At 46.4% G+C, this 70,385-nt stretch overlaps 2 protein-coding genes across 3 annotated transcripts in view; one reads left to right on the forward strand and one right to left on the reverse strand.

Moving 5' to 3' along the window:
• The first annotated feature begins 6,701 nt into the window (after window positions 1-6,701).
• LOC140646585 (alpha-2-macroglobulin-like) lies at window positions 6,702-47,357 on the forward strand. The gene is made up of 36 exons (XM_072850754.1): window positions 6,702-6,805; window positions 11,974-12,157; window positions 13,021-13,177; window positions 13,731-13,783; window positions 14,498-14,518; window positions 17,424-17,592; window positions 19,533-19,617; window positions 20,344-20,467; window positions 21,197-21,311; window positions 21,444-21,553; window positions 22,430-22,591; window positions 22,868-23,095; window positions 24,788-24,851; window positions 26,046-26,188; window positions 26,552-26,701; window positions 26,923-27,093; window positions 27,817-27,916; window positions 29,371-29,497; window positions 29,783-30,011; window positions 31,110-31,236; window positions 31,880-32,001; window positions 34,592-34,643; window positions 35,282-35,365; window positions 35,494-35,670; window positions 36,561-36,645; window positions 37,191-37,347; window positions 37,635-37,709; window positions 39,939-40,104; window positions 41,105-41,328; window positions 41,913-42,131; window positions 42,437-42,564; window positions 42,934-43,024; window positions 43,612-43,686; window positions 44,116-44,218; window positions 45,054-45,095; window positions 47,332-47,357. Exons 1-36 carry the CDS (start codon window positions 6,717-6,719, stop codon window positions 47,355-47,357), a joined length of 4,434 nt encoding a protein of 1,477 aa, XP_072706855.1. The 5' UTR covers window positions 6,702-6,716.
• Window positions 47,358-50,539: 3,182 nt separating this feature from the next.
• The window catches only part of LOC140658964 (alpha-2-macroglobulin-like), a 31,867-nt gene continuing 12,021 nt past the window's right edge, over window positions 50,540-70,385 (reverse strand). For both annotated transcript variants that reach the window (XM_072878090.1, XM_072878079.1), the window contains exons 13-36: window positions 70,367-70,385; window positions 69,738-69,880; window positions 67,725-67,874; window positions 66,884-67,054; window positions 66,110-66,260; window positions 64,253-64,361; window positions 63,677-63,905; window positions 63,285-63,411; window positions 62,519-62,640; window positions 61,114-61,165; window positions 60,491-60,574; window positions 59,921-60,097; window positions 59,328-59,412; window positions 58,020-58,176; window positions 57,595-57,669; window positions 57,142-57,307; window positions 55,919-56,142; window positions 55,115-55,333; window positions 54,681-54,808; window positions 54,221-54,311; window positions 53,424-53,492; window positions 52,889-52,991; window positions 52,010-52,051; window positions 50,540-50,666 (exon numbers count right to left, since the gene is read on the reverse strand). The exon at window positions 70,367-70,385 is cut by the window's right edge and continues 45 nt beyond it. In XM_072878090.1, coding sequence (XP_072734191.1) covers window positions 50,641-50,666; window positions 52,010-52,051; window positions 52,889-52,991; window positions 53,424-53,492; window positions 54,221-54,311; window positions 54,681-54,808; window positions 55,115-55,333; window positions 55,919-56,142; window positions 57,142-57,307; window positions 57,595-57,669; window positions 58,020-58,176; window positions 59,328-59,412; window positions 59,921-60,097; window positions 60,491-60,574; window positions 61,114-61,165; window positions 62,519-62,640; window positions 63,285-63,411; window positions 63,677-63,905; window positions 64,253-64,361; window positions 66,110-66,260; window positions 66,884-67,054; window positions 67,725-67,874; window positions 69,738-69,880; window positions 70,367-70,385 — 2,919 coding nt within the window. In that variant the 3' untranslated portion in view covers window positions 50,540-50,640. The remainder of the gene's footprint in view (window positions 50,667-52,009; window positions 52,052-52,888; window positions 52,992-53,423; window positions 53,493-54,220; window positions 54,312-54,680; window positions 54,809-55,114; window positions 55,334-55,918; window positions 56,143-57,141; window positions 57,308-57,594; window positions 57,670-58,019; window positions 58,177-59,327; window positions 59,413-59,920; window positions 60,098-60,490; window positions 60,575-61,113; window positions 61,166-62,518; window positions 62,641-63,284; window positions 63,412-63,676; window positions 63,906-64,252; window positions 64,362-66,109; window positions 66,261-66,883; window positions 67,055-67,724; window positions 67,875-69,737; window positions 69,881-70,366) is intronic.

The raw sequence follows: 70,385 nt of genomic DNA on the forward strand, positions 1-70,385 counted from the left end.
TTTCAGCCTTTGGCTCAGTACCCAGGGGGAGGTGAAGGCTGGGTTATTACCAGAGGCAATTGCATAACCATGCCACATGTTCTCTACTTCATTTTACTGGAAGTGACTAGCTCTAGGCCCCACTGGTTCCCCTTGCTGTCCCTCCTGTCAAGGCAATGTGTGTCCACATTTACTCAGTGACCCGAGGTCTGTGCCGTGGTGAAGCTCATCTGGGAAGTCCTGTGCACTGAGTGTGGGATGCACGGCTGGATCTCTCCTCATAGCCCCAGGCTGCTTAGGAGAGGTCTTGTCCTGCTCCCTTCCAACCACTTGTGTCCAGTGCAGGGTATCCCAAAACAGGAGGGAAGTGCAGTGGTGTAATGCAGCCAGGGCAGGCTCTGTAGCAGGACACCATGTTCAAAAGGGTCCTGATAAATGGCATGTTCTCCAGCTGTGTTAACAGGACAACAGCCCCTTTGCCTGACTTGAAGGGCCAAACATGACCAGCTCTGCCCTGCCTAACAAGGTACAACGGAACAAAGCAGAGGTGTAGGGGAAAGGGTTAAACATGAGAATATTGGATTTCCTTGCCTTGTACCCCATTAGGACTTCTTGTCTTGCTTCCCTGTAGCATCCTCCATCTCAAAAATCTGGACAAACACTTACCAGCTGAATCCCAGCTCCTCTCTGCACTGGGAAAAGTTGCATGTCTTGAGCACCAAATGACATCTGGCTTAGCTGTGGCACAGAGAGAGGCCTGGACTTGCCTGGTGTTACCCAGCAAGTCAGTAACGGAGCTAAGCATAAAGTCCTTCCCTCCTGCTTCAGCTCAGCCAGCAAGCTCTGGGCCCGAGGCCCCTGCGGTGCAAGGCCAGCTCCACCCCCCCAGCACAGCTGGAGGAGCGAGCCCCCTTGCACAGCCACCACAGCAAGCGAGTGTTGCACTGGCCAAGTACCGCGTGGTCCATCTGGCAGCTGGCATTGGCACAGGCCTCTGCTGCCTTCTTCTAGCAAAGCCATTCAGAGAAGGGCAGTGATTTGGGGTTTCACTTTTCTGTAGCTAAATGAAAACCAAATCTAAATGGGAAAAAGCTTTGAAATGCCATGTAAGTACGGTCTTTTTCCCTACTGGCACTCTTGCTTATGGCCTTGTGCCATGAAGTTTGGATGGTCTCTGGGGATTGCTATCCCATGCACCTCTGGGCACCTGTTCTGTTGTTGCATCACCCTCGTGGGAAGCATTTTTTCCTTCCATCTGCTCAGCGTTTCTCTGTACGCAGCTTGGCACATCGCCTCTGCTCTTGCCACTGTGAACCTCTGAGAAAAGCCTGGCTCCAACTTCTTTCCACCTGCCTTGAACATCAACCTCAGGGCCAGCAGAAGGACCTTCATGAGATGCCTGTACCTCATCTGAGGAGAGAGGGAGCCCAGGCAATAACATCACAGCTAAAGCTAAAGCTAAACACAGTTTATATGCATTTTGTATGTCTTTTTATATGATAAAGTTTTATCTGGAAAGAGGAGTCAAATGACTCAAAAAGAGTGAGGTTAATTGTCCCAAGTGATGTTTTCAGACACATTTGTAAATGCTTTGGCTTTTTCTCTCCCGTTCCTTGGCAATAGTCTGAGTAACATGTATAAATGTATACATATATATGTATATTTATGTATATATATACATATATGTATATTTATACATACATTTATACAAAAGTATAAATGAAAATAGCTTTTCATTCTTTACTACATCAGAGATTATCTTCATTCCTCTGTAATATCCAAAAAATATCTGTGAACATGCAAACAGCTAGTTTCTTGTTTATATATTTTAAAATTATTAGATATCATTCACTAATTACCATCAATGGATTTAATAGTGGGATTTCAACAACTGATCCTACTCTGTGTGTACTGTGCACTATAAGTATCAGACAGACTGCAGATTTCTCATACCGGAGGGTTAACAGCCTGGGTTGCAGCCTTTTTCGCAACACACAGTATAGGTTTCTTTTAGGGCAAGACAAAGTTTATATGTAGAGGTGATGTTTGTTATAATATAGCTAGGAAAGGTGGATAAACCCTACTTTGTATAGGGCTTACCCTACAAATGGGCTAGCCTTACATCACACAAAATATAGTCACAAGACTATTTATAAAACCCAGCTACTGATTTGCAAATTAATCTACAAAGTGCAGTAAAATGAAAGTAATTCATTGATGCCTTTGCCATGCCTGAATTTACTCATTTGTTCATGACACCACAGAAATATGAGTTATATTTGGCAGCCCAGCTGTCTGCACCTGGGAAAGGCAGTAAATCTGCCACCAGGCACTTCTCTCAGGTTAAGATATTCAACAGGCCACTGAAGTGGATAATCTTTATTCGCTCTGATATTTTCAGTTTAATCTGCAGTTTAGCTGATGAAGCCTTTTTATGGTGTTTCATTTCATTGCATATCTTCCTTTATCTGCATGTTGCAACTTGTATAATGTTCATATTGTCTGAGGTTTTCTGATAGAGGACCTTCTCTTCACTATGGCTTGTGAAGTATTTTGTCTCCCACACAATAATAAACCTTTTTTTATCTCTCTGGGTATTGCTGTTACTCCTATTAATTTATACAAGTACTTTTTCTTGTAATGCTTTTTTGTCATTTGAAATAAATTGCTTTGGGTTTCTTTGCTTTAGATACATAGGCCAGGGAAACTAATATTATTTGGATTTCCTTTAAAATAAAAATACTGAATTTTTTTTCTTTTTTCTCCTGAAGGATTTTTTTCAGCCTTTAGCTGAACAGCTAACACAATTTGTGAACCAGAGCTGTTATAAGTCTCAGGTTTCACAGTGACTGTTGTCTCACCTGTCCTCATGCAAAGCTGATTTAGGTACTGAAGAGAGACATTGCTTTGCTAGAGCTGCTGGTTTCCACCAGGGGTTCTTATGTGAAAGTGCATGGACCACCTTAGGCACGATGCCAGTGTTACCAAGAACTGTTTCCTCAGCTTTTTAACATATGCCTCTTCTTGAAAGCCAAAGGTTGAAGTTCAGTTTATCGCTTTGGTTTGGCTTTGAGGGCTGAGCATTGTGCTACAGTCCTTGAGGAGGCAGAACAGGAACATAGTAAAGAAGCAGGTGTCTTTCTTGGGATTAGTTACCTTTGGTGACAGTGGTTCCAAAATTGCTTAAGACTGCTGGGGCAGGCAAGGATTCCTGCACATAACAGTGTTGTGATAGTACTAAGGGTTTTTACACCCACCTACAGACACCTTTTCTTCCTGCAATTGCAGTGACTGGTGAGCCATTCTGTTATTGGACAATTGGTAGTCATCTACAAAGCTGAACAATAGAAACTGAAAAGAAGTCAGAGGAAAATATACCAGAACTAAGGTATAGGTTAAGGTTAAGGTGATCAAAATTGCACAGCTCAATATCTTACTCTGTTTTCATGGGGAAATATATGTTTTCTATAGTGGTGATAAACTTGGAGGTGTAGGACACTTCACATTTTTCTGTCATCTTTGTTAGGCAATGCAGTGAAGACCGTATGGCTTATAGGAAACTTTGCAGAATAAGGTTTGCTGTGACTGGTATTTATCAATATTTATGGTGTCCTGTATTAACTTATTAATTGCATCTTTTGTGTCAGTCAGTCCAACCCAAAACAATATATTTTAAAGTGCTGGTGGAAAGGAACCCACGAAGGAAATATTGTGGAGAATGAAATGCTCCAGAAAATCAAAAAATAGTCATAATGATACATTAAGGCAATGCAGAAGTGCTCCCATGGCATCCGTTTCTTACTGACTTGGTGTCTTGCTCTGTTTCAATACAATAATACCTGGAAAGGAATTCCAATGTATCAGCACATGTAACTTACCAGTATATCACTGTAACCTCTTGGAGAATTATCTAGAATTAAGCTGATTTTCCCAGGTGTTCTTTGGAACAAAATAAAATTTTACAATAATGTTATAGTTTTCATATAGCATTGGAAATAAATAAGTTTCAAAAACCTTCTATGGAACAGCCAAAAGATGTGCTACCTTTAAAAGTAAGAGTAAACATATGTAATCATTTTCAAGCAGGATGGACCAAAATTAATTGCTATCATTTAGTACAGAAATCCACTCTGCTTCAAGTGGATTATTATAAAAAATTAGATTTAGGCATTTTTGCTATATCAACCATTTACTGTGATGTGGTCTAATTTAAATTCTTTGTGATCAACAGTTAGGCACAATGATTAACTTGGGTTTTGTACCAGCTTAATATGGGGACTAGTCACTGAACATATTAGATATGTACAGATTGTCTCTTGATTGCCAGGTGTGCAGTGCCCTCGGACACATATGAAGTATTATCATAAGAGGAAATATCTTTCCTGTGGTTAAAATCATGGCTGCCAGTTCACTGAAGCCATCACTGTGTATGGCAAAGATGTTGCACGCCTTTTGCAGCAGTGATATCTTTTATTAAAGCAGCTAGCCTTGTTGGAAGTAGTAGCTAGCCTTTCAGACACACAACCTCTCCTTCAGGTCTGAAAAAGCACCCAAAAGCTTTCAAGCGAAGTACGAGTTCAGACCCCTTGTTCTGAGCTTTGTGAGAGAGGAACCAGCTGAAGCACCAACTGCCTGAGCTAAAGGGCGGTTAGTGCTTGTGGAGCAAAGTGGGCATTAGGGTGTCAGAGAGCTGGTAAGTGGTTCCTGGGGGACTGAGAAGCAGGTATTTTATACCTTCTGGATCGTAAATTGGTTAGTAGAAGGAAGAAGATGATAGTGAATAGGATCTCCATTGAATCGCTGGGTTTGATGGCCCTGTAGATCAATGAATTTTAGTTTTACATGCTCATCCTTAAAGCGTACTTTGCATGTGTCCATTCGGATTTCTTCTGGGTTTCAGTTTACAGCAGCCTGAATGACAACAGGCAACTTGGGATGAGTCATGTTTTCCAGCAAATGCCCGGGACAGTATTGCTTTGAAAACTGCTATTTTGCATGAGTTATTTACTGGAGAAGTTGAAGATGGGACTGAGAGGACAGACGATAGGGGGCATTTCTGGAGAAAGATCTGGATGGTTTTTATTACTTGGTAGTTACACAACCACTTTTTTATCAGTATTTCCATCTCCAACTGATAATCTGCTAAATCTTTTGGTTTGTATGAGTATGTGTTCATTCCTTCTCCATATGATATTTATATAACACATCCCCCCAGCAGACACTGGCTGCCTCCTGACTGTTTTCCTAACTTTTGTGGTTTATAAAAGGTGTTAAATTTTATTCCATTGGAGACTGTGCCTGATTTTTGAACACCATTCTTAAATTTCCTTTCATCCCCAGACATTTCTCCTGGTCCTTTGCACTGTTCTTCCCTGCAGTTTTCTGGCTACTACATCAGAGTCAAGACACACTGTATAGCTAACATTTAGTCTTAACATTCACTCTTTTTCAAAGCTTAATCTTCAAGAAAAGAGCAAATAGGGCTGCCTGTGTTGTTGTGATCTAATAAGGTCCCTTGCACAGAACAGAGAACCTCTGCCATTAAGGTGGCTTCACATAGACACATTCAAGGTGGTTTGTACTGAAGCATTTTCTCTGATGGGTTATTCCTACACAACAGAAATCTTCACAGGGATCATGAATCTCTGTAAAGAGTGTTACCAAATCCTTTCACTGCACAGGCACTGGAGGGCATGCTGACAGCCCTACAGCTGCAATTTTGCAGTTTTCCATGGACTGGTGCAAACACCCCACCTAGTTAGGCTTCTCAGTGCTCATAGTTTGGACTGAATATTTCTGTTCAATGACCTGCTTGAATTTAGCAAACTTATTTTCTTACTAGGTTCAACTTCTGGATAAGCTGCTACAACCAGAGGTTTGCAGAAGACCAAGTCAAGTGAGCAGCACTATTTCTGAGTGATTTTTGTTACTAATGTGACTCACAGCAGCACAGATCTGAATCTGGCACAGGGAAGGAGGAGCCACCTGGAACACCTGGAACATCTGTGCTCCAGATGACACTGAATAACAGAAGATTATCACCATGCTGGGGAGGCAAGGATGTCTCCCAACAGCGTGGTGTAATATTTGTGCATATTCACAGTGGAAACAGAACTTATTTCCATATCTAGAGCAGTACCCCACCTCATTTTGTGTTATATTCCTGACAAATTAATTGTCTAAGCTACAGTAGCTCTGTTAGCAATTGTGTCAGCAAATCACTGCACTATTCTGTTAACATAATATGGGCAATGTTTCTGTCTGTGGGTTTCCTTTTGTTCTTAAAATACCTATAAACCTGGCTTTTGGCTTCAAAAGATCACAGTACCCCACATCAGCGTGCTGTAATTGGATGCTGCCCACAGGGAATATTACCCGGTGTTGAACATAGTTCATCTCCCCAACACCGTGGATTTCTGATGGCTTAAAGAAAGCAGGGTATGAATCATTCAAAGTTTTCTAATATAAGCACTATCCAATAGATACCCTTCCCCCACTTGGAAAGTCTCTGGCCAAATACTGTCCCTCTGTTCCAGCTCCTCCGTACCGCCTCTCCCCATTTCCGGATGGGTCCTGGCCCCCAGCCCTTATCTCCTCCAGCCCCTGGGCTGTTTACAGAGAGCAGTTATAAAGAGGCTGACCCAGCAGAGCGTGGAGGGGAATTACAAGGTGCAGGAAAACAGCAGCACTGGACCAGGCTGGGTGTCTGCTTGACTCTCCACGACCTGCTCTGCACCATGGGGAAGGACAGGCTGCCCAGCAAACCAAGTATCTTCCTCCTTCTCCTCTTCTTCCTTCCTGGAAATACCTCTCCCACCACAGAACCGTAAGCTACACATGTGGAGGGGGGGAGGGAGGTCTTAGTACTCCTTTTTTCCTTCAGTTTTCTTCCTTTCTGTCAAACAGCTGTGCCAGTTTCTTCCACTCCTGCCCTGCATCCTACTACTAGCCAAGCCCTGACCTTCCTGCACAGCTCTGCCAGTGCTCCCCACTCCCACCCTGCAAGCCCCTGATTGTCCAGCCCTGGGACCCCCCCAGAGCTCTGCCAGTGCCCACACTCCTGCCCTGCAGCTGCCTGCTAGTCCACCCCTGCATCCTCACAACATATTTGCCTAAGTATATTCCTTCCTAGAAACCTTCAGGTGCCTGGGGTTTTGAGGGCATGATTCCGGAATCCATGTACTTACCTTTCCTGTAGTATCCTTGTTTCAATCACGGAGTTATTTCTCCCTGTTCTCCTGCTGTTTTCAAGCCAGTTTGTTCCCCTTTTGCCTGTTTCTTTCAAGCCAGTTTGTCTCCCTTGGCAGCATCAGATGTACTTGTTCCCAAAGAGGATCTGTGACCTAGATTCTCTTCCTCCGGCGCAGAGCCTGGCGCTGGCACCCTCTGCTGGGGCACCCACCCCAGGGCTCTGCAGACCAGCAGCATGGCTGCCAAGGGCCCTGAGGAGAGGGGCAGCCCGGGATGGCACGGGCAGACTGGAGGTTGGCATCCCCACCCCAGCCTCGCCTACCAGAGAGGATTGCTCCGGAGCTTCTAGCCTGGACCAGAGCAGCCTCCCTCTTCAGACCCTGGCTGCTGTCACACGCTGTGCCTCTTGCTGTGCTGGCAGAAGCGCAGTTCTCAGCACCGCTGCTCTCGTAATGCTTGCTACAGAGATTTCATGCCCACAAGCACCACAGTAGTGCTAGCAGCTGTAGCAGAAGGTGCAGTGCTACTGCTGCCGCTTACTGTGTGGTCAGAGGTGGCTCAGACTGAAGGACCTTTGACTCACACCGTACCATCAACCTCCCATTCATCTGCCCTGTTTGGGTGTTTCTGGGGTGGATCAGCCAGACCAGTCTGCTTTGGGGTCGGGCTGAGCTCTCTGTCTCCCTACAGTAATCTGTTGTAATTAAGTAATTAAGATTAAGTAATCTTAATTCATCCCTGCCCAAGATCAGGGGGGAAAGAAATGAATCTGTAGTGCTCAGTCCTCTCCTCCTGTGAGCAACATGCTGCTCTTTATCCCTGACCTGAGCACCATTTTGGGAGGGGAAAAGGAGGAAGGGCTGAGAGAGGTGGGGGATAGAGCGGTGTAGTTGGGATCCACAGAATGAAGATAGGAGCCCAGTAAACTGCTGTGGAGCAGGGACGCAGTGGAGTCTGAGCAGTGAATTGCTAGGTAGGTGTGAGGGTAGTGGTTCTGTTTTAAGTGCTGCAGGGTCGATCAGATGCTGTGTATAACACAGAAGGGAAGCCACCCTTGAACTGAAGACAAAATGAAGCCTCCAACCAAGGCTTGCTTCCTGTGCCTGGCACAAGCAGGGAGATAGCTTCTTTGAGCAGCAGCAGTTGCTGCTATTTCTGTTTCAGATGTGGCCGGCTGCACAGGAGACACAATTCAGGTTCAGACTATATATTAGAAAAAAACCTATTCACCAATTTAGTGCAGCACTGGAACAGGTGACCCAGAGAGATGGTGGAAACTCCATCTATGGAGTCCTTTGCAACTGTCCTGTTCCAGGAGAGAAGCTGGGCTTGAGACATCCAGAGATCCCTTGCAACCAAAAATTTTATGATACTGTAAGATACTGACAGCAAGATATTTTTTTTCTTGGTCTGGATCTGTTCTGGAAGAATTTAATAGGAGGTATCATTCTCCTATTCTGATATGTGGTTGTGCATGCCTGCTACTTTACAATGCAGTGTACATGCTTGGGAATATACTGCATATACTCAGAAATGCAAGGTCATGATGGCACATGAATTGGCAGGTTGGATTTGGACTGATGGAGCTGATGAAATTCATTGGCTTCTTTGGTTGTGTGCTTGTTCCAGGAAGTAGCTGAGAGTCAATACACAGACGTTAGTCCATCTTAAGCTAGACTATTACCTTCTATATATAGACAAACTCATCATTTTTGCCTCAGCCACTTTCTCTAGGGTCTCCTATCCCTCCTTGTTGCCTGCTTCTGCTGGAGTCACTGCCTCTGTTTTCAGAACAGTTCGTTGCATGCAGGAAGGCTGCTGAGGTCTCTTTTGGCAGCCCAGATGCTTTTTGTTCTGGAATGTCTATACATGGACTTTGTGACCCAAGTTATTTAAAGCCCTCATAGTACTTTAATTGATCTAGCTCTTTTCACCAACACATCCCAAAACAGCTAAAGGAAGGTCTATAAACAGCATATTTCATATCCTTGTTTCAAAGGCAGGGAAGCCGGTGTAGGGGGAATTTCTGCGCATTGGCCAAAATTTCAGCAGAACAGTGAACAGGAAGAGGAATGAGGCCAAATTCCCCACGAACTAGGTCACGCTGTCCCTTCGGTAGACTGGATGTTACAGTCAGATTGCCAATGCCACTGACAGGGGGCAGGGGAAATGAGATTAGGGGAAGCAGGCATGGGGTTAAGCTGTGGTGAGAAAGCTGTGGACGAAGGGGAATGCTGGAGCAAGCAGATAGTCACAAGCTGTAAGTCACTCCCTGGGTGGCTGGAGCTCCCTCCTTTCACTGCTGCTGCAGCAGCACGCACTGACCAGAGTTGCTGGCTGGCTCCTCACTACACTTTATCTCTTTGCCTGGTGGTGAGGGAAATGGAGGTACTGCCTGGGTGCCAGTGCCTCCACAGTAGCTTTAGGACTTCCCAAAAGCTCAGAGCCCAGGCAATAATCTAGCTCTGGACAGGCCCAGCTATCTCTCTCCCCAGGGCTGGCACCATCTGGCAAGGTGCACATTATCCTTCCCTAGTGGAGGGCCCATGGAAAAGTGGTATGAGCAGTCCTGACCACAGGTTTCCTCCTACGCATAGTGGTTAATATACCCTGCAGACTGAATTGCCACCAGAACCTCCTGCTGCTGCATCTGGATAGCTTGAATGTGCACAGGGAAAAAGGAATACCAGGTCCATAAAAATGGTCCAGCATCAGACCAAGGGACTACATTAGCTCTGTATTCTGTCTGTGTTGGTGGCCAGTTGTAGGTGCTGAGGGACGGAGTAGAGGAGCAAGTTGAGTACAGTGGAAATGAGTTTCCCACCTGCTATGGCCTTATGGAGCTTCTGTCAGAGGTTCAAGGTCTTACTGTGGCAGGGATTACACCTGTGCCACTATGTTTTCTAGCCATTTCTGGGCACTGAATTGACCCAGGACATTTTTTATAACCTTCATATCAGGAGTAGCTGATCTTCTTGCCCTTTTGAGCCTCATACCAAATTTTATGTAGTTGGTGCCATAGGGCAGATACCATACGCCTTGGAGAGTTAATGGCAGGTGGGGAGTGACAGCTTCTTTTAAGGGCCTGCACTTGGCTGGACACACAGGTAAGGCCCTAATTATCCAACTCAGTGGCACCTGCTGGCTCCTTTTGTTCCTCACCCAGGGAAGGACAGTTGGCTGCTGTCTATCACCTGATGCAGCCTGGGCATATGTGCCCTTCTTGGACTGCTTGAGAGCACCAGAAGGCTCAAGAGCCACAAGCTGGCCATATGAGAATTGAACATTTGGACTTTACAGCATCTGGTAGCATTAAGTTCCTCAGTTTAATTTTGTATGTTAGTGAAAAAGTTTCTGCTGCTTTCTATTTTTTCTAAGCCAGCTGCTTAATATTTTCGCCTGGTGTTGTTTAGTACACGTGTCGTCACAGGTGATGAACAAACCATACTTTCTTTCGCACACATCATGGCTTTATAGCTTTCTATCATGCCTTTTTCCAGGCTGAAGAGTCCTAATCTATGTAGTGTCTCCTCTTCCTGGAGGAGGAAATCATTCCAGATTTCAGATCATCTCTGCCATCTTTCACAGAATCTTTTCTGCTAAATCCATCTTTTAATGGGAGCAAACCAGCATGCCATACGTGAGATGTAGAAGTACCTTGCAATTATACAATGGCAAAATGATGTGTTCTGATTTGTCCTCTATTCCTTTCTGAACACTTCCCTACAGTCCATTTGTTACTTATCACTGAATGAGAATTTTCCAAGAGTGATCAACAGCGCTCATGTCTCAGTGGTAATAGCCCACTTAGTGATACAGCATATACACAATACCATTTATACTGTTGGGGTAATTTTTTCTTCCTCTATTGATTATTTTCCATTTATGAACAGTTCATTTGCCATTTTTGCTACACAGTCCCACCATATGACAAAAGTTTTCCACAAATATGTAAGTCAGTTTTAGGTATTTTCTTACCCTGGACAATTATCAGAAAACTGTACTTCACAGATCATTTAGAAGTGTACTGAACAACAGGGGTCCCAACACAGACTCTGGAGATTTTCACTGGTTCCTACCCATTGGGTCCTATCTTTTAATCAATTAATCCACATCAGAATTAATAATTTTATTTATTAGTAAAACATTAGTAAAATGATCCCTTTTATTGGATGGCAGCTTAGTTTAAGGGTCTTTTGTGAGGGAACTTTGTCAAAATCACTTTGAAGATGCAAGTACACTTGTGTTGCAATAAACCAGTACTGTCTGAAATCCTTTGTGTGCTCATCTTAATAAGGTCCCAAACTGCAAGCACTCACATTTTTGCTCAGCATGAGAAGGATTTGGAAACCTGGATACGTAAAGACAGGAATGGACAGACAAGTGGGTGTTTTTTTCAACCCTAAAACTGCTGAATTTTCAACCTTTCTTAACTTATGCCTTTAAGTCTCAATAGGAGATTGTGGGATATACAAAAATCAATTAACAGGCTGGAACCTTTCACACCGTCCTTACTCCCTGCTGTGAAGCCGAACAAAACATCCTTTGTAAAGGACTCTCTATTAGCATAGAAATTGTTCCTTCCACTGCAAGCATTTTCCTGCTTTTAGGCTAATTAGTTAGGCAGTTTAATATGTATAAACCCAAAATAAAATGAATGCTCATGTGTATATGCACTGCAATTCACAGGGGTAGTAATGGATTACGCATGCTGATTTGTTAATTTCCTTATACTTAATACTGTTTCCTTAAAACTGTTTCACATTTCTGATCCTTCTGATTCTTGCTTCCATCTCTTCCTAGGCAGTATATGGTGCTACTGCCCTTTCTGATACACACCGATTCTCCTGAGAAAGTCTGTGTTCAACTGACCCACCTGAATGAGTCTGTGACGCTGAGTGCCACACTCGAGTATCAAGGGGAAAACAGGAGCTTGATTGATGACGTGGTGTCGGAGAAGGATGTGTTCACCTGCATCCCTTTCTCTGTGAGTATCATCTCATCCTTGTGGATGAGCCCTTGTGTTTATAGATGTGGTGTAGTAGATCTAAACAGTCCAGAAATGAGAAATAAGACACGTTGCAATCAGAGACTTCTAAGCTAAGCCAAACAAAAAAATGAATTTGATGTGGAAAATTGACTGTGGTAGCCTTATGAGGAATAATTTTCCACCATTATCAAATTCTGTGTCCCACATGATATTTCTGTCCATGCAGGGCTTAGATGATAACTCTTTTGGGATCCTTCATCTTAGAACTTTAACTGACAGAACATGCTCCATGTTTGTTTGATATATGTAAGCCTCAGTGGAAAAATAGCAAAGTGGAATGAGAACTGTAGAAGCTGGGGAATGGTTAAAGACAGTGAGGTCCATGAGGTCATTTGTTTCTTTCTGGAGCTTATTCATGATTGTTTCCTGCAGAAGGCTGATTGGTGAGTAATGTAAGCAACTGGCCCCACCCCCTAAATAACAAATCTTAGTCGATTTCCATTTTGATAAATCATAAGATGGAACAAGATCAGATTCAATATTTCTCCAAGGATAGTGTATAAATGAAGGAAGGGAAAAGGCCTGCAGTACTGGAAGGAGAGGCAGAAGAAGCATGGAGAAAACTCAAGGAAATGGAGATCTATAATTGCAGCAATTCCTGAAGGAAAAAGATTTCCTTGAGACAGAGGAGACAAGCCCTCCAAGTTCATGTCAGAAAATCATGTTTTTTCTCTTGCTTCTGGCACTGAGTCTTTGGTGTCCCTTTAGGGAACTTCCGGACCTAGCTAATACTCGGTCCTTCAAAGGGTTAATGCAATGGGGTGAATCAGTAAAGCAGTTATCCTCTTCATTTTCCTTAGCTTCCAAAATCCAATAGCACATCAGCAGCATTTCTCACTGTGATGGTGAAGGGAGCAACACTGCAGTTCAGAAGCCGCAAGTCAGTGCTGGTCCAGAATTCTGAGAGCTTGGTCTTCATCCAGACGGATAAACCCATCTACAAGCCTGGACAGACAGGTATGGGGAACTGGGTTGGTGTTGATTCTGACAGCAGAAAATCTTACAGGCTTCATTCCCCAGAGGCCCCATACTTTTATTAAAGTTTTCAGACTTCTTAATGGGGGGAATTAAAGCATTCAGTAAATCCTATTTCTGCCAGCTGAGATCTAGGGCATGTGGTACCTTCATCATTCCTATTCTCCATCCTCCAGGCACAGCATCTCAGCCAGATGTAGGCACAGTCTCAGATTCATTCTACTCAACTAGAACCTGGGATGACTTCAAAGCGTAGTCTCCCTTAGCTGCACCTGAATCAACAAAGCAGGACAGGCACTCCCAAGGGACAATTCAGTTCGGCCAAGACCTGATTATCATTCCAAATTTATCTGCCTCTCACCATCTGCAAAAGAAAGAGCCTGAAGTAATTGCTTCCATAACTTAGAGATCTCAGTTCAGAGCCTGTTGATCCATGGAATGAATCTGAGTTATAAAATATTGAAACACTGACATTTCCTGGTAATGGCTACAAATTTAACAGTGGAATTCCCTTCTTTTCCATTACACCCTTCAGTTCTGTTTCGGATCGTCTCTCTGGACAAAGACTTCTACCCGCTGAATGAGAAGGTAGAGCCATAATTCTTTGTTGTTAACCAGGAGGCTTAATTCCCAATTAACACCATTACTGTCATCATTCAGAACCACTGAAGACAGCCTTTAAACATATGATCCTTTCTTACTCATACCATCCTTGACCCATTCCATATCCTGTCCTGGGACACACTCCACCTGTCTCTATTGACTGAGAAACATATCCCCTTTTTCAAAGGGATATAGGTGTTTAAAACCAGATTCACAAAGGAATGTATGTGGCCAAGCATGTAGGCGGGGATCTCATTACTGAAAAAATGGGTGGGACAAGTTTCCATCGAAAGTGACAGATGTGCAGATGTTTCTGGCAGTGGGTGCAACCACATGCTTAGAGGCAGAGAAAGCAGCATGACAAGGACTTGGTTTTAAGGAACTGGTCAGGGGTGTAAGTCCACACTTATTTTAGCTTATTTGACAGTCAGTTCCTCATGCAGACAAGTTCTTTGAAAACTCTTACTTCATCACACTTTCATACTGTGGTAAGACAAAAAGTTGGGGGTCTAAAATTCTATAGAATAGATTCCCTTAACCATCAAGAACAAAGGAAATAGTGCAACTACAGAAAAGGAAGAACCCAAAGGACTTCTTAGTAGGTTGTTCTTCTGCCTTTCAGTCCAAATCTGGATATTACTTCCATCCATATATGACTAATATTTCTAACACTGATTTTCCTTTGTTCTTTCCCTACAGTTTCCATTTGTCTATGTTCAGGTGAGTGGATGTCTATTATTTCTGCAGAATGTGCAGGCACAGAGGCAGTCATCTCCAGCAGTGGTGTTTTCAGGCTGAGGTGCAAGGGAAAAAACATGGGCACATGACCTTTTTCCTTTGTGTAAAGGAAGGCTGAGTAGTTGGGCATCAAAATAAGTTCCAACAATGGTTCTTTGACTGGGGAATGTGCTGTAGGAACAAAATAGTTAATCAGTGCAAGCCATGCTGTGAGCAGAATTACATTTGCCTAGAGGTCATATCAGAATGGCTTATTCCTCTTCCCAAGCAGAACTAAGATTTTCTCTCTGCCAAGTGTGGTTGAAACCACAGAACTGCATTAAACAATCTAGTAAAACTAAAGAAATAATATTATGTAAGTAGACATCCCCTGTCTTCCCAAGTATGCCCTTTTTGTCCATTTTTTTTTAAATGGTTGAACTTCAGTGACAGACAAAAGTTAATAGGAAGGATGTTTCTGTCAATTATTCAAGTACTCACTTTTTCAGCTGAGAAACCAGAATTTACAGTTATTATCTGGGACATCTTCTAGTGGAAAACTGATGGGAAGGACCCAGCAATGGAACCTGAAGCCACGATAGCAGCAAAACCAGTGCTGAAATTAGTGTGCACAAATCTTAAGTTGGTTTGCGTGATTATGGGTCCTACGTAGTCAATCCTGTCATTGCTCCTTGCTGTTTGGGGTTGCTGTCTCCATTCTGCACTGTCTCTCTCTAGAGCTGAGGGTGTTGTCAGAACAGGGGAGGCAGAAGGTGGGCCAGAAGCAGGCTACGCTCCTCTTTTCTACCCTCCTATCAGAGTGCTGTCACTCTCTCTTCCCCTCAGCAAACTTCCAGAACAGAGCTGCAGAGCTGGTGGGCCACTGACTGTCTGTGAATATTTGGAGAAAGAAGAGTAAGAGAGTGTGTGGTGTGGGATAGCAGGTGGAGGAGAGCATCTCAGAACTACCTTCTGCTGAGGCTCTCCCATGGGGTTGTAGAACAGGTCCCTACCCGTTCAATGAGACGATACTTGACTGAGTACAGGAATTTCATGAAAGGAGCAAGAAGAAATAAATCCTATCCACTGCCTCCAGAAATCCCATATGCCTTTGCCTAACAAGCTGAATAATTTCATAACCTTTTTTTGTGTCAGTACTATGAAAGGCTTCAATTTTAAATCACTAGGAAGGCCTTCCTGTGTTTTCAGCTCCAGCCTGTGAGGCATGGTGTTTGCCCATGCTGTTTAAGCCAGCTTATGTAGGCCTTGTCCTCCATTCCCACCATCGCCTCTCCCTCAATGCTCCTTCACAGTTCAGCCCTGCCCTTTGTTTAGCTTTCACAGATGTCTATGAGGCAGTCTGGTAGAGTGGGAAGCTCACCTGGCAGCAAATTCACCATTTTTCTCTAGGGTACTTTTTTCAGCCTGATCAGATCTGCCAGTGCAGTTTACCACATGCTTGCATGAAATTTGGACTAGCCCAAAGGAGAGGGTGGCAGGAGTGAAGAAAGGTGACAGCTTGAAGTCAGCAATGCTAAGGAAATAAATGTTCATCAGTTCACACCCTTAATGTCACTAATTGATCGTAGTCAGCCACAAAGGAAGAAGTTAGTATGAGCCTATTATTTCTGAACTATTATCCTGACCTATTGCTTCTGTCATTTAAAAAAAGACCTTTCTGAGGAAAAACAAACTGACTTTCAGGTCTTCCCTATAAATACATCACAGAAATGGCAACAAGTTCACAATCCAAGCTATAAACATTTTCTTGAATTCCTCTTCCAAGGAAGCCCAGTGGTGTCCCTCACAGTAAGTGGTGAGCTTTTCAGCAGGGTCGAAATGTGATGATGAAGAGTATTTGGTCAGAGCTGTGGGATGCGTTTTACTGACTGTGCCTTCCTCCCGGGGTGCTTCTTGGGAAGAAGGCCCCCTCTTCTGCCCCCTGACCAGTGACCTCCAACTGGGGGATGTCATTCACATCCCCATTTCCCTAAGCCCTGAGATAAAATCTCAGTGAAGTAAATGCACACAGTCACATACCTTGAGTCACATACCTATCTAGAGTAAATAGACTTTTGGTGACAGCCAAGGTACAATGCAAAGAGCAGGCAGAAAATGAACGACTGTAAACATTAACCATCCTGCTGAGGAGCCTGGAAAGGATGCACCAAACTACACAGCACCACTGTGTTGGTTCAGTGACTTCTACAAGAAATTTGGGTCTGAGCTGATGAATTTGGAGCACAGCCTATTGATAGCCAGTTCATAATGAGCAATACTCAGCTATAGTAGTGATAAGATTTCAGCTCCAGGATTAGGAGTGGGGAGAGACAAGAAGGGAGAGCTCTCAGCTGGATGCACATATGTGGGATATACTTTCTTCTGTTCCTGTCCCCACTCCCCCACCCCACCACAAGCTTTGGACTCTTACACATGTACATTTCTCAGTCCCATAGACAGATCAGGTGTCTCATTCCTCATCAGGTTATGCACTGGTACTCAGACAGTCTCTATTCCAGGCACGGAAAAAAAACTTTTAGCAGGCTGTATAGCAAGTGAAGGAGACTGAAACTTCCCTCCTTTCTCCCTATGCTCCACTTACTCCTGCTATCCAGCTCTTTGTCTTGTTACTTTACCAGTCTGTCTTTCCCAGCTTCCTGGTCCCATCCTTCATAAGCATGCAGGTAGAGCTGAGGGGGAGACAACACAGGACCTCCAGGATTAAAAAGCTTTCTTGCATGCTAGTTATGCAGAATTGACAGGTAAGTGCTCACAGATCCTCACAGATTATTGAATAATTACAGCTAGGCATTTCCCAGACGGGATGTATACATACTGGGAACTCCACTGCTCTGTCCCTGGGACACTCCTGTACCGTCTTGTGACCTTGAGTTATCCTCACCTGCAGGATCCCCAGAGGAACCGTGTGTACCAATGGCAAGGGGTGGAACTAGAGACCGGCCTCACGCAGCTCTCCTTCCCCCTCACCTCAGACCCCATCCAAGGCTCCTACAAAATAGTCGTGCAGAAGAGCTTCTCGTCCCATGTGGAGCACTCCTTCAGCGTGGAGGAATACAGTAAGGAGAGGAGGAATGGGCTGCAAATGGGGCTGACAGCAATGCCTTTTACTGTGATGTCTTGATTTGGGATTTCCTGGGAATGGCATGGAGAAGGGAGGGACTGAATACATAGGTAACGGGGTTCAGAGGGGCTGACCCAGAAGGTGCTGAGTATCAGAGGTGGTTGCTCACTTTATGGCATCTCTGCAACCTGCCTGAGCTTGTATTTGCTCATAGTGCTCTTGGGAGGACAGGGTCTGGCAGGCTTCCTGTGCATGGCTTGTAGCATCAATTTCAGCTGACTTTGTTTTAGTCACTTTTCAGTGCAGCAGCTTGTTGCAAGTATCACTAGATACAGAGCAAGAGATGACAATATTCTGGTGACCCCATTTTACCTCTCTCATCATCTGCATCAGTTCCATTTCTCCACTTGTAGTCCTCTCTCTTTTTCCTCTTCTTCCTTGTTTCTGCAAAAGCTTAGAAAATATGTTTGGTAGAAAACTTCAGTTTGAAGAAGAACAGTCCACAAAAGTTACAAACCGATGCAAACAGTCTGGTAGTAGAGACTGAGTAAGGAGAAATGTGGTGCCCCAGGGAGCACTCTAACCCCCAGTTCTGTAATAAACCTTCTCAGGTGTTTGTAGATGTGTACTCTAGCTAGGCTGTGTGCATTTGAGGAGGCTGCTTGGCCCGTGCTCTGCACTCCCAGGCTCCCCCCAGCTGTACTGGGAGCCCAAATGACCCAACGCGTTGCTCAGAACCTGCTGTTTCTGGAATATGCAGGCTGCACACCCAAAGAAGATTGTCACTGGGGTCCATGGGAGCTGGCTTATTTGGTTCAAAGTCAGACATGGTAGCTAGTATCAACGTGGTGAATAATTTGAACAGAAACCAGGTTACAGGCTTCAGCCTGCCATGGTGACAGATGGGCTGTGCCTCCTCCCACAAACATCATTCTGAACACCCCCTAAAATAAAAAATGTATGTCCCTTTCTTAGCCTCATGTTAAAGTCATTTTTCTTTCATTTGTTCTTTAGTCTTATTCCCATGAATCTCCCCTGTTGCTAATTCTCTTACAGCCTTTTGAGGACATGTGCCCTGGAGTTGAAACATTGAGCTTTGCCTCCCATCCTAGAGGCAAATTTATGTCTAAGCTCTATAACGCAGGGTTGCTTTCCAGTTCCTGGGTCTGGGTGTGCACCGTCCCTGCTCTTATTTCCTTGCACTGAAAAAAACCTCAGGTGCACCACCTGGAAGCAGGCCATTACATGCTTCAGTCGAGTCCTGGGCTTGAATAGTTGGGGGCTGAGGGTTGCAGGATGGAATATGGGAAGAGGGATGTAACTTAATACTCAGGAGAAAAATATGCCTTTTACTTACCACCCTTTATATCAGGCCTTGCTGCTGCCTTGTCCACTTGAAAACATAGACCTGAGAGCCTGTGGCTAGATTCCCTAGAACTGTCTGGACATGCAGGACAGTTTCACATGCTACATATTAGTGAGCCTAACAGTAGCTTGGGATCTCCAGAACAGTAAGAAACAGACAGAGAGAATCAATGATTCGAGATGTTTCAATGTGGTGAATGACACAGGTGGTGAATGTGCTACTCCAGCTGTTAGCTGCAAATTATGCATTGTGAAACATGGAACACAACCCACAGGGCCAGTATGTCCTTCTGAGTGGGCATACGTAAGGGTCTCTGGTGTCAATGGGATCACATGAGCATGTGCTGCAAATGAGGGAAGGTAAGGGCTACAACCCTCCTTAAATTCCCTTTAAACCCAAAACAGTGGTGAAGGCTGAGAAAACGTAGGGAAGGGGTAGCTGAACTGTACTGCAGAACACAGAGAGGTGATGGTTCGTATTAAGATGATCCTGGCTCTGTGTTTGGGTTGCTGCGTAGTACAGAGCTCTCCTTGACTCTTCTCATATCAGACTTTCTCTCTCCCATCTAGTGCTGCCCAAGTACGAGGTCCTGGTGAAGCTTCCCAAGATGATCACTATTAAAGACATGGAGCTTCCAGTGTCCGTCTGCGGTCTGTGAGTCACAGGGCTGGAGTAAATCTCTCTCGCTCATCCTTCACTCCTCTTTTCTACTGAGGACCAAAAGAAGAGCCGTGGAAGGCTTTTCATACTTTTCCCAGACATCTAGTGCAGGCTTGTTCCACCCTATCAAACCTGAGCCTGCTACTTGGCCTGCGCAGTCAAAGTGAAGGGTCCTCTCTGTGTTCCTTAAAAGATTATGCCAAACCAATCTGCCGCTCTCTCCTCCCAGTTTACTGTACATTTTCTCTTTCTGTCTTTACATTTCTTCAGTTAGAGCTTCTCTGCCAATCCTGAACCCTCAAATACTCAGATATGTCAGATCAGACATCACTTAAACAGGTGGTGCAAACCCAGTGTTCTCATTTTTAACTCATAAATCGCTCCTCCTGAGCCCCCGGTTGCTTTTCTACTTCATTGAACCCTCAGGAGTTTGTGATACAAGGATACGCCTGGCTGAAATAATTTTCTACAGACAATCTTTTACTGCATTCTTGCAGAGACCTCCCACTTAGAACAGCTTCTAATGGATGATGGAAGAATCTCACCATGGAAATGATGGAAATGTAATCACTAGAATCATTAAAATATCAGATTAGTCAGCCTTTAAGAGGAAATATTAGGAAGTCATCCACAGAGGTCTTTAAGGAGATGTGTCTGAGTGTGATTCTCTAACTGATTGTCTCATCATCTAATATATTGTTTAACACTTTGTGATTATAGGTACACCTATGGGAAGCCTGTTCCTGGTTTGGTGAACGTCCAGGTGTGCCGGAAATTTTCCCATTCTGCTTCAAATTGTTATGGAAAAGAAGCAGAAGCTGTGTGTGAAGAATTCACTAGGCAGGTGAGTCCCAAGATTAAAATGTAGAGGTCTTTCTTAGGGGTAATGGGCAACGTTGTCTAAAGGAGGCCAAATCTGTGACTGTTGGGAGATAGTAGGACATCAGAGATAGGACTCTGTCCAGGGAAAACAGATGTTCTCAGAGGAAGGCATTCTTAAGAGGTGGGTAATTAAACTGGAAACAGAACTGATGAAGAAAACCCCACAGCTGAAATCCTGACCCCATTGAAACTAGTGACAAATCTCCAGTTAGCAGCTGTGACGTCCCTGCTATTGATGTATAAACTGAGAAGAAAATCTGTGAAAGAATTTTTTAACTGTGGGAGGGACTGGCAGGGAGCAAAGAGCAAAGAAAATGAGGAGAAAACAAGAAGATGGTATCGTATAAGGGTCAAACACAGGATAAAGGAGAAAGGGAAACAAGGAAAAGAGTGAAGACAACAGAAGAAACAGGAAGAAAAACAGAAATAAGGTAGGAGGGAGTTAACAAGGAAACCAGTGAGTGCCTTGGAGAACTGAGTGTCAAGTACCTCACAGAACACAGAAGACATGTGGATGAAACACTAGGAAACAGGCTGTAAACAAGTTCTGGTCTTGGAGACAACCCTAAAACATAAGGCTGGGATTTCGTGACAGAAGTTAAGCATGTTGGATTTGGGGTATCTATTCATGTCCCACAAGGCACCAAATTTGTTCACAGAATTCCCATTTTCTCTCCAATTCCCTGCTTAGGCAGACGCTCATGGGTGTGTTTCTGGTGTAGTAAGGACCAAGATATTTCAGCTCCAGCGCAGGGGATATGAGATGAGCATTGAGGTACAAGGCAAGATCACAGAAGATGGCACAGGTATGTATCACATGGAGATGGCAAAGTGATGGCAGGCAAAGGGAGGGCCTGGCAAAGATGAGGAAGGTGGAGTGACATGTCTACAAATGCTGCCATTCATTAATAATACCTCTTTACTGTGCTCTCTCTCAGGAATAGAGATGACTGGAACAGGCTCCTGTGGAATCACATCCATCATGAGCAAAATCAGCTTTGACCTGCTGGACTCTCAGTACAGACCAGGAATCCCACTCTTTGGGAGGGTAGGGAACTTCTGAGACCCTGGACAATGAATGGCATAGCAAACTCACAAGTGCACAATCCCATCAGATGGAATAGTAGTGTGCAGATGACATGGTCCACCTTCCTCTGCCTTTGCACAGGCAGACAAATTACTGTCAGTTGGGGCACTCCAACAGACACATGGCCCTGAACCTCCCAGCAATCAGCCCAGTACAGAATAGATGGCCCGTTGTTCTGACACATGAGAATAGCATCAGGGAGCAGCAAGTGTGGGCTATTCCACAAGAGAATGTTATCCAGGTGCAAAGGGTGACCACAACACAGGTAGGCGTAGTGACCTCATCAACAAGGGCACAGTCCCACAGTACCCAACCAGACTGAGCAGAGCAGGGGTGGTGACAGTAACAGGTTCCACCATCAGTCCAGCAATCACCAGACAACGTGAGGTGATGAGTCAGGGCTGAGCTCAACCAAGGAAGTCCAGTTAACCAGATGGAAACAGCAGGAGAAAGAGCTGGATGTAGATCTACCTCTCATGTAGCTTTAGCCCAGGACTGGGGCAAGGCACAAGCCTGAACTTAGAGTTTCCGAGCCAAGAGGCAGATGATATGTGGTGGAGGTCCCATATGAAGCTGGGCAGGGGAATTAAAACCTACTGAGGAACTTAGGACTCTGACAGATAATTTCCCTGAGCTGATCAGATTGTTTTGCTGAGAATTTTCTCAGTTGCTGCCTCAGACAACTCAGGACTTATCCCACACATTTCCACATTCACGTCTTTTGTTCTTCTCTGTAAGAAACATCCTGCCTGGCAAAGAGGAAAAGGGGGAAGAGGCTTTAAGACTTGGGAATTGTTTTCTGTTTCTAGTTTCTGAAGTTTGTTTTTGCTCTGTTAGGTGAAGCTGGTAGATGGCACTGATGCTCCAATTGCCAATGAAACCATCATGATTTCTGTGGATGGAGACAGATACAAAGGGAATTACACTACAGATGAGCAGGGACAATCCTGGTTTTCCATAGACACTACCACCTTCACACAAGCCTCCCTGGAAATCCAAGTGAGTGGCAGAGACAGGGCAGAGGGACTGGGGTAAGCCTCTGTCTTTCTGATTGGCAGAGGAAATATCTATCCATGGGTTATCAGTCTTTCTGCCAACTGGAAGACAAAGCAAGTTTCTTGGCAGGTCACCTGTCTTCTCTGTGTCTCCTGTGCATGTTCTCTACCTTCTTCTAAGAGTGGGAAATATAGAACATACCCAGAGTTTTTCTGTTACTTTCATGTGACTTGTTACCTGGTTTTGGTCAGCTGTGAACTTTTTATTCTTCTTTATCAGGCTGATCATAAACCTGAACTGAACTGCTATGACAGCGACTGGATCACACCTTCATATGAGCATGCCATCCGTAGAATAAGTCGGTTTTACTCCCCCAGTAAGAGTTTCCTCAAAATTGAGCCAAAGCCTGAGACATTAAGTTGTGGCTCCCGCACGGAGATCCAGGTGCACTATATCTTCACACCAGAGGCCACAGGAGAGCAGAAGAAAATTGTCATTTACTATTTGGTAAGAATTATTTGTGCTTACTTTGGTCTATGGCCACAGAGAGCACTGTGGCACATACAGCTACCTTCCATGATGAGCAACCACAGCACTGCTATATGGTCAGTCCTTAGCTGAGGACTAATGATAGAGTTTGAAACTGAAAGTGTGACCTGTGGCAGTGGAATTTAAACACATTTCCGTAATGTTTCTCATGTTGTCTTCTGTGTGCAGACATGGGTAGGGTGTACATGTTTTATTAAGACCAGAAGAAAGACAAAATGTTGATGGAGAGAGCACTGTCTTGGGTGCAGCCATCCAAGGCTCTCATTTCATAATACTCCACTCCCAGTTTCCCCCATTCCAAATTCTGGTTCATATATGGTCACAGCTCAGAAACCAGCATCCTACAACAAGAAGATGAAAGATGAGGAGGAAAGCAGTCTCCTACTCAGATTTGTCCTTTGGTAGTCACCTGGCCACTGAAACTAAAGCAGCACCTCTACCCAGAAAAGCCCAATAAGCTTAGAGCTTAGGTTGTATATCAGGCAATGGTGGAAAGTTTGGGATACCACAGTAACTGGAACAGACTAGAACATGCTGGTATTGAGAACTGTGAATTGATTCATTTTGGGGGGCAGAGAAGAGAGACTAACTCAGCTATGACTGAACAACGATCTATGAGTTTTGCTTGGGAGAACAGGAAAAATCACATGAATATTCAAATAGAACTTCTTTCCCCCTAAATTTGTTTTTCTGGTTGTCCCATTTAGTGACACTAGCAGAACAGATGAGAGTAGTGTTGGCGAGCTAGAAGAAATCAGTGGAACAGACACTCCTGTTCTGATGGACTGTACAGACCATCAGAGAGACTTAGACTGAGATTACAAAAAAGAGAATAGAAACCTGTGGTAGAGACATCCATGTGCTTATTTTCAAGACTGCCAACAATAAATTGAAGCACAAGATGCCTGTTTATCCCAGTAGCCTGGGAAAGATGGCCTTAAGTATATACATACAGCAGGTAACCAAACAGTGAGGGAACTTACATTTTTATAGGTGTGGATCCCACATCTTGAAATTAAAATATGGTGCTATGGAATAGATATCCTACATGGAAAGTAATTGTATAAAAGGTGTTTTTGCTTGTGAAAAAGCAAACTTCTTCTAGAAATGAGGAAATTAAAGCTAGCATTCAGGCTGTTGCTTACTGCCTGACTTCGGCTACCTTATTCAAGCTCTTCTTATTTACAGCCTGTGCTCTTCTATTCCAACTCTGTGTGAGTTGTGAAACTAATCCTGATTAAATTTTTCTCCAGACTCTTTCACAATGCAACTGAGAGTGGAGTGAGGAGAACTCCAGTGAGGAGTGAGGAGATCATCAGTCTGTTCCAAATTGTTAGAAATGTGCATATGACCCCCAAACTTATGTGTGCTCAGAGACAAAGTGCATTTGAACCTGATCTATACATACAATATGTACAAAAGGGAAGCCAGGTCTGACCAATGAGGAAACATTGGTCCTCCTAGGAGTGAATATTTCTGTCTCCAAAGACACAGTAAATTCCAGTGTGGCACTTGCTTAGTATCTTCTTGGTTTTGCTCACAGTTGACAGTGCTATTCATGCTCACACTCTACAGTTAACCCAGTGAACGTTCATTCTCCTTCCCTTCAACATCGGTAGCAACAATCACAGGAAGGTTTCTGTCACACAGGTGATGGCCAAGGGAGGCATTGTATTGGCAGACACCCATGATCTGACTGTGAATCCTGGAAATGGTGAGCAGAACTATGCATTTTAAGCATCTCTGATGATAATTTGGGGGTAGGGAGGATGTAGAGAAATTATTTCAATTCAAACATTTAATGTTTGAATGTTAAACATGTTAAACATGTTAAACAAAAAAATGTTAACATTTTTTTGATAAGAAAATTTTAGAAAATTTAACAAAAAATATGCATAATGTTTTGGTCATTTTTCCTCAAACCAACACTTTCTGCTGACCACTTTACCCTATTCAGATTGTGGATGCTTACCAGTGTTGTGAGACTCACATATACAGTGAGCAGGAAGAACGTGTCTCCTTTTCTTTCTCTTGCTTTCCTTAATTTTTTTGGTATTGTTTCTCCCTTATAAGCATGCAAACACACACATGCCTATATTCTAACCAATACATTTAATTTTATTTGTATAAATGTCCAAGGATTACACATTTCAGTAACTGAGGCTGGCTATGATACATCCTTAGAAGTCCTTCAACAATGAGGCCAGGGAGACATTTTGGAAGTCTATGAGGAGGAGTTGCACTGCAGTGGGTATAAACAGTATATGGAAGTAAAAGATCTTGTGTCCTGCATGTTCATAGAAAGTTCTGCATCCTTACTAGTACTAGTGACTAAACTAACATCCTGGATCATAACAAGAGATGTTCTATCACCTTTGTCTAGATTGTGACATGAAGCTTAGGCCCAGCTAGGAAGAGTCTTTCAACATAAAAGGGCATTTTCCACTGTGGTTGGAGCGATAGCTTGGTGTTCCAGCTAAATGCTTGCTTAGCAGTAACTTTGCAAAGTTATTCTTTTAACCACTCTGCAACCTTGACTGCTGCCACTCATTACAACAGTCCCTTATTTCTACATTTTTTCCCTCTATTTTTGTAGACTGCAGAAGATCTTGGAGCTTGAGGAAGAAAGGGGTTGGGAACATCAAGAAATTGTGCCAGGTGTTAACTGGGGAGAATCTAGAAGGCATGTTGAGGCCCACCAAACTCATCTCATTTGGCTATATTACATGATCACTGTTTGAATGCAGGTTTCTTCAGCAACAGCCATAGACTTCAGTCATATATCAGTATTCCTGCCCCTGCTAACAAAAAATGTTCAGCACGAGTGAACTTGATTTTTTAATCTGAGGAAAGCAAATGCATATACTGGCACTTCTTGTATGTTGCTTAGCCTTTTTTCTCTCGTTAGTTTATGGGACATTTCAGTTGACCTTCCCTGTTGAGGCAGCAATTGCTCCCCTGGCACGGATGCTTGTGTATACCACTTCACCCAGTGGGGAAGTCATCGCCAGTTCAGCAGATTTCCAGGTTGAAAGTTGCCTCCCCAATAAAGTGAGTATAAGTCACAGTTTATGCAACCCATGTTTGTCTTGTGGCCAGTAGTTCAGTTATCAGTTCCAGAATGGAGGCAGAATTCACAACGGGTTCATGAAATGGTCTGACCAGATGTTGACTGAGGATTAGTGACTGAAACTCCAGAATAAGTTACAAAGCCGTAACTATAAAAAGTGGAGCAAGACAGAATAAGAAAGAGAACCACTGGTCGTTATTAATTACACTGGTCAAAGCTGAATATATATTAGAAGAGCTGCAAGGCACTAGGAGAGCTCAGTTCACAAAGCTAGATGCTTCAATATAATTGCATGTAACAGCATCTGGAAAAGTGGCTGCTTTAACTTCCTTCTGGGGTTGCAGGTCAGACTGAGTTTTGTACCCAAGGAAGGTCTTCCTGCCTCCAACACACACCTGCAACTCCATACCTCACCAAGGTCTCTGTGTGCCCTCCGTGCTGTGGACAAGAGCGTCCTCCTCATGAAGCCTGAAGATGAGCTCTCTCCCAGCTCTGTAAGTCTTGGTTATTTCTGATAATGAGCAAGTACAAGAACGAACTAGTTCTTCAACTACAATTAACAACACTATGGACATGGGGCCATGTATTTTTATGGCTGCATCCACTACACTTGTTTTTTAGAAGCTGGCTTTTATCAAAGGAGTGTTAAATAGTGTCTGTGTCCCTGTAAGTGCTGGCCTGCCACACTTTTCCCTGGTTGTTTGCATTTCCCCAGGTGTATGATCTTCTCCCACTGAAAGAAATCCGCGGTTATAGCTTCAAGGACTACTACCTGGAAGAAGACAACGTAAACCCTTGTGTGTCACTTGACAACATATTATTAAATGGATTCGTCTACATACCCATTTCTCCTGACGGCGAAGGTGATGCCTATGGCATTCTCAAAGTAAGCTCCAGCCTTTTGTTTTAATTTGTTATTCCTTTTTGGAATACAGTCTCCTCTCCTCTTCTCCCCCTGTCCTGAAGGGTTTTTTAGTGAACTTTGCTTTGAGCTTGCTAACTTTTGTATGCAAGACAATAACCAGGCCCAGGCCCTGCATCTATGTAGCCCATATTGGTACCTGAGTGCTTCTCTGAACCATTAAAATTTTGAAGGGTCTCCTCATTGCTAGTAGAGATACGTGTGAATGGTCTCAAGTAAGTGAACAGTCCTGAGAAGTGACCCCTGCCACCATAGTATTAGAAACCGTGCCTCAGTCGTGCATATTCTCTCTCTATCTGGTGTAGATAGGTCTTTAATAAAGTGCCAGTTACTTTGATAACCCACAAACACACCTATACCCATCTAGAGAGTCCAGCACAAGACTTTTTGGGTACCCTCTATGTAATGTTTTTCACAGATGTCATTTTCACCCAGGCAGATGTCCCCAGGGTAGACCTGTGGCCTTAGCTTTCCATCTGATCATGCTAAGATTTAGCCTTAGGATGAGTATAACATGTTAAAGCCTCAACATCTGGGTTGAACCAGTCTATCTGGCACTTATACACAAGCCTTTGTTATTCTGATCAATACCAGGCATAAGTACATCTATTCTTGACATATTAAAAATAGTTTATTTTCAAAACTGTGTTTGCATATTTTTTGCTCTTCTTTCTCTTTGTTTACTAGGAATTGGGCTTAAAAGTCTTCACTAGCAGCAAGATCCATAAGCCTGAAATCTGCCAGCATTACCCAGTACACATGATGGAAAGGAGTTACAGTAGTTCTAGTAAGAATATGTGCTTCATTTTACCTCCCACACAACTACCTAAAATTTACCACCCTGCTTCTTTCCTTCCCTCTACTTCTTTGAATATTAATTACACCAGGCAGACTAGATTCTCTTGTCAGATAATACTGACCTAATTCAGGATCACTCCCTTCTGGCCTCAGTCCCGAAATATGAAACTGATAACACCTCTGCCTGCTTATCCCCAGCTAGACAGATGTGCCTGGCTAGAAGTCTGTGTGCTCGGTGACTCCCATGCCAGCCCCTACAGCAGGGATCCTGTAGGCACTAAGACAGTCTGTCTACATTGGATGGACTGTGCCAACACAAAGTAGTGGCTTTTTTCCATCAGATCTGAGTCCAGCTATGGAAACCTAAAAAAGGAGTCTTTAATTCTAGATAGTCACACTCTAGCAATAACTAGAGGAACAACTAGGGCAAAAGTGGGCCAAGATAAATGAGAAGGTGGTACAATTCTGTGAGTAGATATTTTACCACTGGGGGCTAAGAAATTTGGTTCTGTTCCCAGCTCTCCCACTCACATGACTATAAGAGGCTGGATAGGTCACGTCACTTCTCTGCAGCTTCAGTGACTGTGAAGATAGAATAATGATGTTACTTTTTTTTTCTATTCAGAAAAAGATTCTGAGATTAGCAAGGCTATATAAAACGCTCTCACCTATATCACTTCCAGTCACTGACTTTTCTGGTGCAGTATCCCAGCTCCTATTAAAAAATTATGGCTTTTGGTCTGGTGATAGCTTCTAGCCTTCTATTCATAACAGATCAGATCTTCGGTTTTGAAATGCAGGATTTGTCTTTAGAGCATGGCCTGAGACAGCTGGCTGCTTTGAGAAGATGTAAAGTCTTCTAAGGCTGATGGAAAGCCTTTCATAAGGCACAACACTATGCAACACTGTGACAAAGCATCGCCTTGTTCTAGAACCGTTTATTTGCTAATGGCCAGAGATGTAAAGACCCATATTCATCTCAGAAGAATCTTAGATGGAGGAGGGGAGGGCTAAGTGTGGCTTCTGTTTCTGGCCATGTATAAACACAATCAATTCTTCAAACAAATTTAATGAACTATGTGCAACTGTAATATCTGGAGGCAGTAAGTTCCACATTTGCCTCTGTATTGCAATAGAAATGTACCCTCAATAACATCATCATGCATAGCTCTTTTGGCACTGCTGGGTTTGCTGGCAGTGGGGGAAGAAGACTCAACCCCATCCAATCTCTGTAAAAAGAGCAGCAACATTAGGGAAAATGAAACATTGAGATGACAACAGAGAAATACATTTGTTTCCAGTGGCCAAGGTTTCAAAGTTGTTCTTTCAATTTTAAAATTTTAGCTAAGAATAACCACTACCTGGAAGGAAAGTATCCTCCTGATTTAGAATGGAGTTTGACACTTCTTTTCCTTTCTTCCTGTCCTTGAACAAATTTGCTAGTCACTGCATTGAATCTGCTTGAAGATTTGGACTATGAAGTAACAGAACCTATGGTTGCTGGCAATCCTGTGGAGACCATCCGAAAGTACTTCCCTGAGACATGGATCTGGGACATAGTTTCAGTGAAGTAAGTGTTTATGGGAAGGCAGAGTGTGGTCACTGGGGCAAAACCTCAGAAGATATTTAAGCCTCAATGGAAGTATCAGTATTTCAGTGAGAGGGGTATTTCTAGTAGGCAGAGGGATTTTTCAAGGTCACTACGTATAGGATGCTTTGGGAGGACATGCAAAAGCCAGTGCCCTTATCCCAGCTGGTCAGGAGTTTGCTGTCAGCAGGTGTTGTTCAATAGGCTGAGAAAAACATAGATGATCACCAGAATATAGCTGAAATCTTGTTCTCCATCCCTCGCCAGCTCTGAGGGAAATGCTGATCTAGATGTGACCATCCCTGACACCATCACTGAGTGGAAAGCCAATGCATTCTGCACTTCGGCAGACACGGGCTTTGGCCTGTCCCCGACAGTGTCCTTCAGAGCCTTCCAGCCCTTCTTTGTAGAGCTCACCCTGCCCTACTCAGTAGTGCGTGGTGAGGCCTTCACGCTGAAAGCCACCGTTTTCAACTACCTGACCGCCTGCATCAGGGTAAGAGACATTCACAACTTTGCTCAGTCTGACAGCTTAGGGAAGGCTACAATGGGCCACTTATAACATGGTTTCCCAAGCCAGATGACTGATCTCTGACTATAATTTCATATAGGTGTACATATGTAGGAATTCTTGGTGTATTTAATGAAGGGGGAATATTTTTTTCCTACAAAGTTTTGAAAGCTGTGTTTGATTCAGAACCTAAAGCTCTGCTGCTGAGACCCACGGCCTTGTCATCATGGATTTATGTCATTGTCCTATAGAAATATGAAACCTGGGTTATCCACAGACCATGGCATAATTGCATACCCACATGGAAACTCCAGGTTCACCAGGGTGGATACCTGTGTTCAGCCTTTAGTCTCATCTCATATAAAGATCTCACAAAGTATCATGCCAGATTTGCTGGAATATGCAGACTTCCTGTGATTTATTGCCTCTGCCCCTAAGACACTGAGCAGAGCTATATAGCTTCATTATTCTTATCTGCATTCTTTCACCAACAAAAAAGACAAGGGAGAACTTGGGAGGTGATGCAAACAAAATCTCAATCACCTTTGCTCACTTTTTTATAAATACAGATTTTTATTCTAAAAGGAACGAAGCTGAAACAAGGAGGGGCAAGTGATCCAGCCTTTCCAATGCACTCTCATTTATTTCCCTGTCTTTCCTGTTTTGTTTGCTGTTTTCAGGTTCCTTATTCCACTCTCCCTTATTCCCTTACTAGCTTTCCCACTGCTAGTGTTTTACCTCTTCACCTAATCATGAGCAGGGTCTTTAATTCATGGCTAAGTTTGTAGTCATTGCTTTGCCTTTGCTCACACAACTGGTCCATGCTCCATTTTCCCAGAATCGATTTCCTTTCCAAAGATACACATCCTGTTCTCTGCACTTACCTCCCCAATCTCTTACAATTGTGCACATCTCAGGCTTTTCCCACTTTATCACCCAGTTCTTGCTCTGCAATATCCATAAGGTTCTCAGTCCCACAGTGTAACCAGTTCCACTACCCATTTCCATGTACTGCGCTGTCTCTAGTAATACCAGCTTCTCTGCAATTCCAACCTTCATGACACCTCTCTGTACAACCGGCAGGTCAGCGTGTCTCTGGCTGAATCTATTCATTTCCTGGCTACACCAGTAGAGAAGCAGGAAGAATCCTACTGCATCTGCATGAATGAAAGGAAAACTGTGGCTTGGGCAGTAACACCAAGATCTCTAGGTAAGAGGCTGGACAACAAGAAAATACTGGGATCAGATATCTGTGGATGACATCAGATCTTTGGTGTGATCAGATATCTGTGGATGACATCAGATCTTTGGTGTGAGGAGCTAGGTGACTCCAAACCTGTCTGGAAGGATCTTGTCTATGCCAGAAGTGAGAAGTCCAGCCCTGAGGCTGAGACACTACACTGGGATGCAGTTTCCATGTCCTAAACAAACTATTTAAGTATTACAAGACATTGTTTTCTTAACATTTGAATAGAAATCGCAAATTCCCTTAACACATGCAAAGCACTCAGACATTCCTGTTGTGGAGCTGAGAATGTCTTAGCTTAATGTGGCTGGGTCTGAAATGTTTTAATCAAAGCTTGCTTCCTCTGAAGCCTCCCAGAACAAGACTGATTTAGAAGACCTGCCCCTCCACTACTCTTCTTGCTGATGGACTAACACCTCCTTGGGTGGCCATCACAAAGGAGGTGTCCTGGAAGGCTGCAGCTGGATCAAGATAAAACACTGTCTCGAGTTTAGTTCTCCTCTTGGAAAAGCTCCTCTGTAATACACCAGAGAGTGCCCAGTACAAACACAAACCCACATTTCCTTGGCACTGCCCGGCAGGGCTGGCTGACCCCTGTTTCTTCCAGGGCAGGTGGAGTTCTCGGTGAGCACTGAGGCCCTGCAGAACCAGCAGCCCTGCGGGAATGCCATCGTGGAGACCCCTGAGAAAGGGCGGAAGGACACGGTCATCAGACAGCTGCTGGTGGAGGTATGTGGGCTGCTGAGTGTGGTGGCACAGAAAAGTATTAACAATTTCATGCTCCACAGCAACAGTTGCTGTATGATAAAGGTTTTCTAGTTTAGCCATGATAGCAGCAATAATGGCTTGTGTGACTCTTATTCTGCACACTTTTATAAAAGAAGCATTGATAAATCTCACACAGGCCAATAGAGCCCATAACTCATAATGTTGCCATTTCATAGTAAAAGCAGACTATTACATTACATAGTGGGACAGAAATAATAAAGCAGGCAATAATGACAGGTTTGTCCCAGACACATCATCTGGGAGATAAATGAGAACTCCTTGGTTTTACCTGTAATGAATCACAGGGATAGGTTGTAAATGGAAGACTTGCCAGAAACCTTATGTGTCTCCTCCAGCACATGGCCAGTAGTCTGGAATATGGAACAGTCACCACAATCTACAGATGTTTCCAAAGAAAACTACCATCATTGTTTTGAATTGTTTTTATTACACTTTTAAGAATGTTCAAAACAGTATGAACTTTTTATTTTTGCATTCTTTTGTACATTTTCTTCTTAAGCAGTGTTTTGCAATGATAAACCCACAGCTTTTTCCATGATAAATAGCCAGTCATAAAATTAATCCACAGTATAAGACTCCCTGTAATATTAATAGCAAACAAAGAGTATTAGCTTGTTGTATAGTGAAATCTATATAATATCACATCATAATATTGTCACTCCTATGCATGACAGGAAGGAATAATCGTATTTAACAAAATTAAGTCAGGAGTAACATATAACATTGCAACTCCTCCTTACATTGCAGACATTCCAATTTTCAGTAAGGCAGAGCTAGGATTCATGTAATATGTAACTTCAGAAAATGTTTTGCTAACCTAAATGTAATGATGGAACAACAATGCTATCTGTTAGGCTTTTTTTTTTTTTTTATTTCACTTATTTACAAATGAATTTGATTGTATAGTGCATTTCATCTATCAGGGCATGAATAACTGTTTAACATTTCAGGAAAACTTCCTAATTTCACATACGCCTTCAGGAAAAAGAGTGTTTATTTTGTTCTTTGAAGATACTGAAGACCAGAACTGTAAAGTCTTTTCTCCCAGATGGCGGGGGAGTGAAAATAACTGAATGAGCCTTAAAATTACTTCTGTCGCGGTGTCTGAGAGATTACTGGTCTTATCCTGTTACTGTAATGAGGTAATTAATCTACAGCAAGCCCTGACTGGATAGAATCAGAGATTAGCATCCAAGGCTGAACAATTACTTAGCAGGGGTGGATACAGTGTAACTTGCTTGAGGTGGAGCTGCATTGTCCCAAACACATGGATGTCAATATCCCCTGCAGCAGGCAGCGCAACCCAGGGAGAGAGAAGGGAGTGTGCCAGAGCCCCTGGGGTGTTCGTCCTCTTGCGCCTCAGGAAACCTAGCCTTGCTGAGAGCTAGTTGGGAAACAGGATGTTTTTTCACCCAGGAATTTCTCAGCTGGAAAGGAAAATCTTTCAAATAATTACAGTTTGTATGTTTTAATTTCCTGTTGAAATGTTCAAAAGCAGACAAAACAATGGATTTCTCATTTAGTTGCATTTCAGAATGGCACTGAAACAAACAAGAAGGTGCCTTTCAAACAGAAGCATTTAGCTCTGTCATAGTTTATCCTAAAAGCTTTTTCTTTTTTTTCCCCCTACTCTTTTAATCTTTCTCTGTCTTTTCATACTGAAGAATGAGAGACAATGTATTTTAACTTGTGAGAAAGTGAAGGTAATACCATTGTTTACATGCTGGAAAAAATTTTCAGCTGGCAAAAGTTGGGAAACAGTAATGAAGCAATGGGAACCCTCCTATTTGGAGGTTAAAAAAATAGATGCGAGGATCTCACTGAAATAAACTCTGACAAAACAGGTTTTCTAGTAAATATTTGATTCCTGAGTTTTATGCAGCATGTTTTCAACCAGCTCAACAGAAAACAGGGCTTCTTTGCTGACTTTAAAAATTAGGCTAGAAGTTTTTGAAACAGAGGGATGCAATCACCAGTTGACTGTGGCATGTATTTAAATTTTGGGTGTTGTAACGTGTCACTTGTGGGTGCATTGGAGTGCTCTAGTTGCCACCTTTCAAAGCTCTTACATGCATATCCTACCAGTGTCCCAGGTACTGAGCTGTCATTGCAGTCTGAGGAGTTCTGCTAGGCTGGGCCAAAGTGGAAGCACCTTGGAAGACACAGCCCTGTGGCTCTATTAGCACTATCAGTAACATCATCTTGCATGTTATCTGCATCATAACCTGTGAAGCTGCAGGGCCTCTCTCAGTAATAAGAAAGGAAGGAACATGTATTAAATTTCACGTTTGTAATTAGCCAGTATGTTATAGTCCTCAATTATCCTCAGTTTAGTACACGGAGAAAAAAACTTTGTAAGCAATTTCTAAAGACTTTTCATTATAAAGACATTATTACCACAGGAGAATTTATAAGTATTTAATTTTCTTAGACTCCGTTTTAGTTTCCCTCTTGATATTTCTTCCTTTTCTTTTTTGTTGTTATTGTTGTTTCTCATGTTTTGCTTTTTTTCTTGCCTTTTTCCCCCAAGCCGGAAGGGACTGAGGTGGAAACTACCTACAACTCTGTGCTCTGTGCATCTGGTAAGAGCCTTTTGCTTTCTAAGACCTTCTTTGCCGAGGTAGAGACTAAAGACAAAGGGAGAAGACAAGATTTGTGAATGTTCCGCCCTGAGAAGCAAGGTCTAGGGATGTGATAAAATTGAACAAACTAGATGTATGTCCAACTGGTAGTGTAACTAATTCTTCCTAAAGGAGAAGAGCTGAGGCTGTAATAGTCCTGCAATTACAGACACAGAAACATATGTCTTAGGAACTGAGGCTGGCCAGGTCCCTGTAGGGACAGAATATTCAGGATTTAATAGGGTTATCTCTAATGTCTTTCATGCAATGGGTGTAAAATCACAAACCAGACTCTGCAGTAAGCCAGTTCTGCACACCAAAGCAGAAGAGGCCAGAAAAATAGGCTGGAAAGTGTATTTGTGAGTCAAGGCCAGCTGACAGTGCCATGTAGAAGTCCATGACAGTCTGTGTGTGAGGATATTGCTGGCCCAACACAAAATTTGCAGGATGGGAAGCTTCCACAACAAAATTACAGATGAATGGATTTGTTGAAGGCAGGAAACCCCTGTGCAGGGTATGGTCTCTTACCCTCTTAGCTGCTACCCATGCATGTAGATATAGCCAGAATTGTAACCAAATTGATCTGGTTTTTATCCCAGAAAAGTCAATGTCAGAGCCAGTTTCCCTGGTTCTCCCAGAGACTGTAGTGGATGGCTCAGCCAGAGCATACTTCTCAGTGCTAGGTAAGTGAAAGATTCTTAAAGTGTCACATGCTATTTTGAAACACTGCCATGTTTCTTCAGGCTGTGCTCAGTCTACTGGCAAGCCCTGAACTGTGCTAATTTACACTGGCAATTGTCCTGTTCTCCAGGCGACATCATGGGCACTGCCATGCAGAACCTCCACCAGCTCCTCCAGATGCCATTCGGCTGTGGGGAGCAGAACATGGTCCTGTTTGCACCCAAAATCTATATCCTGGACTATCTGAACAAGACAGGGCAGCTGAGTGAGGAGGTCAAATCCAAGGCCATCGGATACTTAGTGAGCGGTGAGCTGGGACATGGCTTTTGCTTCTCTGTTCATTCCTTCCCTTGGCAACTGGATAGGGACACTATTGGCCACTGGCATGTATGATCTGGGGGAGGTTGCATTAAGGGAACATGTGGTAGGTCAGGTGTATATAATACAATATCTGTAAGAGAGAGAGAATCTTGCACTTTTAGATGGAGGTGCAGGGTGAGAGAGGACAGCATCCAAACAGGAACATAGAAAAAGGCCAGGACTGGCAATAACTCAGAGTTATCTCCGTGAGAAAAGGGATACATGAAACACATAAATCAAGCTGCATCCATTAATTATGGCAGCTGCTTATGTAGATCTCAGACCTTCCTTAGGATTAAGATTTAGAAAGTGTCACTCACCTTCGACTAGGCCAGAATTTTAACACACTAGCTAGGATATGCTGGCAGACATAACACCGGTACATATGGACACAGTAGGTATCTGCTGACTAACAAGGGACTGTTTTTACTCAGTTATTTTGCAGAAAAATTACACTTCCTCGAATGAAAATATCCTGTTTTCTGCATCCCTATTCTGTGTGGGGCTCACCTTTGTATCCAGTTCTCCTCTGGGAACTGCTTTCCCATTTCTCTCAAGTCTGGGATACATTTACCTCTCCTCATCAAGTGTAGGCCAGAGAGCAGCAATGACCGCAGATACCCAGTTTCCAGGTGTTTTAGGAGAGAGAAAGAGCACAAGGATGGAGGTACTCAGAGCTGTGGGTTTGCCTGAACTTCCATTGTAACACTGAGCAGCATAGCTCACACTTGTGCCATAAGAAGGGGGACACTGTGTCCCATGTCTGCTACATTTCCTTTGCATGGCTCCTTGAAAAGTACTGTGACAACTAAAATATTCTTCCACTCTCTATTTCAGGGTATCAAAGGCAATTGAACTACAAACACTGGGATGGTTCTTATAGCACCTTTGGGCCCCATTATGGGCAAGTTGGGAATACCTGGTAAGAGTTCAGTACCGCTGGCTTTTCATTTCTGCTTTTCATGCCCTCCCTTTCCTCAGTGTTCTCTTGTGCTTGGTCATTGTGGAGGTTGAAATGGAGGTGGAGATGAAATGATAATCATGGCATCATAGGATAATCATGTGGGATAATGGAGGAGGGAAGGATGCTAAGGGAGATGCCTTTTAGGTTTGCAATGCTGCACTGATAGCTATTTACCTCCCCTGACACCCTTCTTCAGCTCAAGTGAGGCTGACCTGCAGGATGCCCTAGCTAGTTCTTGTAAGCAGAAGATGCTGATGCATCCCCAGAGTGCCATTGCCCACCTACCCGCAGCCCTCAGGGCTATGAATGGCAGGCTCCATTTACCATTGGTCCCTATCTCACCAAGTCACTGATCTAGGTCACAGTTTCCAACCAGCCCCCTGTGATCAAGTCCTGTAGCCTCTACTGCTTTCCTCCAGAACAGTGATGCCCACATGGGCCCTATGACCTATGATGGATACGGGGCCTGCTCAGGATGTCTCAGTTCCCTCTGTCACTTTCAGGCTCACAGCCTTTGTCCTCAAGTCCTTTGCCCGGGCCCGGCCTCACATCTTCATAGATGAGAAGCACATCCAGGATGCTTTGGTTTGGCTCACTCAAAAGCAGAAGGAGAATGGCTGTTTCCGCAGTTCTGGGACACTCCTGAACAACGCCATAAAGGTAACATGTCTGCCTGGTTGGCTCCGCATGGGCTTTGTCAGGCTGGAACTTGACCATAAGTCACTCTGACACCAACAGAACTATTTCAGCACTTCGGGGTTGGGGAGGAGGGGGAGTTAAATATGTGAGCTATCACAGAAGCAGGAAGAAGCCAACAGCAGCTTCTGAAGGACTTACCATGAGAAGGAGGCTGGAAGAATTTGTCCCTGCAGGATGTAGTTATGTAGCACAGGGAGAAGCCAGTGGTGCTGTGTGGGATCAACATCTACTTCTGTGGTTCCCTGCAGGGTGGAGTGAATGATGAGATCACGCTGACGGCCTACATCATTATTGCATTGCTGGAGATTCCTCTGCCTGTAACCGTACGTGTCTGCACCCCAACTCGAGCCACACATGGTACTAATCTGCCCTACTAGCAGCGGCCCAGATTATCAGGTCCCTTTACTTTTTGAAAGAAGAAGTCCTGTCTGAATATTCTTTCCATTCAAGCCTAGACCGGAATAACATTTTTCCTCCATTTTTCTCCCCTGTCCAATCCTGTCTCCCATATACACATTTCACTTCAGCTTTTTCTGAGTTCTCTTGTGGAGAATCAAGATTTTGCTCCTTTAAGAGAGTACAGCTTGGATTAACAGTGAGTTAAATAATATTTAAATATCTGAAATGAGCCAAATACAGGTTTTCTACACCCACAAAAATCTCCTTTTGTTTGTTGGAATAGTACATTCCTGTTGACCACTTGTATGAGCCTATTGTTCTGACACAACAGCACAGGTCTGTAAAAAAAGGTGGCACACTCAGGGATTCATTCTCATTTTCTCTGCCTGTTCTAGATTGTTTTATGGGACATCCTCGTCCTTAATGCTTGGGAAATAAGGTATACCTATAGGTAATAAGGTATACCTATAGGGAATACCATAAACGGTAGTCTGTGAAAAGCCTGAGGCCTACTTAAAAGCAATGTGGGTTTGGTCATTCTGATCTCTGAGTCTGTGATCCCCTCACTGTGAGACAAGCCTCTGGTGCAGGTAAAATTGGGGTGTGAATTGCAGCAGAAGGAGTGCTGAGCCAGGACGGTTGCTGGGCTGCTGAAATCCCTCTGGTCCAAACATAGTAGGGACTATTTTGTGTTGAAAGTTTTTTCTTATATAGTGAGAACCAGCAGAAGGAATTATTTTGTCGGTAAGGTGACATGGATGACAATAACTTCACCATAAGAGTATTCTTTCTTTGGTATGTGTTGTGTTTAGAAGGCAAGTTCTCAGGCAGAACTGTATTGGATAACAAGGATGTTTTTCATCTCCCTGTCTGAGCCTAAAAGTGACACTGAATGTGAAGGGGTTTGTCAGAATCTGATTGGGATGTGGGTGCATTTCAAGTTAAGCTGTGTGAACTGCTGAGCATAGCACAGCCCTTAGGTATTTAATGCTATTGGCAAGCATACAGAGTATTTCTGCAAGTAAAATAAGCCATATTAGATCCCTCATAAAAAACTTATTAGTACTGTCCTCAGCACGTGTATCTACTGCCACGTCCTGTCATTAGGCTGAACTCCTCCTCAACGGTTACCATACAAACAGTAGTAAGCATAGAAAACCTTAGGTGAGGCATCAACCCAACCAATTTCATTTTTATTCTTTCCTTTCTCAAAAGCAGCTGAATTGCTTCTCCAAAAGTGATCACAAAAGATTTCATCTTCCAGTACCCACGCAGGGAAGGCAAAGTACAAAGCCACTGAAAAATAAGTCTTTTCCTTCTAGACCATTGATTAAGCTGTAAATGTGCTGTTAGGCTGCAGATCATGGCATGCCCCCCTGCAGTGTTATTGCTTCAATTTTATACCAGTTTTTCCATCACAAATGAGGAATAGTCATGTGTCTTGCTGAAGGGTCATGGGGTGACAGTGTCTGTTACTTAACACTATGTAAAGTAGCTACATTTTCCTTTGCGGTAGCGACTGTGCTCTTAAACCATACTTGAGATTCTGGCTTCAAAAAGACATGCATTGTTGATGTTAACATGCCACAAAAATATTCCAGAAAATAGAAAAAAATATATTCTTTCTTGTGCAGAGGTAGAATTTACATCCAAACTAGAAGCTACGTTATCAAGTTCCAGCAAAACGAAATTTTTTCAGAAGGCCCTGGAAAAGGGTAACTAAACAATAAAAAGGAAAGGATAGAGCAGAGGGTGAAAGTACCAAACAGTCTCAGGGTGATAGCTAGAGGAGGAAAGCAAGTATCCAGTACATCTACAGAGAACTCCCCTTGCCCTGAGACAATCAGGCCAGTAATTCTTCACAAGGCAGAAGGGTTGGAGCCCTGATTCACAGTCTTTAAATCAAACTGGGAAAAAACATTACAACAAGATGTATAAAAGAAAAGCAGATACAAGATAAGGAAGAGCCTTTGGCTGCCCATTCGTTCCAGAGGGTATTGGACCTGGAGGGGAAGGGATACACAAGCGGACAATCTCTGTCAGACAGGGGAGCGGGGATGTCAAGGGTCCATAGGTACCATCCGATTCCTGTTGTTCTAAGATGGACCTCAGTGTGAGCTCTGGCTGCTCCAGCTCAGTCTCTCTCTCCCCAGCACTCGGTGGTGCGTAATGCTCTGTTCTGCCTGGAAACAGCAGCAGATGAGAAAGAAAACCACGTGTACACCAAGGCACTGATGGCGTACGCCTTTGCCCTGGCAGGGAAGGTGGAGAAGCGGAAGGCATTGCTTGGCTCACTTGAAAAGGAAGCTGTGAAAAAGGGTGAGTGCTCCTGGTGGGACATCTCTTTCTTCCAACCCACTGGCCTTACATCTTCCCTTGATAAAATGGCTTTTGTTAGTGGGGCAATGGCTGCAGGAAATGGCTTCTGTGGGCGGGGAAAGGTGGAGGGAGAGGAAACACTTGGGCAAAGGGGTTGCGTTTTTGACAACTGCCTCTCAGTGCCCAGTCCTACTTCTCTGCTCCAAGGGGGTTCATCAGGAAGCACCAGGCACCATCCCCATCACTGCTGAACTAAAGGGTAGCTCTGCTAGCGTCTCTCCTCAGCCCGCTCCTCTTGCCACACCAGGCACTGCTTAGCAAAGACCAAAGACTTAGCAATGTTTATGGCCACTCCTTCCTTCCAGTGCATGTGCTCAACATAGGACAAAGCTGACCTTGCACAGCATAAGGGACGATAAATCAGAGAAGAGCTGCATGTGCTGAGAGAGAAGGCGAACATACAGGTCATTTCAGAGGCCATAGAGTAAGCTCTGAGTCTTCCAGGAACTCATGTAACGACTCGGAAGCATTCTGGTAAAGTCAGGCCGGACAGTGGGTTTGTCCAAGCGTTGGGTAGCAGGGTTGTGAGGGAAATATCCCCAGCTCCTTTTGCCTTTCCCACCTGCAGGTGACTACCAAGCCCTGCTCACAGTCCTTGGGTCATTTTGCCTCACAGAGCTTGTCACTGCCCAACCCCAGCATCTCTACTCAACAAGGTGCTCTGCCTGGTGCTCTGCTGGTGCTCAAGCCCATAAATGCCTCCATGAATCTGGAGTCTAGGACAAAGCGGTATCCAGGCCTGAGGACTGAGCCTCAGCAGTCTCAGGCTAGTTGCAGCAAGCAAAGAGCTGTCTAACCCTTCCCATTTCATCCTACGTGACAGGTGCATCCTGGGGGCTCTGCCCTCCAAACTGGACCGGCAGCAGATCAAGAACTGCCTTTCAATAACTACTAATAATTGCTTGTTGTCTTGTCTCCATGCTCCCTGCCTTCTGTGAAGATGGGTCTGTTCATTGGCAGCGGCCTGGGAAAGAGCCAGAGGTTGATCTCCCGTACTATCGCTACCGAGCTCCCTCTGCTGAAGTGGAGATGACGGCCTACGTGCTCCTTGCTTACCTCACCATGCAGCCAGCACCTTCCCAGGAGGAGCTGTCATTCGCATCTCTTATTGCAAAGTGGATCAGTGGTCAGCAGAATCCCAACGGAGGCTTCTCCTCCACCCAGGTGAGCTGCTTCCCTCCTGCGACCTCACATCAATGTCAGAAGACGGGAAGTGTCAGAGACCCAGGTGAGAGCCCAGTAGGGTTCACCAGGGCAGGGACTGTACCCCTGCAGTATATCCCTGCAGTGTCTACCATGGTTGCCAAGTTCCCAAGAGGCTAGAGGCTAGTACGTCAGGTAGTGCCTCTGGGAATGACTGATCTTGTGGTTAATGACCTGGCTTTCTTGACACCGCGGGGCAGAATGGTAAGGACACATGGGACGTGTGTCTGTGCCATTGGAGAGGGCTGCCACTGCAATTTGTCTGTGCATATGAGGTTGCTGCTTCACCCTGGGGCGAGCGAGTGAAGGCTGCGCAGAGCTCCACACCAGGGAGCTCAGGGAACATGCAACTGCTGTGCAGAGGACACAGGAAGGGAATGGAAACATGCAAAAGCTGCTCTTTCCCTCTCTCCTTTGGACTTAAAACTGGAGAAAGTGAAGAATGGAGGGAGGATGCCCGCCAACAGCAAAGGGCAGGCTGTGGGAGGACAGGCTGTGGAAAAGCTGACTGTATTCTCCTGGGTGCCGGGACCCCTCTCTTTCAGGACACAGTGGTGGCTCTCCAAGCCCTGTCCCTGTACGGAGCTCTCACCTATGCCAAGAGCGGAGCAGCTTCCAAAGTGACCCTGCGGTCTGGAGGGGACTTCCAGCAAGACTTCCAAGTGGATCCCACAAACCGGCTGCTGCTCCAGCGCGTGCCCCTGCCCCAGGTGCCAGGGGAGTACAGCACGGAGGTGTCTGGTGAAGGATGCGTCTACCTGCAGGTGAGGGTGATGGGGGCAGGTGGCATTGTGGGAGGAGAGCCCCTCGCCAGGCAGGAGCCAGGGAGAGTGCAGAAGGGACAGGGGAGAGGGGAGGAGTGGGAGGGAAGGCTCTGGGAGAGGCAAGAGAAGAAGAGTAGAGGTGTGTGTGGAGGAGAAAGAGTGGGAGGCAAGGAGGGAAGGATCCGCAATGTGGAGGAGCTGTGGGAATGCGAGAAGTGGGGAGGCAGGACGGGGAGAGGATGGTCTCTCTCACGTGCTGAGCATGCACACACACCTGCTCACACAGAACTGATGGCTCTCCCTAGACAAGCCTGAGGTACAATGTGCAGCCCACACAGCAGGATGCACCCTTCATGCTCCATGTGTACACGATCCCAGAGACATGCGAGGACTCCAAGGCTCACAAGGTCTTTGACATAGGCATAAATGTCAGGTGAGTCTGTGTTTGGGTCTGAGCCTTCCTGAGAAGCCACGGGAGCTGGAGGAGGTCTGGTGCTCTGGGCTGAGCCAGTCTGGAAGCCCTGGAGGGGCAGTGCATCCCTGGAAGAGTGGGCAGGAAGCAGCTGCACTGGGAGGAGAGGCTGTGGAAGAAGGACATGTCCTGCAGTGGTGGAGCTGTGTGGGCAGCAGCCCAGGGCTGGGCTAGTGAGAGGCTGCATAGGTGACGAGGAGGCCCTGGCATAGCTAGAGAAGAAGGTGCTGGACTGTCAGGACGTGGTGGGGTCCAAGTGTTATGGCAAAGGTGGAAGTGCCCCCAGCTTCCACTTGAGGTGCACTGAATCTTTGTGGCTTGGTTTCTTAGTTACACTGGGGAGCGCAACGGCTCCAACATGGTGATTGTTGATGTGAAGATGCTGTCAGGATTCATCCCCGTGAAGTCCTCCGTGAGAAAGGTAGGATGTTTTGTGAAGCATTTCTTTGAGTATATCTGTCCTTAATCAGGGGCATCAATTTCATTATTTAAAGGAGTATCTAATTCTTCTCCTGGTATCTTCTTCCACTGTTAGACCTGTCCCTCTTTTCCTCCAGTTCTTCCATGCCTCAGCTGTGGAGGAGGGTTGATTGAGGGATGCCAGCAGCAGCACTCCCTTCCAACCCCTCAAGCACTCGTGGTAGCTTGCAGTAGCTCAAATACATGCACAGTTTGGCCCTGAGACCGAGAGCTGGGAGGAGACCATCAGGTCTAATCTCAGGGACTCAAGAGCCTTGGGAGATCTATGACAGCTGCGAAAATACTGGTCCCTCGTTCCATTTTTGTGTTGAGGAAGTGCAAGACCATGAGATGGTGGGAACTGAGGGAAGACTTACTGTGCGGGGCTTCACACAAGAGTATTTGCCCTGGGAAGTACCCTCACTGTGCTTTACTTCTCAGCATCCACCTGCTGAGGTTCTAGGGGTGGGAGGAAGCTTAGATTAGTTGAAAGAGGGTTGACTAAATTCCCTTCAGATCAGCAACCTCTTCCATGTATCTTCTTTCCAGCTCTCAAACACCTGGTTTCACCAGATCCAACGGACAGAAGTGAGCACAAACCATGTTCTGCTGTACCTAGAGCAGGTGAGGACTAACCCAGGGCTACCGTGGGGCACACAGTGAGCCGTGCAGCACACTGGCAATACCATGCGCAGAGATAGAGAGCAACGCTAAGCATCTCCAGGCTTGTAAACACAAAACATAAACCTGTCTGCCGCTGACCTTGTCTCTGTCTCATAGGAGACACCTCTGTCCCAGCCCTCAGCAGGCTTTCCCTCCGCCCCGCGCACAGATCGGGCCCTGACATCCCCACCAGACAGAGCCTCCCCCAGTGTGGGGAAAGGCCCCAGGGTTTCCCCTTGCCCCTCAGCCGGGCCTGCAGCCCCCGCACCCTGCAGGGCCCAGGCACGGGTGGCAGGGGAGAGCGAGGGGGCCTGGGGGCGGGGGGGGGGCGGGGGGGAGCCCGGGGCAGTGCGGAGCCGCCCCTGAGCCTCCGCCGCTTCCCTTCCCCAGCTGGGCAGCGAGACCCTCAGCTTCTCCTTCGCGGTGGAGCGGGACGTCCCCGTGCAGGGCCTGAAGCCAGCTCAGGTGAAGGTCTATGACTACTACGAGACAGGTGAGTGCAGGGCTGGGGGTGCCCGTGGGAGCGAGGGCGAGCAGCGGGACGCGCGGAGGGGCGCGGCAGCTGTGGGGACCCGCAGCTGCCCCTGGCGTGGGCCCCTTCTCGGCCCCGCGCTGCCTGAGCTCTCCGAGTGCAGAGCGGCCGGAGGGCTGGAGGCCGCCCCCCTGCCCTCCTCCCTGCTGCTCCGGCCCGGGCAGGCCCCAGAGAACAACGGGGGGGCAGGTCCGGGCAGTGGTGACGCTGTGGGGATCCCTGCACGGCTGCCCCTCACACCGGCGGCTGCTGTGCAGCCGCCCTCCCCTGCGGGAGAGGGCGGAGGAGGCCATCTCCCCAGCCCTCCCACCGCGGCGCCTGCAAGGCCTGTCCTGCCTCCCGGGGAGAGGAGCCGTCCCGCGGGGCAGAGCCGCGGGCGCTGGCGGTCCCGTGTTGAGCTCCGGCCCCGGAGCGCAGCCGTGCCCGTGCTTCCAGGCAGTCCTGGCGCTCCTCGAGTCTCTGCTGTCCCGGCTGCTGCGCCAGGGTGGCGGCAACAGAGTCATCGCTCCCGCCCCAGCGTGCTGGCAGAAGGTGCCTGAGCAGCCCTTGGGCACACTGGGGTGGAGACCTGCTGGGGCTGCCTCTGCGGGGTGGCTCTGCCTTGCTGCTGCGGCCTCCGGACAGGGCCCTGACTGGGGCTCCCTCCCACCCAGCTGGGATCTCTGGGGGGAGGTCGGGGATGGGGGCAGTGGCCTGCTGTGGGGTCTGGAGAAGTGTCTCCCTGGCACCCGTCCCTCTGCCGGGAGTGCTGAGGGGCTCTGACAGCCCGCTCTCGCTCTCCCCTTCTGTTTTCCAGATGAGTTTGCCACACAGGAGTACAGCGCTCCCTGCACCACAGGTAGGGTACCAAAAGCCCTTTCTTTCTTCACAGTTCTTTACATCTTCTTCATTGTATTTTTGGTCTTCCAGCCAGCCCTTGTCTCATTCTGCTCAATGGGTAATTTGGATGAGATTGGCGCAACTCGCACAGATTTTGTATGCAAAACTATGAGCACAGGAGGTACAATGTTGTTGACTCATTCAAAATCCACGATCCCTGAATTCTCAGAGTGGTTTCCATAGTCAGGTTCTCCTGGCTTGAATGAAGGTTGTGTCCCTATTGTTCTGTTACTGCCCCTTGGACTTCTTTGAGAGCAAGTTTCTTATTCTTCTTGTCTCAGATTTTAGGTACCTTCTGGTCCTTCCTGAGAGCTCCAGCTAGTGTAGCTGTGGGATCATGCTGAGGGGACTTGGCTCTTTCGAACCACCTGGCACGCTCCTCCCCAAAAGCACTCTGTCTAGAGCAATAGAGCAAATCAAGGCCACCAAAAGATATCCCGTAAAGCAGCATGTCATGATCTGACCTACCATGATTTCATGCTGTGCTCCAGAACCTCCTGCCCAAGCCTGGCACACCTTTTCACTAAACCTGTAATGCTGTGCTGCTCTTAGCCCCTCACTTCCTACTCTGAGCATGGGCCCATACCTGCAGTAGGAAGTCCCTCCCAACCCTTGCTATTGAAGAGGTAAGTGTTGGGCTCTTATAGCAACCTGGGCTTGCATCTCTTGTATGGTGACAGAAAAGTGCCCTGGTGGTAGACCCCACCTGTACACACAGCCACATCACTCATCTGTGGGAGGGTCATAGTTCACCAGTATGGCACCCTAGCCTGCTTAGCAACTGTATGTGGCAAAGCCCACAGTGGTGCTGGCACATTGCAGCATGCCTTTAAGCACTGCCATTCTCCGTGGATTCCAAGAGATGGCAAGGTTGCCTTTGGTGCTACTATCTGGAGCAACAGCTGCTTCCTGCTCAGCTACCCTGCTGCCCAAGGAGGAGGGGGGGGTCTCTCAGGAACCAGGTGTTCCTCATGACCCTAGGCAGCCAGCCCTCAGTCTTGGTTTGGAGTCTGAGCTAGCCAGACAGAGAGGCTATGATCTTTGGGAGGTTCTCTGCAGTGCAAGGCCACATGTGTTTGGCTTAGGAGCACAAGTAATGTAGGAGCTTCTGTGGAAGGCCCTGACCAGCAATACTTCTGTCCTATATGGAGTCTTCCAATATGAAGACTGGCAGGTCTGGCTTCCCATCAGTTACCCAGTTTCAGGTGTTTGGAATGTAGATCCTTCTGGAAAGCACTGAGACCCTGGGAAGTCGTTTTTCACAGGGCCTGACTGTGGCATCTGAGAGCAGAGAAAAAGTGATTTGGACTTCGGAAAGGCGAAAGTTTTGTCTCTTGCTGGTGGTAAATGGTGAAATTTATCTCTTTTTGTGTTCTTATCTGGTGTCTGGGAAAATAGCCCGAGCTCCCATGCTTTTACTCCATACTGCTTGCTAACCTGGGCTGTGTTCGTAGGTACAGCTGTGTTCTGCTGATTCTGAGCCTACAGCCTCCCTTCATGGAAAAAAGGTGCATAAGTCCTAAGATAGACACTAAGTGAACAGTAAAACATTTCCAGAGGTTATGTTGGTGTGGTCTGGCTGTCCAGTCTGAGGCTAGGAGGGAGGCTTTAGATTTTAAGCTACTCTTCCCCATGTGTGCTAAAAGACAAAGATTTTATCCTCCTTGGAAAAGATGATGGGAAATTGCTAGTTAAGAGGTCCATCCACTGGTCTAGGTGTCCAAAGGTGCTCTGCACTGACTAAAAGGCAGATCTCAGTTGCAAAGCAGAAAGCTGCCTTCTCTGCCCTGAACAGTGCTGTCCACTGGTGCAGCATATTCCACTCTCTGCAGAGAAATAAATACACTTTAAGAGCATGTCTCATTGCTGCAGTGAACATCCTTGCTGCCTGTTTGCACTGTGCTCCTGTGTCCATCCCAGTTGTGATAAATTCCATTCCGCTTATGTCTCCCAGTGGGTTAGAAAGAGACTCAGCCTTCTCTTAATCTCACATGGCTTTGAAGGTGACATGAGTGTTGAGTGCTATGGATGACCCTCAACCCCAGTCAAACAGCAACTCACTCTCCTGTACTGTGCTTCACACACAACCTGGCTTCCCAAACCCACATCTTGCTCTCTCTGTCTCTCAGCCTGAGAGAGGGAACTGGCATATCTCTCTAACTCCTGTATCCTCCCATCTTCTTTCATCCTTGCAGAGGAAGTAGATCAGGGCAATGCATGAAGAATATTCCCAGTTGCTGGAACCTGCCTACCCCACTACCACCACCACCATCTATGGAGAAGATGGAGTGACAGATGAATAGTGCCTGCAAGGAATGGGAAATGAACTTTACAAATAAATTAACTCTACTCACCAATGATTTTTGAACAGTTTATTCCCAATTCTATTTCTTTCTGCTCAGCCTCCAGTCACAGCTTTAATCTCCCTGGCTTCTTAGGTTGAAGAGCATCCCATCCAGCCATGCCTGTGTGCAGGGCAATAAGGCTGACAAGTGAGAGGAAAAAAAAAAAGAGGATGGAATGATTTAAGTTGGAGTCAGCCTTTCTAATGTAGCCCTCTCAAGTGTTATGTACTCTGAACTTGTCATCTGAGATCCTGTCTAATCAACAGAGACGGATAGGTACTTCTTGAGAACAATTTCTCTCCCCTGGCTTAGAAACCATAACCTTGATTGAACTGGTCTCTGCAGGTGCTTATCCATCTCCCACTGGTAGGCAGCCTGGATGATCAGCTAATGTTACATGAAGTTCAGCCTCTCTGATGTGCCTCATAGACACCCGTTCCAGGATTGTTTCTTGTTTGTAGAAGAGTGGGAGGAGATACACACTCTGCCCTCTTGTAAGATTAGAGCGTGCATGGGAGAGCAGGAGGGATGTCTGTGTGCATTATGCCTTCAGCTGCTAACTTAAAATGGCCTGTTCTCCAGTTGAAGCTTGGGCCTTCTTGTGGAAACTTCCGTATCTTCTGCCTGCTGCTTCTGGGAGATTCCCAAGGAGAAGTTATTGGCATTTGCCAGTAACCTACCTACCTAAGTCTAGTTTAAATGGCACATTTATTTAAATCATAGAGTTGCTTTGGTCCATAGTCCTCTTAGATATCTCCAGGAATGCTCCCCTTTTCTTGGTTTTGTCCCATTAATTTCTGGGTTTAACTTTTGAATGGCAGAACGATCTTATGTGACTGTTATTCTCATTAAATGCTTATTGTTCATAGGTATCATGGCTTATTGTGTATCCAAAGTACGCACAGCTAGTTGTTCCATCCAGTTTTTTTTAGTGTGCCTATCCAAACAGTGTTATTGAGAACAAATAAAGTTCTTCATCTGTTTTGCTAGATATTAATATTATGTCACTTTGTCTCCTGTGGTGTTTGGCATTTACTCACTCAAGACCTTTTTGACACCTCATATTCAGTCTATGGAATGAACTGGCTTCAGTGAAAGCTGAGCAAAATTTCTAATCAAGCATGAATGCTAATTGCATTTTGTTTTGATTTAGAAATAGTAAAACCATCTCATTTCCTACCATGAGGCAATTACTTTTCCAAAGCAACATAGTTTTTGTTTGGTGAATGAAACTGTTTTGATTTTAGACCATTGTGATTTGCCTTTGAAGCACACAATTCTTGCTTCATGGGGATAGAAACTCAGTGTTCAGACATTCCTGTATTTCCTTAAGGCAGCTTTGCTAACGTTTCCTACATGGTATACCACGGAGGACCTGCAAGTATGTGACTTTAATGATTCACAACCTAGTCAAGCAGAGAGATGTTAAACTGCTTTACAGATACGGGCTAGCCAGGGAGCCCCAAATGGCAAGTGATGTGGCTGCCCATGGGCAACAGTTAGGTATTGTCTAATTTAAAATCGAGTAGCAGTAAAACATAGTGTTAACTCTTTCCATGATAGAAAGCCATCATCCAAATTGTGCGAATGGAACATACTCCAGTGATTTTACGGACTCTTAAATTAAGTTATCATGATGATCACTTTGTTTCATTTGAGGCAGAAAAGATTCAACACCATAACCATGGTAGAGCACTCGTCAAAAAGTAAATGAAAATGAAGGAGCTGTTGCCATCCATCTACAGCCAGCTGTAAAGGAGGGTCTGTATTTGCAGACCTGCGTCTGTATGCACAAGTTTGCAGACCTGGCACTTTTGAACCTGCATGCCCTTAACTAACGGTCTCAGCTGGGACTGTGTCTCTCCAGTACTGCCAGTCTCTCATGACCCCATAGCAGGGGGACAGCTATAAAAGGGGCCAGAGCAGACTGCTTTCCTCACACAAGTGAGGAATTCTAGCTCATGAACGGGAAAGAGGGTCTTGAGACGCCCACATGGATGATGACAACGCAAAGAGCTTCAGCATCACTGAAACAAGTACACGTTCTTTGCTTGCATTGGTGACTTACATTTTTTACAACCTGGATCTGTGTACGTGAAAGAAGCTGTGTGAGGGACTCCTGTAGGTGTGCTTGCTTAAGCTTACGTTGGCAGGGTCAAAGGCACCTCTGCACATAGAACCATGTAAATAAAATACACAGAGTGCCATATGACCTACTGAACTAAGGCTGATTACTTCTGCATCCCTGGGAGAGATCTAGACTAGAGAGAATATGATAATTTGGAAAATCAACATGCAAAAAGTTTAACTCAAACTACCAGGTGGGAATCCAGGGCCTCCCCTCTGAATTCTGCCGAAGCACTGTAAGCCTAGTTGTGAGGGAGGAAAAAAACCAAACAAACTGTATTAAAATTACTCAAAAAAACCAAAATAGATCTCCAGGCCTCCACTGAGGGGAAGGGGATAAAGTTCTCAAACGCAAGGGGTTTGGCTCGTAAGGTGGTTCTTGGTTTAAATTCTGACTAATTACACTGCTAAGTTCCCAGTCCCCCTCTGAGTTCACTTCAACTGTTTAGAAACAAGCAGACAATGTCTTCACTGCCAGAATGGGAAAATCCACAGGTTTTCCCTTTACTTCTATCTGGCCTGCTGTGAAAGAACAGACTGGACAGGTTCACACTGTCCTTCCAGCTCATAGCAGTGATTTCACAGTGGGATCAAGGGTGATATGTGATCACAGGTTTATGTCCAAGGATTATCTTGCAGAAAACACACACTTTTAGAGCCAGGGAGCCAAGCTTCCAGTGCATAATGGATCATGTAAGATTTCCCCTCCTCCTCCCCACTGCCAAAAGCTGTCTGCCTCCTGGAATTCCTGAGGAGTTGCCAAACACCGCCTTGCCGTGGATGGCTCTGGATTTAAATCTCAGGCCATTACACAGTCTGAGCTATGGATGGAAGGAGAGAAAAGATGCAGTAACAAAAAATAAGGCCAGAGGCATCTGATGAGAATCAAGACTTAATTTATTTATAGTGTTACTTCCTTTTCGGTGTTGAGGTGTCCTCCTCTAATATTTCAATAGGCCCCCTCAACAAGAAGATCTTCTAGGTGCAGAGACACATGAGTTGATCCAGCAAGGCTCAGACAAGATGTGCTCTTCAGGAGTTTCCCTGTTCAGCCTTAGCTGGAGGTAGGAAAAGGACAGAGTGAGATAAGCATCCTGCTGAAGCGGTGTCCAGACCCCTGGACATCTTCTCTATGTTCTGGTGGCTATGTGAGTTCAAGCCCTGTTAATATCTGGGAAACTGCTTCACCTAAAAATGCCCAGTTGCAGACAGAAAACAGAATGGGAATGGCTGGACATGTTAAAGATATCCATGCTACAGAGAGGGGAGGCAGAGATACCCTGCAGATACATGAACTATCCCAGTATACATTCTCTCTCAGCACCTGGATTTCCCAAAGGAAGGGAAAAAATAACCCAGGGCAGAGTCTGAAAGGTCCTCACCAAAGACATGTGAATAACATCAAAATTTCACCAAGATGTTTGGGAGACAATTCCTCAGTACCCTTCTGTGTCTGCAGCATGGCAAATGTGGCCTTGTGTCCTGGTTTCGGCTGGGATGGAGTTAATTTTCTTCCTAGTCACTGGTATAGTACTGTGTTTTGGATTTAGTATGAGAATAATGTTGATAACACACTGACGTTTCAGTTGTTGCTAAGCAGTGCTTACACTGGTCAAGGACTTTTCAGCTTCCCATGCTCTGCCAGGTGCACCAGAAGCTGGGAGGGGGCACAGCCAGGACAGCTAGGACCCAAACTGGCCAAAAGGATATTCCATAAAATATGATGTCACGCTTAGTATATAAACTGGGGGGAGTTGCCCCCACCTGGCAATCGCTGCTCGGGGACTGACTGGGCGTCAGTCAGTGGGTGGTGAGCAATTGCATTGTGCATCACTTGTTTTGTACATTCTTTTACTATTATTACTATTGTTATTTTCTCTTCCTCTGCTGTCCTATTAAACTGTCTTATGTCAACCCACAGGTTTTACTTTTTTTTCCGATTCTGTCCCCCATCCCCCGGGGGGGCAGGAGGGAGAGTGAGTGAGCAGCTGTGTGGTACTTAGTTGCCGAATGGGGTTCAACCACGACACCCTGAAAAGGGCAGAGATGCAAAGGCTGAGTGTGGTGTTCAGTCCCAAAGGAGATTTCAATCTTATTTGTACAATGTGACACACACACGCAGGAAAAGACAAATGCGTCTGCGCAAATGAAGGCAGTAACACTGGGATTGCCATTCTCAGTGAACCAAAATGAAAGCTGTATCTGATCTTACACAGGACGTGGGTGGCAGCATTGCTTTTCCTCTCTGTACTGAGGCATGCCTAGAGACCGCAATAGGCACGGTGAAGGTAAATGCTGAGAGTACACCCAGGCTGAGGAAACCCAGGTCTGCAAAGACTCTCATTCAAGACAACCTACAACAGCCCATGCTGAACATCTCAGTCGTTCCTGTGCACCCTACCTGTGGTGCAGGGAGCGCTGTACTCCTGTGTGGCAAACTCATCTGGAAAACAGAAGGGGAGAGCGAGAGCGGGCTGTCAGAGCCCCTCAGCACTCCCGGCAGAGGGACGGGTGCCAGGGAGACACTTCTCCCAGACCCCACAGCAGGCCACTGCCCCCATCCCCGACCTCCCCCCAGAGATCCCAGCTGGGTGGGAGGGAGCCCCAGTCAGGGCCCTGTCCGGAGGCCGCAGCAGCAAGGCAGAGCCACCCCGCAGAGGCAGCCCCAGCAGGTCTCCACCCCAGTGTGCCCAAGGGCTGCTCAGGCACCTTCTGCCAGCACGCTGGGGCGGGAGCGATGACTCTGTTGCCGCCACCCTGGCGCAGCAGCCGGGACAGCAGAGACTCGAGGAGCGCCAGGACTGCCTGGAAGCACGGGCACGGCTGCGCTCCGGGGCCGGAGCTCAACACGGGACCGCCAGCGCCCGCGGCTCTGCCCCGCGGGACGGCTCCTCTCCCCGGGGAGGCAGGACAGGCCTTGCAGGCGCCGCGGTGGGAGGGCTGGGGAGATGGCCTCCTCCGCCCTCTCCCGCAGGGGAGGGCGGCTGCACAGCAGCCGCCGGTGTGAGGGGCAGCCGTGCAGGGATCCCCACAGCGTCACCACTGCCCGGACCTGCCCCCCCGTTGTTCTCTGGGGCCTGCCCGGGCCGGAGCAGCAGGGAGGAGGGCAGGGGGGCGGCCTCCAGCCCTCCGGCCGCTCTGCACTCGGAGAGCTCAGGCAGCGCGGGGCCGAGAAGGGGCCCACGCCAGGGGCAGCTGCGGGTCCCCACAGCTGCCGCGCCCCTCCGCGCGTCCCGCTGCTCGCCCTCGCTCCCACGGGCACCCCCAGCCCTGCACTCACCTGTCTCGTAGTAGTCATAGACCTTCACCTGAGCTGGCTTCAGGCCCTGCACGGGGACGTCCCGCTCCACCGCGAAGGAGAAGCTGAGGGTCTCGCTGCCCAGCTGGGGAAGGGAAGCGGCGGAGGCTCAGGGGCGGCTCCGCACTGCCCCGGGCTCCCCCGTGCCCCCGCACTGCCCCCAGGCCCCCTCGCTCTCCCCTGCCACCCGTGCCTGGGCCCTGCAGGGTGCGGGGGCTGCAGGCCCGGCTGAGGGGCAAGGGGAAACCCTGGGGCCTTTCCCCACACTGGGGGAGGCTCTGTCTGGTGGGGATGTCAGGGCCCGATCTGTGCGCGGGGCGGAGGGAAAGCCTGCTGAGGGCTGGGAGGAAAGTGCCAGGAAGTCTGAAAGCTCGGCAAAAGTCAGAATGGTCAGAATGGGATTCAGTCCTATCAGTCAGAGCCATGGTAGTTTTGAGTCCCAGATCTTTTGCCCTATGTGGCCAAATGTCCCAATGCCCGTGTTTCTGACCCATCCTCGCCCCAGAGGGATACTCACCTTTTCCAGATACACCAGGACATGGTTGGTACTCAACTCTGTGCGCTCAATAACGGGGCGGCTTTCCAGCTGAAGAAAGAAGACCAAGCTGTTACCGCATTGAGTGTGGTCTCCCTGTGCCCCTTACACAGCCCTATGGATGGGATGTACTGTGGTTGAAACACTGGGGTACTCAGGGAACTGAGTCTGCAGCATGGAACTGCCTCCTTGGTGTGCCACTAGGTATCATGGCCCTTCCCTTTGCCAGCCTGGCTGATGAAGTACGGCCTGGCTCCAGTGGAGACTGAGCACTGGTTCAAGCACAGTGATGGAACAATTCAATGAAAATACATTCCTTCTGGCTTGCTAGTTCTGCAGTATCTTATGATTGCTTTTATTTTCCAGACCATGCACCTGCTCAGCATCTCAAACAGTGACCCAAGACCTAAACAGTTACAATGCTATAAGGTGGTGTCAGATCAGCAGAGGGGAAAAAGGAAACAGCCCTACTTTTCAATGTTCTATGCACAGCCAAAGCTTTTAGGGAGCTTTCATGACACAGTGATAATAAAGGTGCCCACCACCAGTCTAAAGAAAAAATTACGTAGTCTATTTTTCCCAGATTTATCACATTGTCTCCCCTTGTGCTGGCCTTGAGCCAGGTATGAAAAGAGAACATGGTACGTGGCAAATGTGCAGATGACAATGGCAAGATCAAGCTGATTCCTGCCCTGAAGCCCTCTAGTTTGCTACAGACACTTGAAGGTGTCTTGAAGATAAGAAGCTGGATGTTGCTCGCTCAACAGATAGACTCCTACCTTTCTCACGGAGGACTTCACGGGGATGAATCCTGACAGCATCTTCACATCAACAATCACCATGTTGGAGCCATTGCGCTCCCCAGTGTAACTAAGAAACCAAGCCACAAAGATTCAGTGCACCTCAAGTGGAAGCTGGGGGCACTTCCACCTTTGCCATAACACTTGGACCCCACCACGTCCTGACAGTCCAGCACCTTCTTCTCTAGCTATGCCAGGGCCTCCTCGTCACCTATGCAGCCTCTCACTAGCCCAGCCCTGGGCTGCTGCCCACACAGCTCCACCACTGCAGGACATGTCCTTCTTCCACAGCCTCTCCTCCCAGTGCAGCTGCTTCCTGCCCACTCTTCCAGGGATGCACTGCCCCTCCAGGGCTTCCAGACTGGCTCAGCCCAGAGCACCAGACCTCCTCCAGCTCCCGTGGCTTCTCAGGAAGGCTCAGACCCAAACACAGACTCACCTGACATTTATGCCTATGTCAAAGACCTTGTGAGCCTTGGAGTCCTCGCATGTCTCTGGGATCGTGTACACATGGAGCATGAAGGGTGCATCCTGCTGTGTGGGCTGCACATTGTACCTCAGGCTTGTCTAGGGGAGAGCCATCAGTTCTGTGTGAGCAGGTGTGTGTGCGTGCTCAGCACGTGAGAGAGACCATCCTCTCCCCGTCCTGCCTCCCCACTTCTCGCATTCCCACAGCTCCTCCACATTGCGGATCCTTCCCTCCTTGCCTCCCACTCTTTCTCCTCCACACACACCTCTACTCTTCTTCTCTTGCCTCTCCCAGAGCCTTCCCTCCCACTCCTCCCCTCTCCCCTGTCCCTTCTGCACTCTCCCTGGCTCCTGCCTGGCGAGGGGCTCTCCTCCCACAATGCCACCTGCCCCCATCACCCTCACCTGCAGGTAGACGCATCCTTCACCAGACACCTCCGTGCTGTACTCCCCTGGCACCTGGGGCAGGGGCACGCGCTGGAGCAGCAGCCGGTTTGTGGGATCCACTTGGAAGTCTTGCTGGAAGTCCCCTCCAGACCGCAGGGTCACTTTGGAAGCTGCTCCGCTCTTGGCATAGGTGAGAGCTCCGTACAGGGACAGGGCTTGGAGAGCCACCACTGTGTCCTGAAAGAGAGGGGTCCCGGCACCCAGGAGAATACAGTCAGCTTTTCCACAGCCTGTCCTCCCACAGCCTGCCCTTTGCTGTTGGCGGGCATCCTCCCCTCCATTCTTCACTTTCTCCAGTTTTAAGTCCAAAGGAGAGAGGGAAAGAGCAGCTTTTGCATGTTTCCATTCCCTTCCTGTGTCCTCTGCACAGCAGTTGCATGTTCCCTGAGCTCCCTGGTGTGGAGCTCTGCGCAGCCTTCACTCGCTCGCCCCAGGGTGAAGCAGCAACCTCATATGCACAGACAAATTGCAGTGGCAGCCCTCTCCAATGGCACAGACACACGTCCCATGTGTCCTTACCATTCTGCCCCGCGGTGTCAAGAAAGCCAGGTCATTAACCACAAGATCAGTCATTCCCAGAGGCACTACCTGACGTACTAGCCTCTAGCCTCTTGGGAACTTGGCAACCATGGTAGACACTGCAGGGATATACTGCAGGGGTACAGTCCCTGCCCTGGTGAACCCTACTGGGCTCTCACCTGGGTCTCTGACACTTCCCGTCTTCTGACATTGATGTGAGGTCGCAGGAGGGAAGCAGCTCACCTGGGTGGAGGAGAAGCCTCCGTTGGGATTCTGCTGACCACTGATCCACTTTGCAATAAGAGATGCGAATGACAGCTCCTCCTGGGAAGGTGCTGGCTGCATGGTGAGGTAAGCAAGGAGCACGTAGGCCGTCATCTCCACTTCAGCAGAGGGAGCTCGGTAGCGATAGTACGGGAGATCAACCTCTGGCTCTTTCCCAGGCCGCTGCCAATGAACAGACCCATCTTCACAGAAGGCAGGGAGCATGGAGACAAGACAACAAGCAATTATTAGTAGTTATTGAAAGGCAGTTCTTGATCTGCTGCCGGTCCAGTTTGGAGGGCAGAGCCCCAGGATGCACCTGTCACGTAGGATGAAATGGGAAGGGTTAGACAGCTCTTTGCTTGCTGCAACTAGCCTGAGACTGCTGAGGCTCAGTCCTCAGGCCTGGATACCGCTTTGTCCTAGACTCCAGATTCATGGAGGCATTTATGGGCTTGAGCACCAGCAGAGCACCAGGCAGAGCACCTTGTTGAGTAGAGATGCTGGGGTTGGGCAGTGACAAGCTCTGTGAGGCAAAATGACCCAAGGACTGTGAGCAGGGCTTGGTAGTCACCTGCAGGTGGGAAAGGCAAAAGGAGCTGGGGATATTTCCCTCACAACCCTGCTACCCAACGCTTGGACAAACCCACTGTCCGGCCTGACTTTACCAGAATGCTTCCGAGTCGTTACATGAGTTCCTGGAAGACTCAGAGCTTACTCTATGGCCTCTGAAATGACCTGTATGTTCGCCTTCTCTCTCAGCACATGCAGCTCTTCTCTGATTTATCGTCCCTTATGCTGTGCAAGGTCAGCTTTGTCCTATGTTGAGCACATGCACTGGAAGGAAGGAGTGGCCATAAACATTGCTAAGTCTTTGGTCTTTGCTAAGCAGTGCCTGGTGTGGCAAGAGGAGCGGGCTGAGGAGAGACACTAGCAGAGCTACCCTTTAGTTCAGCAGTGATGGGGATGGTGCCTGGTGCTTCCTGATGAACCCCCTTGGAGCAGAGAAGTAGGACTGGGCACTGAGAGGCAGTTGTCAAAAATGCAACCCCTTTGCCCAAGTGTTTCCTCTCCCTCCACCTTTCCCCGCCCACAGAAGCCATTTCCTGCAGCCATTGCCCCACCAATAAAAGCCATTTTATCAAGGGAAGATGTAAGGCCAGTGGGTTGGAAGAAAGAGATGTCCCACCAGGAGCACTCACCCTTTTTCACAGCTTCCTTTTCAAGTGAGCCAAGCAATGCCTTCCGCTTCTCCACCTTCCCTGCCAGGGCGAAGGCGTACGCCATCAGTGCCTTGGTGTACACATGGTTTTCTTTCTCATCTGCTGCTGTTTCCAGGCAGAACAGAGCATTACGCACCACCGAGTGCTGGGGAGAGAGCACCAGTTATTAGAAAGCTGTGGAGAAATTAGGTTTTTGCCATACTAATGACACAGCATTCCACTGAACTTTGAAGAGGGGTCTGCCAGAATGAGGTCTAAGAACAAGTAGGGTACAGTGTGTTCCAGAAATGTCAAAACTGACAGCACATAATTCTTTTATCACAGGGCTCAACAACCAAGTCCTTTTTCCAATCTGGAGCAAATTCTGGGCAGTACTGTGTCATCATAGAATGACATAATATAACTGACTCAAGTTAGGGTACAGCCACATACAGTTACAGGCAGAGGAATCTCCAGCAATGCGATAGTGATGTAAGCCGTCAGCGAGACCTCGTTGTCAACTCCACCCTGCAGGGAAACACAAAGGTAGATGCTGACCCCACTTAGCTTCTTATCTTCACTTATCTTACCTTTTCTCCCACTCCAGTGGGAATACTTTATTCTGCATTGTAGACCCTTAGCTTGCCTCCTCCCCCTTGCAGCTGATGTGGAGGTATCAATACCACTTATAAAGTGCAGGTTAGCCTTCATTCTCCTTCCTATTGTGGCGATCATACAGAATGGCCTCTGGCTCCCTAGTTCTTGCCATTGACATGGGAATTTCCCATCTCCCTGTATGCTCAAGAAGCTCAACTGGACCCATCTGACTTATGGTCAAGTTCTAGCCTCACAAAAAAACAACTAGGCAGGCACATTACCTTCATAGCATTGTTCAGGAGTGTCCCAGAACTGCGGAAACAGCCATTCTCCTTCTGTTTGTAGGACAGCCAGACCAAAGCATCCTGGATGTGCTTCTCATCTATGAAGATGTAAGGCCGGGCCTGGGCAAAGGACTTGAGGACAAAGGCTGTGAGCCTGAAAGGGAGAAAGATCAGTGCAAGGGCCTAAGCAGGCCTGTTGTCCATCTCAGGTGACAGGGCCCATGTGCACATCATCTGCCTGGAGAAAGGCAATAAGGCCTGGAAAACTGTGGGCCAATTAGTTAGACTACATGTATATTATATCTTCACCTCAAAAAATCTGTCAAAAAACTGCTTCCCACCTTGATTTCTTGTCCCTTTCTTGGCTCATAAAACCCTGTGATCCCTTTGTGTTGAGGTTACAGTTTGAAAGACAGTGATTGTTGATGTGTATCTAAAAAAAATATCTTTGGAAAAAGTAGGGAATTGCATGCCAATCAGCTCAACATCTGCATAACAGTAATACTCAAAATGACAGGGAAGAATAATTAAATCCCTGCTAGCTTATGGTTTGCTAGCAGGACTCTTGCACTAGAAATCCATGCCTCATGGATTTCCTGAACTCCCCAGAGTTTTAAAGTAAAGAACATGTTAAAAGAGTTTTTGCTAGAGTTGTTACAAGCAGTTATGGAGAAGAAGCAGGCATGTGGTGAGAAGCCAACACGCTGTCAAGAGCCAATTAGTTTCAGAAACTAAAAGCAAACCGAAGGTGATGAAATCATCCATTCTTGCCCCTACCTAAAGTTGAAAATGCATGGCAATGATATGCTGGAGCAACTCAAAACTTTGCAATAAGTCACACTGGCAACGCACATGCTCCTCCAGGCTGTCTTTGCTTAGTAACACACAAACACTCTTGAAAAAAAACCATACAGCACTGCTTTTGGATTATCATCCTTTCCACTTATATGGAAACACCTTTCCCAGCAGCCTTCTCAGCAGATGCTAGTCTAGAAGAGCTGCCACTGCAACTCTTCAGCCTTCCTCAGTCAGGATGTGAAATCCCTGCTCCTTTCTTCCCCAGTTTATCTCTATTTCCTTCTTGTTTGTTATGGAGCTGCTGGTGGGAGGACGTGCTTCAGCTACATAACTGGCTGATGCAGCCTATCTCATTAAGTAGGAGGCAGCACAGGGATCACACCAGCTCTGGAAAGCCTGCTGGTCTACAACAGCATTTCCTATTTACTGTCATGCAGCATTTATTATAAATGTGTAGGTGAGAAAGAGGAGCATATAGGGGAGGCATAGGTGACACTGAAATCTCACCAGGTGTTCCCTGGTTGGCCATAACGTGGTCCAAAGGTACTGTAAGAGCCATCTGGGTGCTTGTAGTTCAGCTGCCTCTGATAACCTGCAATGGAGAGTTAAAGCAAGATTCAGATTCCAGAGAAAGTCTACTGAGGGGTGGAGGAACAGAAAAACAGCTGTATCAGCAAAGGCAAAGGAGAGAGGAGTAGGTCAGTCCTATCCTAGCCAATAAGAAGTACTGGTACATCCACACCTCCATGCACTGCTTGTACTGCATGAGAAGAAGCAACACCTGCCTTTCTTTAGAAGGAAGGCAGGACTTATTAATGACAATGGACAAGTCACTGTAGCAGGTCACCTGACAACTCTGCAATGTATTGCAACCCAGTTAGGGAGCAGAGAAAAGTGGGTGCAATGATCAGGTACCCTAATGCTTAAGCAACAGAAAATAATAAAGGAAAAAGCAGCGAAAGGCCTCCTCAGGCATACAGCAGAGACCATCTGTGCATGAGAGGAGCTCTCTTTCCACATCTGGACAACATTTGACAGAACCACCCAGGCAGGATCTGGAAAAAAGCCAAAGCAGAAGCAAAAGCCATGTCCCAGCTCACCGCTCACTAAGTATCCGATGGCCTTGGATTTGACCTCCTCACTCAGCTGCCCTGTCTTGTTCAGATAGTCCAGGACGTAGATGTTGGGTGCAAACAGGACCATGTTCTGCTCCCCACAGCCGAATGGCATCTGGAGGAGCTGGTGCAGGTTCTGCATTGCAGTGCCCATGATGTCGCCTGGGGAGCAGGAGATACCAGAGGAATATTAACAACACTCAGCGCTGGCTATCAGAATCGAGGGAGCTACTGAACGAGAGAAGCAGGAGATGACAGAGATGAACAAAAGAAAATCTGGATTAATAAAGATCCTGGAATGAAACACAGAACAACAGACAAAATGAAAAGAGGGAAATGAGAGAAAGGTTAAGGCACTGGCAGAGAGCCCTGAACAAAAGGACGTGCAGAAAGGGGAAAAGGAAGAGCACAACTGGAAGGAAAAGTGCTCGAGACAGAAGGGATGAAAGACACGAGTGAGATGTGCTGCAAACCAGGAGAAAAAGCTGTGAGGTAAGAGGCCAACACAGAGGGGGAGAAACAGCGCATGGTTCTTCTCCCAGGCTGCTCACTCACCCAGCACTGAGAAATATGCTCTGCCTGAGTCTTGTACCACATTTGAGGGTAGCAGCAGGGAAAACTTCTCTTTCACAGGCACTCCTGAGAGAGAAACAAGACCCAAACAGCTTCAGTGCAGTCCCAAGAAATGGCTAATGGAAGGGGAGGGGGCCACAGTGAAACAACAGAAACACTTCCTGTTAGAAATGCCCTGACTTCAGTCACTTTGTTCTTCCCTGGCTATAAGGCAATCTCTGCATGAAACCACCCCCAGCCACTGTTAGGCACTATAGATCACGTCTCTACAGGTTTTTCCTGGGCGCGCTAGAAAACAGGAGACAGCGCTTGTAACTCCTGCTGTAACTCCTGTAACTGGCAGCACCCAAGGGAACAGGGATACAAACAGTCATGCTAAATCTGCCCTAGCTCATACCCTGATGCTTAGGCAGGATGGTCCATTCTCTAGGGCTTTCTTCTGTCTTACATCTCAGGCTCCCAACTGATGGAGCATGTTTTGATTACCTAAAAATACCAGCCTGTCTGGAATATGACAGAGGCAGCACTATCTTCCTCCTCCAGACACGTCCCACCCATCAAACCACACAGGAACAAATGGAGAGGGTGGGGAGAGAGGGCTTTACCTTTTACACAGAGTACAGAGTTCTGGGCTGTTTCCTTCTCAATTCCTTCAGGCTTGGGTGGGATGAAGGAAAACAAGAGAGGTGAGAAGTTAGTGAGACAGGAAGTACAGACAGACAGAGGAAACCTCAACAAGGACAGAGGGATACATGAAAAGAAAAGTGAGTGGAGAAGGAGAGGCAGTCACAAACACTCCCTGAAATACAGAGCTCTGAAATAATAATTTAAGCAAGTAAAAGAAACATGATACTAAGTGATTGGTGTTGTATGTGGAGGAAGGACAGGAAAAGGAAAGGGACACACTGCAGGACTGCATGGATGACCTGCAACTATTGTACGCAGTGAGAGACACTTAACATCCTTGTAACAAGAAGACTGCAGCATTACAGCAAGTGCTTTTGCTAGGAAAAGCTCACAGTTGCTCTAGAGGGCTGTCCTGAAGAGATGTCTGCAGTGCTATTTATCATAATACTGCAGATGCTTTAGGGAACAAAAATTGTGTCTGTTGATAATAGAGAGGGAAGATGTTGTACACTGTAATATCTAGTGACACTACTGATACCATATGACACAGTAGGCAAACATTAGGGGTTTTTATAATACAGAGAAAAGCTAAGAACATAGAATCTACCTGCCAGATTACCACACCCAGTATAATAAACTAGCATTTTCCTATAAAGGATATGCAATACTGCCACATAATATTTCCTTCTGTACCACATTGCATCAGCAACTTTTCTTGCCACAGGAAATGGATAAGCTGTAAAATTTTAACATGTTTTCATGTACTTTTATAATATCTGGAGTTTTGAGGGGACTTCTCTACAGGCATCGAATTCTTGTAGGTGCTTATGAATCCCCTTCATCCTGGTGCCAGACTATGTTAGCAAACCAGAACTGCATAACACTCAGCTTAAGAGGCAGTTTGCTTGGCTGCTCAACTAGCAGAGAGGCAGCATGTGCTGACTGGCAAACTTACTGGGGTGTCTCAAAAAGAGGAGAGAGGCTGTAAAGAGGGTATATTGAAACAGGAGGTGACAGGTAGGAGATAAAGGGAAAGATGGATTGAAGTAGGAGTCCTGCTACAGTAGGGAGTAAGGAAAGTTTAGACTGCTGGGAGACACATTGCACAGCATTATTAAGCTGCAGTCTTTACGCAGCCCTGCCAAAGTATAAAGATGATGTAAGACCATCATATTGCCATGCTGCGTAGTGATCACATAGAATCACAGAATCATAGAATCATAGACCAGCCCAGGTTAGAAGGGACCTCGAAAGATCATCTGGTCCAACCTTTCATGGGAAAGGGAGCCTAGATGAGATTATCTAGCATCCTGTCCAACTGCATCACAGCGTATGCTCTAGCCTTTGGAAAGCTCAGTCCTCCCCTTCCCACAGCCCACATACCTCCACCAGCAGCTGTCTGATGACTGTGTCCTTCCGCCCTTTCTCAGGGGTCTCCACGATGGCATTCCCACAGGGCTGCTGGTTCTGCAGGGCCTCAGTGCTCACCGAGAACTCCACCTGCCCTGGAAGAAACAGGGGTCAGCCAGCCCTGCCAGGCAATGCCAGGTAATGGGAGTCACTACCACTTCCAGGAGTTTCAACCTGCAGGCCCATGGATGGGGATTTCCCATCACACCTGGGCCCTGCTTCTTTCCCACAAGAACATAGCTACCTATATCAGAATCCATCCTAGAGCAGATGAGCTGCACTGCCATTGAAAGGTGACTCCATTTTGGTGGCTATTTACCAGAACCTAGGACACCACAGCGGTGGGACTCACCAGACCCACTGCTACCCTGCATGCACACCACAGCTGCTACCACAGCACGTAACAACAACAGTGAAAACAAAATGTGAAGACCCCATGGGGCAGTCACCTAATGTCTGGGAGGGATGGAGCTGACAGAGCATCCCCGCTGGCCAGCAATGTCTCTGGCTTCAGAAGATGTTGTCCAAGGGCTGCAAGGCTTGATGGTACTGCATGTGGTGCCAGATGGAGCCTTGGACACTATGAGTCAGCCAGCCTTTGCCTCCCAAATAACCCCAGATGAGACAGACACTCAGCTGCAGTGCTTCCCAGGAAACCGTGTGGCTCTAACACCCAATACTGAATGGGGAGAACAGCACAGAGAAACCCTCCCTGCAGTTTGCACCCTGAGACCTTTACCTAGAGATTTGGGAGTCACCAGCCAAGCCACAGTTTTCCTCCCGTTCTCGCAGAGACAATGAGATTCTTCCTCCTTTTCCACAGGAGTAGCCAGGAAATGAGCAGACTGAGCAAGAGTCACACTGACCTGCCAGTTGTAGAGAGAGGCGCAGTCAAGGAAGGATGATCATGGGACACAGAGAGCTTGGAAGCCATAGCAATAGCTATTTCTTCAGTAGCAAAGGAGCAGGGAGCTGGAGTTGTGGGTTCTGCATTTGGAGTATATAGAAGGAATAACATAAGAATTTCAGGGGTGAAGGGTTTAGGGCTACTCGGAGATAAGAAGGCTGGGTGAAGGTAAGAGGTGTACAAGAAGATGCATAAGTACAGAGAAGGATTTAAACCTTCCTTACCCTGATGCAGGCGGTCAGGTAGTTGAAAACGGTGGCTTTCAGCGTGAAGGCCTCACCACGCACTACTGAGTAGGGCAGGGTGAGCTCTACAAAGAAGGGCTGGAAGGCTCTGAGGGACACTGTCGGGGACAGGCCAAAGCCCGTGTCTGCCGAAGTGCAGAATGCATTGGCTTTCCACTCAGTGATGGTGTCAGGGATGGTCACATCTAGATCAGCATTTCCCTCAGAGCTGGTGAAGCACAGAGAGCAAGGACAGGGGGATGATTTTTTATGGCATTTTGGTGACTATCTGTACCCCTTTCGGCCTACTGAACAGTACTGCCTGTGTGAATGATGGGACACAGTATGTTTGTAACTGTAGGGCCACCCCACATCTTCTTCCAGACCCATGACCACTCCGTGGACAAACCTAAGCGCAGCTGAAGGTAATTCCATCTCAGAGGATTGCCAAGTGATCTCTGCAAACAATGAAGGACTTTTTGGCATTGAAAAGGCTTGGCAAACATGGGGATTCGTATTTTCACCTTATAAAAAACAGTTTTATTAAAAAGAAAGGAACTAACCCAAGGTGCTCACCTTATAGATACTAAACTCCAAATCCAAGTTTCTGGGAAATACTTTCGGACTGTCTCTGTCAGTTCTTCAGGAGTGCTTAACGTGGCATGAAGTCTATCTGCCTGAAGGCCTGAATGTGATGGGATGGAAAAGATATCAACTGATAATTCCAAACAAGTAAGATCTACATCAGCATCATGCTTTGGTCTGAGAAAGCATCAATCTACATGACAATCAGAAGCCTTGCTGGCAGCAGATGTTTGCTGTGGCTGTAGTGAGCACTGGTACCAACAGCAGTGAAGTTTCAGGGTCAGGGCTTATTAGCAAGAGCTAGCCTTCCAGTATTTCCCACTCGTCTCCAGCAAACCTCTAAGTACCTGGGGCAACACTTTACAAGGTTAAAACAAGGATGTTAGAGCAAAGAGTTATTTATCACCTTCTGTGCAAGCAGCCTTTTCCCTTTCAGGCACAGTCTTAACATGACGTCCTTCTCTGTCCTACCAGGCCAGCTAGCAATGGAACATCCCTCTGTTGCAAGTGTTTTTTGTAGGGTCAGTATGACTCAGAAAACCACCTCCCTGCCAAATCTGTGGCCTCCTAAAGAACTAGGCTGGAGATGCTCAAACTAAAAACATGTAGTTGGAATTTGGGAGGGGTAAAAATAGACTTTTTGACTAAAACAAAATTTTCACATGTAAAAATTATTCCCAGGAAAATATTCTGAGTTTGGGATGAAACTTGGTAAAAAATAAGCCTTTATTCGACTTTGGTTTTGAACAGCTGGGAAACAAAGAAGGGTGGGGAGGGCAGGATGGGACAATGGGTTTGCTTGGCTTTGACAAAAGGAAAGAGAAATCCACCCAAACAGATAAAAAAGAAGAGTTCTTAAATAAATTCTAGTTTTGGTCATCTTTACTTTGGCTAAATTAATTTCTACATTTAGATAAAAATCATGTAGCTAGCAAATACCCATACCATCTGTGCAACAGGCACCTCCAAAGTCTGAGAAGGTCTCAGGGCAGCAATGAAAGATGCTATCAATCAGAGCTGTATCACATAGCTCCTAGCAAGAGTGACAGTGGCTTGCTTGTATTGTCTATCACGGTATTTTAGTCTTCTTACTCCTGCCTATTTCAGTTTAAAATAATTAAAAACCATCTATCCTGCATCTTAGCAACCTGTGTCAGAAGTTGAAATTGTCTTAAAATGGGATATGTACAAAAGCACAGGTTCTTGTGCCAAGGGAAAACTCTCTGAATCAGTTACCCAGCTAGAATAACCTAGATTTTCCAGGATATTTCCCTTAATATGAGACTCTGGATGATGATATGGCCAATTCTGTCTCCCAAACAGCTACAGTGTAAGAGTTGAGATAGCCCTTAGAAATAGGGTGGGTCCATTTCAGACTGGAATTCTGCCACTCGCATCTTACCATTCTAAGCCTTCAAAGTCTACCAACTTGTCACTGAAAATTTTCTCATCCACTTCATTTGGTTTTGACCATACACAAAACTGGGTGTCAGTGAGGGCAGACTGAAGATGGTATTGGAGACCCCTTAAGTGATATCTAGGGAAAGAAGTCTAGTGCAAAAGTGAACAGAGAATTCAGCAGCAGAATAATATCCTCTGCTCTGCCAGAGTCTTTGAAAACTACCTGGTTCTGCTGACTTCTAATGTGGAGTTATCAAAGTTTGTCTGTAGACCTTCACAACCCAGCAAGAGATATGCCCCACTCTCATGCAGAAGCTGACATCTGTGAACCCACTACTTCAGTATTACTTCCAAGGGTTCAGTCCACAACCCCAGCTCTTGTTTGAGTATTCACCCCAAAATACAGACAGGATCTCTCTTCAGAACAGAGGTGATAACAAGACCCACTTTCTCTACCGGTCATCCTCATTGCATGCATAGGTGCTCCAGACATGAGTGAATTTGAAGCAAGGTGGAGTCCTGCAGGCGTGTAATTCTCAGTGCTGCAATACCAAGGTTTCCTCACCTTGGTATTTGTGAAAACCTTTAAACCCATTTCCTATGGGAGAGAAATCCAACAAGTTTTTTTGTTACCGAGTCCTGTTGAGGTTTACACAGCAGACCTGACATTGGTATTTTACTGCCTCAAAAGGAGAAGCTGTTACTCTCTGTGGATTGGACCTTGAGATGAACCCCCCAACCCTGGGTCTGGGTGCCTGGGTGGCTCAGAGAGACCAAAGTGTAGATCCCCTCTGTCTCTAGGGCACTGGCTCCAGTCCAATTCCAGCTTAAGGGTCAGGATGAGCCAGGGAGTAGATACAGAGTTTTCTCTCTGGAAGGAAATGTCTGTGGCTATGATGCAGCTCGAGGACTTTATTTGGGGTAACTGTAATGGCACAGGATGATTTATCTCCTGTTAGAACCTCTTTTCAAGTCAACCTCAAAGCTTTTCCTGTAAGAAGAAAACTTTGAGACTGATCCCTTTTTCACCAAGTTGAGAGCAAAGCTGGCAAGACAGGTGAAACTTACAACTCTCACTGAACTTGCCTCTGGATAAAAATTAGTGTCAGATCATTCAGATTCACAAACCCTTCTCTTGTTATGTTGCATCATGCCACAGAAGGCTTAAGCATTTTCAGTCCTTCTCCCACTCCATGCCATAACCATGCAAGAGGGCTATACCTTTAGGATGCTGTAAGCGTCCTCTTCGTCCGTCTCCACTACTGGAGAATAGGTGATCCCATTCAGAACTATCTTCTTCAAGGGGATGCAATTCTCCAGGGGCTCCTCCAAGAGCATGTCTGAACCATGGTGATAGTCATGCAATTCCTTTACTGGCAGCAAGCTATACACCTAGGCAGAAAGAGCCAGGGTATTTGGCATTTTCAGTGTCCACTGTCACAAAACACAACTGAGGGAGTTGGATGCAAGCACCATAACAGTCACATCACCTGCATATACGTCCACATTGCCATGGTCCTCCCTGTGGTGGGAGCAATGGGTATTTGGGAGTCAAAAAAGAGATCCAAATTTGGAGATACTGCCTCTTTTGTTATGGACATCATGTTACTCTGGTTATTATGGCTCAAATATATAAAAAATGACACTGGCCAGCCCACCTGCAGTCCTTTGTCCCTACTCAAGGATTGTCATTTGCTGCTTGGCATGAGGTGAATAAACTCTCTGACACTTCCAGATGCTACTCCAAGAAAATTAATTCATGGCTGGAGAGAATAACTGAAAAATCATCATCAAACTCACAACAGTGTTTGGCTCTGGCCAAGAGAAGCAGTCACCTTAAAAGAGCTTCCTAATTGCCATCCCTACAGTTACACAAAACCAAAAAAGAAACAGCTGCTGCCCAGTTCTCATCTTTTTGCCAACTGAAAGAAAACAAGAAACAGCACAGGGCAGCTTTCCTGTGTCAGCACTGATAAGAGGGACTGTTCACTGTTTCCACCCCAGCACTGGGCTGCACTTGCTCTGACCAGGCTCCGAGTTGCTCCACAGACTAAGCACTTACAGAGTTGGGTGACAGGTCAGCTTCTGGCTTCATGAGGAGAACGCTCTTATCCACAGCACGGACAGCGCAGAGGGAGTTCGGGGAGGCTCTGAACAGCAAGTGAGCATCAGAAGAAGGCAGGCCTTCAGAAGGAGAGAAGCGCAAGTCCACCTGTAGCCATAGGAAAAGCTACGTCACAGATGCCCTACCCTTGCAGGACTTCTCCTTCAGTTGAGTGCATCAGTTCCACCCTTACAAAGCCCACATATGCATGCACACACACACCCCCCATACACTCCCTCAGTGCTACTGCAGAGCTGAGATTCCTTCCTGCAGTGCCAGAGGAATCAGCACTAACAGTTCTTGGCAAATTCCACCATCACAATTGCTCATAAAACTTTTAAGGCAGTTTTGGGTTTTATGGCCACTGTGAGTGTGATGAGATAATCCCACATAGTGGCTAGATCTGTTCAGGCAGCTGGGTGTGGTCTTGAACCAGGTCCAGTCTCTGTACTGCACCCAGATATTGTATGTGGAGAGAAAACAGGCTTGCAAAGACCTTGCTTATCAGATTCTTTAGTAACACGAGAAGCAGCGATGCCCTGGAGCAATGCTGCAATATCTGCTGGCTGGTAATGATTCTGAAGAAGTGGCCTGTTGGTTGAGGCCTGCCAGACTTGTATGCCTTCCCCAAAACATAACTCACAACTCTAATGACCCCCTACCAACCTCTGCCCTGGAAGTTCTTGCTAGCAGAAGTTGTTGTCATCACCATGTCACATGATTTTGTAGTAAGATGGCTGACTTGCATAAATCTTCCCTCTCCTCAGCAGTACTAACCCTCCCCTAACATGCAATGGTCAAAGCATCCTCAGAGTAAACGTGTTGCCTGACAAAGCAGCCAGTCTCCCTCATGTTCCAACCAGACCACAGTGTGCCTTCTGCTGCCACCCTCCACCTCTCGCAGGGTGGACTTACAATCTTGAGACTGCAAAAACAATAGTCTTCAGGAAATGGCAGAACAAGGGCTGTAGCAAGCTTGCTACTAGAAGAACTGTCTAGCATAGAGATAGGCCAAAGTCTGTCCTATCCAGTCTGACAACAGCTTTGAATTCAGGATGCTTTCAGAGAGGAAAGCAGTATCTAAGCATGTAAATCACTTGGCACTTGGCTTGCACCCAGACCTTAATGCAGTGCATAGTATGGACTTTAATATATGAACAAAATTCAGGTGACTAAGCTCGTACAGTGACACCAGTCTCAAGAACTCATTTAACTTGGCTTTTAGCAGGACAAGGGACTGCCTTTAGCAGTGTCCTGTCTACTATTCTGAAGTCCCGATGGCAATTTTTGAGGTTGTGCTTTTCTTAGGGCTGCTCATACCTCAATCTGCTCTTCTGCATAAGGAATATGTGGGGCTATAAGAGAACAATGGTCCGCATGCTCACAGAAAGAAGGTTTCATTTTTCTGCACTCTTTGAGTCTCACCATTGCTATTGAAGCACCACTGTGCATTGCTCAGCAGGTTCAGGCAAGGTTTATCTCCATTTACATACAAGAGAAATTAAAATGACAGGATAAGATGTACAGGATTTGAAAGATCTGACAAGTATTAGCTTCACCCGCTGGACTGGGGCTGTGTGTGTTTTATTTTTGCCCTGTGACCACACAAGCAGCCACCTCATTGCTGGGATGAGTTTGTGGGAAATGGAGTGAAATACATGGGTTGCAGTATGACATAAGACATGCGGCCTCCCTTTTTCTTACCCAGGACCATCTGTGAGATCAGTGGCTGCAACTAGTTGCTAAGAGGGGTTTTATCAGTGTAGTCCCTGCTAGCACCTCTTTTCCAACAGCTGATCTCCTCCAAGCTAGCACAAACCAGTAAGCAGTGAAGCTATCTAGAACAATTGATAGGTGGCTTGTCCAGTGTTAGCAAATCTGAACAAATGAGCTCAGCCAGGCTAAATCTAAATAAATGAGCTTGGCCATGCTGCAGTCTGATGGCTACTCCTTCAAGAAGTAGACACTTACCTTATTGCTGAAACACTTTTCTACACTGAACCTGGTTGAATCAGCAATCACCTCCCTGCTGGGGGCAGTGGTATAAACAAGCACTTGGGCCACTGGAGCAATATCAGCTTGTACAGGCAGCTGTATCAAGAAGACCCCATTGGCTAGCAAACAAAACAAGAGCAAAAAGTTAAGGTACAGGAAACCTGCTCCTGGAGCAGTCAAAATTCTAGGTTTGACTTCATGCTGAACTTCATCCTAGCCATGGTGAAACTCCAGGCCTCCAAGTGGGATGAATAGGTGCTCGCAGAGATGTGTCTCACTGTCTGACTGAAACGGCTTGTTTCAAGTCCTGTTTTCCAGTGCATAAGCATGCTGAATTTTGGTTCAGCTTCTAAAAACAGACTATCAGTCTGTGTCTCCTAGGAGCACTGGAGCCCCAGAAATGCAGTGTCAGAATAAAGACAGCTAGCACAGGCGATTATGTGCAAAGCCTAAATAAAGGCAGAGAAAAGAAAGCTCAAACTCTTCCCATATCTTAGAGGAATGGAGATGTGGATCCCTGCATTTATATGGAAGCAGCCTGTATGTCTGCAACAGTTGCCTAGCCTCCCAGGACAGCGACAATTTGGCAGGGGAGAGGAACTCACCACTTCCCTGGTCCAAATC

This window comes from Ciconia boyciana, chromosome 1, assembly GCF_034638445.1.
Source record: "Ciconia boyciana chromosome 1, ASM3463844v1, whole genome shotgun sequence".
Taxonomy (NCBI): Eukaryota; Metazoa; Chordata; class Aves; order Ciconiiformes; family Ciconiidae; genus Ciconia; species Ciconia boyciana.

What these genes read in the sequence shown, in the direction of transcription:
- LOC140646585 (XM_072850754.1), top strand. Translation starts at nt 6,717, where the DNA reads ATGGGGAAGGACAGGCTGCCCAGCAAACCAAGTATCTTCCTCCTTCTC. An exon ending in TTCCATTTGTCTATGTTCAG is followed by an intron (nt 14,519 to 17,423) that starts GTGAGTGGATGT and finishes CCTCACCTGCAG; the next exon opens with GATCCCCAGAGGAACCGTGT. An exon ending in TTCTGCTGTACCTAGAGCAG is followed by an intron (nt 43,687 to 44,115) that starts GTGAGGACTAAC and finishes TCCCTTCCCCAG; the next exon opens with CTGGGCAGCGAGACCCTCAG.